This window comes from Carassius auratus, unplaced genomic scaffold (genome assembly GCF_003368295.1).
Source record: "Carassius auratus strain Wakin unplaced genomic scaffold, ASM336829v1 scaf_tig00026729, whole genome shotgun sequence".
Taxonomy (NCBI): Eukaryota; Metazoa; Chordata; class Actinopteri; order Cypriniformes; family Cyprinidae; genus Carassius; species Carassius auratus.
In genome coordinates, this window is record NW_020525545.1 from 146,159 (window position 1) to 211,797 (window position 65,639).

At 41.7% G+C, this 65,639-nt stretch overlaps 3 protein-coding genes across 6 annotated transcripts; all 3 read left to right on the plus strand.

The window, feature by feature from the left end:
- Positions 1–2,593: 2,593 nt before the first annotated feature.
- LOC113078835 (GTPase IMAP family member 4-like) lies at positions 2,594–10,762 on the plus strand (the record flags this gene model as incomplete). The annotated part of the gene is made up of 4 exons (XM_026251149.1): positions 2,594–2,832; positions 2,924–2,993; positions 5,360–5,393; positions 9,885–10,762. Coding segments are annotated over exons 1-4 (1,221 nt in total), but the record flags the coding sequence as incomplete, so codon positions are not given.
- A 1,807-nt stretch (positions 10,763–12,569) lies between these two features.
- Positions 12,570–24,720, plus strand: LOC113078836 (interferon-induced very large GTPase 1-like). The gene is made up of 3 exons (XM_026251150.1): positions 12,570–12,704; positions 18,683–22,730; positions 23,772–24,720. The coding sequence occupies exons 1-3, from the start codon at positions 12,570–12,572 to the stop codon at positions 24,443–24,445; spliced, it is 4,857 nt and encodes a 1,618-aa protein (XP_026106935.1). The 3' UTR covers positions 24,446–24,720.
- Positions 24,721–33,647: 8,927 nt separating this feature from the next.
- Positions 33,648–44,266, plus strand: LOC113078831 (sterol regulatory element-binding protein 2-like). Of its 4 annotated transcripts, none has more exons than XM_026251143.1 (20): positions 33,648–33,861; positions 36,316–36,530; positions 37,499–37,637; positions 37,709–37,854; positions 37,940–38,092; positions 38,917–39,177; positions 39,255–39,369; positions 39,925–40,076; positions 40,480–40,678; positions 40,767–40,942; positions 41,021–41,270; positions 41,360–41,526; positions 41,595–41,766; positions 41,847–41,952; positions 42,102–42,211; positions 42,286–42,418; positions 42,527–42,689; positions 42,794–42,970; positions 43,046–43,142; positions 43,302–44,266. In XM_026251143.1, the coding sequence occupies exons 1-20, from the start codon at positions 33,783–33,785 to the stop codon at positions 43,517–43,519; spliced, it is 3,228 nt and encodes a 1,075-aa protein (XP_026106928.1). In that variant the 5' UTR covers positions 33,648–33,782; the 3' UTR covers positions 43,520–44,266. The 4 variants fall into 4 exon arrangements, with proteins under 4 accessions (XP_026106928.1, XP_026106929.1, XP_026106930.1 ...); XM_026251144.1 differs by having other exon boundaries at positions 37,940–38,086; XM_026251145.1 differs by having other exon boundaries at positions 37,709–37,848.
- The last annotated feature ends 21,373 nt before the right edge of the window (positions 44,267–65,639 follow it).

Sequence of the window (65,639 nt, forward strand, 5' to 3'; positions counted from 1 at the left end):
ACACTTCAGGCTGCACTACCCCTGTCGTGTTGCCAGTTGCCAAGCCACCTCAGCACTAAAAGAGTGTTTCATAAAGAGCAAATTTCTCTAAAGGAGCTTCACGGTTGCGTCTTTGTAAAGATGACAGATCATCCTTATAAGGATGCAGTTTCACCCGTGCGTTTCTGGGTGTGGTCATTACCTGGCAACGGGTGATGTCTCGATCAATGCCTCACGTGTCTGGGCATCGAGCATGCGGAGGTGGCCTTCGTGGATGAGTCATGTTCCCACTGCGGGAAATGCGAACCAGACTCTGCTACTTTCAGGAGGCAGAGTCCCGTTGCCGCTGTCATGATCTGGGGCTGGTTCTGGTGGCCAAACAGACGAGAACCACTTCCGGCAGTAGCGTGGGTGGTTTGAGAATTACCCCCGACCAGATGTTGATCTCAGCATCGGAGGGAGAGCTCTCTGATGAAGATTTGTCCGCGCTGCCACCCTCTGGGATGGTGGCAAAGCCTGAGTCAGATCAAGAGATGACAGCTTTGCTTTCCTGGGTCGCCGAGATGGTGGGGCTCGAGTGGGGTCCTCCACCGTGTCTCGAGCCATCCAGGCTGTATGATCGTGTCTAACCTGCGGTGCATATGTGGCTTGTGTCAGATACCTGCTATAATAGCAGCAACATACACAAATGTTTATAGAACAAGCAGGAACCCAGTGTGCCTGTAGCTTTCTCTATTTCAGTTTTATCATGTGCTAGAAAGTCTAAGGCCTTCTTAAACTGAAGGGCAAACTCATCTAATCTGCGGCCTATTATGCATCAAACTAAGATTGATTTAAAGACACAAAGCACTGCCATCAAGTTAGCATCTTTAAACATTCACTCACTAAAAAATAAATCATTTTTAATCAATGACTTTATAACCACAAACAATCTGGATTTTAATTTTCTAAACTAAACATGGCTATAAGACAGCTGCAGTGCAAAAATGAAGCAGCCCCTCCAAACTTTAATTTCATGAGTGTCTGCAGGACTGTTAGGAGAGGTGGAGGTGTAGCTGCTCTATTTAAAGATGTCTATCAATGCAAGCAAGTGTCATTTGGTCAGTACTTCTCTTTTGAATATCTAGGGATTGTTCTGAAAGGTGCTCCACGCATTCTGTTTATTATTATTTACAGGCCTCCGAAACACTCTCCAGTCTTTGTTGAAGAGGTCACAGAAATGTTATCAAATATTTCCTCAGAGTTTGACTGTTTTGCTATTGCAGGGGATTTTCATATTTACATAGATAATGCAGAAAACAAAACTTCAAAAGAAATAATAACGATTCTAAACACGTTTGACCTGATTCAGCACGTGCATGGACCCAAACACAAAAGTGGACACACTCTGGATCTAATCATCAATAGGGGTCTAAACATTTCATCCATTGTTATTAAGGACATAGCACTATCTGATCACTTCTGTATTTTCTTTTATATATTGATCTCTGCTACCACTGAATCTAGATTTGTCACTGTCAGAAGCAGATGCATTAACAAGAACAAAAGTGAACTACTTATGGAGGCTATATCTTTAACACCAAGCATTTCTGCAGACTCTGATATTCTCCTTGATTCCTTCAACTCAAAAGTGAAGAATGTTATTGATGATATTGCTCCAATAATAGTCAGTAAGAAAACAAACAGACAGAAATCAGTATGGAGAATATCAACAGCAGTTCAGACTATGAAAAGACAATGTAGAAAAGGCGAGCGGATGTGACGGAAGACAAAACTTGAAATTCACTATAGCATCTATAAAGACAGCCTTCATGCTTTTAATGTCAAACTAGCCACAGTTAGACAAAATTTATCCTCAAACCTTATAAACAGTATCTTAAGTAACACTCTTTTTTCCACTGCTGAGAGACTGACAAACCCCCCCAAGTCAGATTCCCAGTGAAATGCTCTCAGACAGCAAATGCAATGAGTTTGCTTCTGTCAGGATGGCCTCGGAACACAGATGGTTGGTGAATTCAGAACAGTGTTTATTTTAAAAGGTACAAGTGCTCTGTGAATTTTCAGTTCTTTGATTACACGATGAAACTCTGTTCTTAAACTTCAGGGTCTATGGTAATCACATGGATCGGGATATCACAGATGAGTCCGCTCCGAGCATGGATGTCAAAGCCACAGTCACTGATCGCTCGGTAATGTTCTCTTCCTTCTTAGAAGCCAAAGACAGTACCAGCTTGGGATAATCACAGGAGACTACATCGACTGTCGAATCACTTGACGTTCCACGGAGATCCGCGGTTCTGGGAACAGCAGAACAAGGAAACAGTTTAGTAGGGGAGTATACGTTACGTCTGGCTTGCAGGAGCTTAGGAGACAACTTCTAGGACATTGTTCCTGTTGGAGGCTTTACGGGAAACTGTGGTACGGGTGAGTGCTTTTATAGTGTCATTGTTTGGCTCTGTGATGCGGGGCAGGTGTGGCTGGTTTATAATCAGGGGATTGTGAGCGTTTGTGATTGGTGGAGACTGGGCTTGCCAGATCTCTGACACCACCCCCTCTCCAGGGTCCAGGCCAGTGGACCTAACTCTCTGACGCTGAGGGGGTCTGCCTCTGGGTCATGGAGCAGGTTTTTCGGGATGCGGAGTATGAAAGTCTATGTGCAGGTTGGGGTCGAGGATATCTTGATGAGGTACCCAACATCTTTCCTCTGGTCCATAGTCCTCCCAGTCAACCAGATACTCCAGTCGCCCACCACGTATTTCTCGCACAGTGTAGATGGGTTCAGCGTCAATGGGTGGCAACGGGGAAGGAACAGAAACAGGAGTGTGATGGGGTTTTAGCAGGGAAACATGAAAGGTAGGGTGTATCCGATATTGAGCAGGTAGGCGTAGACGATACGTGACAGGGTTAATTTGTCGTTCAATGGAAAAAGGTTCAATGTACTTAGGGCTGAGCTGTCTGCAGGGTTGTCTCAAGTGGATGTCTCAGGTGAAGAGCCACACCAGCTGGCCAAGTTGGTATGTGGGTTTCTCTGGTGACGATTCACGGCCTGTTGGAGATGCTGGTGGGCCTGGTCCCAAACCCTCTCACGGTTTTCGAACCAAGTATTAACAGCAAGGACTTCTGAGGGCTCACCTGACCAGGTAAACAGTGGAGGCTGATAACCTAGGATACATTGAAACGGGTTAGGATAGTGGATGATTGAAAGAGTGCATGATGAGCGTACTCGGCCCAGATGAGGTAACGGTTCCAAAGATTTTGGTTCTGATGGCAAAATGTCCGTAAGAAGCAACTGATGTCTTGTATTTTGCATTCAGTTTGTCCATTTGCCTGAGGAATATAGCCTGAAGTGAGACTGACAGTAACATTGAGTAATGAGAAGAATGTCGCCATACCTGGGAAATTAATTGGTGTCCTCAATCAGACACGAGGTCTTCTGGGATTCCAAAGTTCCGAAACACATTCGAAAAGGTGTTCAGTAGTCTCAAAGGCTTTGGGAAGAGCTCATAATGGGATTAGTTTGCAAGCCTTGGAAAATCTGTCAATGGCTACTAAGATACATGTTCCTGTCATCAGAAACAGGGTGGTCAGTGACAAAATCTACCCCAATGTGAGACCAAGGACGCTGTGGAATAGGTAAGGGAACTTTCCTGTGGGTAGCTGTTGTGGATCTTTAGTCATGACACAGAGAACACATCCCCGGATGAACTCTTGGATGTCCTCGATCATTCTTGGCCACCAGTACTTGCGCTGCAAAGTAGAAAGAGTTTTATTAACACCGGGGTGACCTGTTCCCACTGAGGAATGTACCTGGGAGATTAGAGCCTTGCGATGATCCTCGGATACAAAAACCTTACCAGGTGGGCATGCGGGTGGAATGGGCTGCTGCTGAGCTTGCTCGCAAAGCATTTCATTGAAGTCCCATTGAATAGGATTAACAAACAGCTTGGTGGGTAAGATGGGCTCTGGCTCCTCAGGGGTTCCCTCCAGGGCGTGGAGACGAGACTAAGCGATCTGGTGAAGAATAAAGCCCACCTAGCGTGACGAGGGTTGAGTCTCTTGGCATCCTTTAGATATTGGAGGTTCTTATGATCCGTCAGCACAAGAAACGGTTGTCGGTCCCCCTACAGCCAGTGTCTCCACTCCACTAAGTTTTACTGCCAGGAGTGCTCAGTTGCCTATATCGTAGTTTCTCTCCACAGGAGACAGCTTCCTGGAGAAAAAGGCACAGGGTATAGGCTTAGCTATATTCTCTGAATATTGGGACAGGATGGCGCCGACGCCCGTTGTGGAGGCGTCCACCTCAACTATGAATTTTTTCTCAGGATCTGGATGTTGAAGCAGGGGTGCTGTGGTAAATGCTTCCTTCAGAGTTTGGAAGGCTTTTTCCGCTTTGCGGGTCCATTAGAGAATTTTGGTTTCCCTTTTAAGAGCGAGGTAATCATACTGTATTGGTTAATAAATCTGCAGTAGAAGTTAGCGAAACCCAAAAACCTTTGTAACTCCTTGATGGTATTGGGTGTTGGCCACAATGTAATGGCTCGAGTCTTCCCATCATCCATCTTCACCCCTTCCTTGTAGATTGTGTACCCTAGGAAGAATAATTCTTGGTGTTCAGGTTCAACACTGAGAGTAATTGGTGCAGTCTGAGATGTTACGAACTCCTTATTGATTCCTTCTCTTGTGACTGCGTAGATGGAATAGGGTGTGGAGGTTCTAGTCTTTTGAAGCCGATGAGTTTTAACAAATTTCCCTGAAATGAAATTTCCAGCTGATCCGGAGTCAACAATGGCAGGAGCCTCGACATTGAGACCTCTAAACTTCAAATTCACATAGATGTTAGTGGGATTGAAATAGAAGATTGAGGAAGGACCGAACTCACCACTAACCGTGGAGGACGAGATGGACAGGTGCGTATGAAATGGTGTCCTTTCCCGCAGAACAGTCACAATCTTTGTTCTCTACGATGATTTCGTTCCTCTGGAGATAATTGTTGGGAATCTACTTGCATCTTTACTGCGGGTGGCCTAGGAGTTTTCTCAGGTACGTTTTGGCGAGGAACATTATCCACTGCGTGTGCTTCTCGTTAGCAAGACTGTGACCTTAGGTGAACCCGAAGAGCTTGCTGCATGAGTTTTTCCAATCCCAGATTGTCATCATATATGGTGAGCTGGAGTCGGAGTCCGGTAATTAGTCCATGTCAATATACAGTGAGTAGGGCCTTTTCATTCCATCCACTTGCTGCGGCCAAAGTGTGAAACTCAATGGAATACTCTGAAACGGTCCTTTTTCCCCATTGCAGATTTAAAAGCTGATCGATGACTGAAGAATCCCCACCGGACGTCCAAAAATTTCCATGAAATGGCAAATGAAATTCTGTCAGGAGGAGGTGATTGTGGATTCTTGGCAGGTGGCAGGTGTGGCTGGTTAATAATCAGGGGATTGTGAGCGTTGGTGATTGGTGGAGACCGGGCTTGCCAGATCCCTGACAGCTTCCTTCTTTTCTGAGAAGATCATCAATGTCAGGAAGGCGATTTGGACATCCTCAAGTAATGCAGAGGTCAGACAGATTCAGCCACAATATCAAAAAGATACTATGTCTATTTTTGAAGCAATTGATAGCAAAATTCTGGAAGACTGTTAAAAAGCAGATGGTGAATGCCTCACTTCTTTCTGGGACATTTCCAAACTCCCTGAAAACTGCAGTTGTTAAGCCCTTCCTGAAAAAGAGCAATCTTGATAACACCATTTTGAGCAATTTTAGACCCATATCTAATCTTCCTTTTATAGGCAAAATTATAGAAAAGTTAGTTTTTAATCAGCTGAACAAATATGTAAACTTAAATGGATACCTGGACAATTTTCAGTCTGGTTTTCGACCGCATCACAGCACAGCACAGAGACAGCACTCATTAAGATAATAAATGATATTTGCTTAAATTGTGATTCTGGCAAAATATCGGTGCTGGTATTGCTAAGTGCTGCGTTTGACACTGTCGATCATAACATACTACAAGAGAGACTGGAAAACTGGGTTGGGCTTTCTCGGATGGTACTCAAATGGTTTAGGTCATTCTTAGAAGGGAGAGGCTATTATGTGAGTCTAGGAGAGCACAAGTCTAAGTGGATGTCCATGACATGCAGAGTCCCACAAGGGTCAATTCTTGCACCGCTCTTGTTTAGCCTGTAAATGCTTCCACTAAGTCCAAAAATAACCAAATTGGCTATCACAGCTATGCCGATGATACCCAGATTTACCTAGCCTTATCTTTAAATGACTACAGCCCCATTGATTCCCTTTGCCAATGCACTGATGAAATTAATAGATGGATGTGCCAGAACTTTCTTCAGTTAAACAAGGAAAAAACTGAAGTCTGGAAACAAAGATGATGTTTTCAAGGGGAATGCATACCTTGACTCTAGGGGTCAAACAATTAAAAATCAAGTCAGGAATCTTGGTGTGATTCTAGAGACAGACCTTAGTTTCATTAGTCATGTCAACGCAGTAACTAAATCAGCATACTATTATTTAAAAAACATTTCAAGAATTAGATGTTTTGTTTCCAGTCAAGTCTTGGAGAAACTTGTTCATGCCTTCATCAGCAGCAGGGTGGACTTCCCAAAAAGACCATTAGACAGCTGCAGCTCATCCAGAACGCTGCTGCCAGGATTCTGACTAGAACCAGAAAATCTGAGCATATGACACCAGTCCTCAGGTCCTTACACTGGCTTTCAGTTACATTTAGGATTGAGAAGTACTTTTAATCATGTATAAGTCAGTATATAAATCAGTATATATTGCAGATATGCTCACTGAATATAAACCTAACAGACCACAGATTCCTCATTTAGTTTCTATATCGCCCGCAGTTGGAATCAACTTCCAGAAGATATCAGATGTGCTAAATAACTGGTCGCATTTAAATCTAGACTTTAAACTCAACTTTTCTATTTTACGTTTTTTTACGTAAAATAATTTTCTGTTTCTAAGTGTTTTTAAATTCACTTTATATGAGTAAATTTTAAATCATTCTAAAAGTTTAAAAATCACTCATTTTATTTTTTATTATTATTTTTTTTCATATGACAAAATATTTTCAAATTAAAACCTAAATAGGGACATAGTAGTATACTTAAAGTATGATGTAAAGTTCACTTAAAGAAAACGTATGAGTATACTTACAGTATAAAATTAGATCATAAAATGATTAATGAGACTATACTTCAAAGTGTACAAAGTATTTAAGTAGTAAACTATCAGTATACCTATTGAGAGTGAGGAGTTGTCCTCACAGTAAAGAGCCCCTGTCCTCGATATCACCATGTTGGCAGGATACCGGCGGCAAAACATGATTGTTTACGTCTGTTGTTAACTCGGTAGTAGAAGAGCTTATCGCAATTCCACACTGTTTTACCATGCCTGGATGTCACTGCTGCATTAAAAACTGCAAGGGAAATGGGAAACATAGGAAAAATGGAATACAGTTTTTTAGGTTACTGAAATGGACACAGCATCAGTCTGCAGCCTCATCTGAATCTCATACACCTTGCATTCACGCTGTTAATGGCTTTAATCTAACCAGGACATTTACATCTTGCAGTCACACATTTAACTACCCTAGCTAACGCAGAACTGGCTTGTCCACTTTGCAGCCCCCAACACCCACCACAAAAAAAAAAAAACTGGTACAATATGTGTCATTGGGCTAAAATCAAATTACAACTAAATAACGTTACCTAAACTTACATAGCTTTAGCCTCCATCAAAACATGTTGGAAACGTTTGTGTACATTGAACATCTCGTTACAATCTAGTGTTTACGAAAGAGTCACAGTTAATTACTTTGTCATTTTGGTCAATAAGTGTCTGCTAAATGCAATGTAATTACAACACACTAAAGCGCATGTGAAGAAACTTACTTTGGCCAGTACAACGCTGTTTTCACCACTTGGAGGCTTGTAGATAGACCCAGCCACAGCAGAAAGCCTCGTAACTTTCCAAAGACTTGTGGCTTTTAAACTCCTGCATTGTGTAGTAACTTAAACCAAAAAAAGATAATTCACAATGTCCATATATGTGCTTGGAGGTATGGTCCAGGTCTCTGTGCCAGAGGCGCAACATTCCAGAGTGCTTTAATTTTTGCATATTTATTTATTACTTCGGCAAAACAGAGATGGGTCTACAAATAAAAGAAAGACAAGGAAAAAAGTAAAGCAATGCAAAAAGATTAGGCAAAAGAAAAGGGACTTTACAGAAATAAAACAGCTGTATTTGGAGAAGCTCTCAGGCATCCAAAATATTAGAGATGTTCCGATACCCTTTTTCTCTTCCCGATACCGATTCCGATACCTGGGCTCAGGGTATCGGCCGATACCGAGTACTGATCCGATACCTGGGTGTGTATCTGTATATACAGCTGTATATACTACTAGCCCTGTGTAAATTGCTAGAATTCTTTTTATGGTGTGCTTCAGACAGATCCCTCAATAAAACATGAACAAATACATGGTGAACTACTGTATTTATTACAGTATTTTTATTATCTAACATGAATTTGACAGTATTATTTATTTTCATATGCAAAAAAGAACTTCAAATGCAGCCAAAAATCTAACACCGCAAACTAAAAAAGGTATTTAAGTTTTACAATATAACTGTATAAAAAAACTGCAACAAATAAGTCTAGGAATATAAAAAAAGATCTATTAATCAGATAATCTCTTTACAACAAAACAAGTAAAAAACAAGCAACCATCTAGGCATAATTATTATTATTATAGAGACGTATTATTATTACTGTAGGCTACAACAGTAGCTTTATATATTGTCAATTTACTCATGTAAACCAAACATTTATTTTAATGGGCTGCCATGAAGATCTTTGAATGTCTGTGTTTATGATATGACAGTATTCTCAAATGAAACGGTAAATTCTCATGAAGTGACGGTTTATGCGTTCGTGTCCTCATGACACACAGCAGAGACTACAAAACAGCGAGCTCTCGCGCATCTGTGCCAGTCACCCACAGAGATGTAGATTTTGCGGGAGTAATATTTAAATAGTATTTTGCAGTTTAATATTCACAGACACTAGTATATATTCGGCTACTGTCTGGAGCCCTGCGCTTTGACTTACACGGAAGCGACTGAACGCAGCTGCCGGTACTGAATATACTTGAGAGTCTGTAACTACCGGTACTACAGAGACATACTGCTAACCACTGATCTATAATATAGAAGCGGCTTCACTGTCTTTTGGCAGTTTAGAATGTGATGAGTGATCCAGTCATATATAGATCAGGGCTGCTAACGCGTTTTCATTTCTTCTTCGCTGCTCTAAACAGGGGTTGCTTGTGGCAACACAGCACAACTTCCTGTGTTTTCAATGCATTTTGAGCAGCGAAGAAGAACCGTGCAGCAGTTAGGCAAAGCTTGCGGTCATAACTAGGTATTTTTTAAGAAAATGGTATCGGATCGGTATATGGGTTCATGTACTCGCCGATGCCGATGCCAGAATTTGTTGTGGTATCGGAGATATTTCCGATACTAGTATCGGAATCGGAACAACTCTACAAAATATCAACCCATATAAGCTTTTACTGCAACCGAATGGCACAGAGACCTGGACCATACCTCCAAGCACATATATGGACATTGTGAATTATCTTTTTTTGGTTTAAGTTACCACACAATGCAGGAGTTTAAAAGCCAAGTTACGAGGAAAAGTTACGAGGCTTTTATAGTGTTAATTTAAGATGTTGACATAACACTACATACCTATGCAAAATGAAAGAAACACAACAATTTAAAGTTGGAATTTTATTATATATATATATATATATATATATTAACTTTTTGCCATGTGTGTGTGTGTTTTTTTGTTTTGTTTTGTTTTTTACAATTTTAGTTTCAAAAGAAAACACAGATGATCTGAGGATTGTACTGCTGGGAAAAACTGGAGTTGGGAAAAGTGCAACTGGAAACACAATCTTAGGAAGAAAAGCATTTACAGCACAAACATCTCAAGAACTCAAATCTATTACTAAAGAGAGTCAGAGAGAATCATGTGAAATCAACGGTCGACGTGTCACTGTGATCGACACTCCAGGACTGTTTGATACTGAACTCAGTAATGAGGAGATCCAGAGAGAAATCACTCACTGTGTCTCCATGTTCCTGCCTGGACCACATGTGTTTCTCTTACTGGTTCCACTGGAACGATTCACTAAAGAAGAAGAAACATCAGTGAAGATCATCCAAGAGACCTTCGGTGAAAACTCATTAATGTTCACCATGGTGCTCTTCACCCGAGGAGACTTTCTGAAGAAGAAGACCATCGACCAGTGTTTGGGAAAACCTGGATCTCCTCTGATGAAGCTGATCGAAGCGTGTGGAAACAGATATCATGTGTTCAATAATAATCAGCCTGAAGACCGAACACAGGTGACTGATCTACTGCAGAAGATAGACGACATGCTGAAAGAGAACGGAGCGAGTTTCTACTCATGTAAGATGTTCAGAGAGATGGAGAGAGAGAAACAAGAACTACAGATCAAGATCCTAATGGACAGAGTCCGAGAAAGAGAGGAGGAGATTGAGAAACTGAACAGAGAAAGAGAGCAAGAGATGGAGAAACTGAACAGAGAAAGAGAGCAAGAGATGGAGAAACTGAACAGAGAAAGAGAGCAAGAGATGGAGAAACTGAACAGAGAAAGAGAGCAGGAGGTGGAGAAACTGAACAGAGAAAGAGAGGAGGAGATGGAGAAACTGAAGAGAGAAAGAGAGCAAGAGATGGAGAAACTGAACAGAGAAAGAGAGGAAGAGATGAAGAAACATGAAGAAGAGAAAGATAGAATGAACAGAGAACGAGAAGAAGAGACGAAGAAACATGAAGAGGAAAAAGAGAGAATGAACAGAAAAAGAGAAGAAGAGATGAAGAAACATGAAGAGGAGAAAGAGAGAATGAACAGAGAAAGAGAAGAAGAGATGAAGAAACATGAAGCTGAGAAAGGCAGAATGAACAGAGAAAGAGAGGAAGAGATGAAGAAACATGAAGAAGAGAAAGACAGAATGAAGATGATGATGGACAGAGTCAGAGAAAGAGAGGAGGACATAAAGAAACTAGAAGAGAAAGAGAGAATGAAGCTGCAGGTGAGTCTACAGAGAAACACGGAAGTCTATTAGGGCCTCTTTTATAAAGTGTGTGTACACACAGATTTGATCTGAGAGTGTGTTATGCTGAAATCCACGCCAGCGCTCATATTTATAGAAACTGTTCTTGACGTGGAAAAGTGCTTAGCTTCGCGTCACGGTTTGAGCAGATGTATACTCTTTTTCATGTTGGAGTACCTCAGGTGTATGGAAATGCAAGCTGTTCTAAATTAAAGAATTTGGACAATGACTTGTCATCTTTTATATCATAATGACATTAATTAGGAGTCGTTTACAAGACAGAGAGCTGAAACCATTCAGTTGTGTGTAAGTTCAAGATCATTTGTGATTCATAGATTACACCTATGAAAGAGACGTGGCTCAGTGGTGGTTCAGCAGCTGTGGCGACGGGTATGGGGGGGGGGGGTGTGTGACAGCCCTTGTGTGATTAATTATCTTTGTTCTGTTGAGGTGATCGCTGATTGGGTGCACCTGGAACCTGTGAACTAGTGAAGATAAAGCTCCACTTGGTCAAACTACTCTGGAAGTCTCTTCTCTGCAATCCAGATGTCATCCATGGCCTGATCACGCCGACTACTATATTTTGTTTGGGTTTATTTGCGTTACGGAGACTTACCGTCTGCATTTAAATAGTTATGTTTGGTGACTCTTTTGTTAAATAAATCACTTTTTGATTATTTATGCTGCCTTGTTCCCTCTTCTGTCATGACCCTTGAGCCAGGTTGTGACAAAATGGGGGCTCGTCTCGGTCTTAGAATTCAGGCAATTTAATAAGATATCAATGTTTAATAGGTAGGCCTATGTATGAGGTTCTAGTTGTTGGGAGCGTGGCAGCTTGTGCGAATGGTAAGAAGTTTGTTTTACTTTGGTAATTGTTTGTTTGCTCATTTGTTCATTTGGGGTAGTGTTGTAGTGATTGGTTTGTTGGTTGAGCAGGGTAAGTGAAGGTTGGTTTTGGCATTTGAAAACTTGTAGGTGATTTTGTTTCTTTTACAAATTATTTGTTGTTACAGTCAACAGATAATCCAGGTGAATGTTGTGGGTCCTTGTGTGCATATTGTTTTCAAAAGCGGTTGGAGTTTTCTCTTGTAGGCTGTAGCGACGGTCCACTTTTGGGCTTGTTGTGCGGGTCCTTGGTAGTGTTGTGGCGAACGTGGGTGAAGCTTTTAGCTTGGGAGCATGTCCATGGTTTTGGGAGGATCGCTAGCGTGCTAGTTGCTCTTCCAAGCCAGTGGTCATTAGTGCATAAATACCCACCACAAGTAGCTGCATGAAGACTAGGGATGAGTTAGTTAGCTGGGTTGATTAAGATAGCGGGAAAACTCCATACCATTTGAGGTTTAGTCCTTTTAGTACACACGAGGAAGCTACATTGTCTTGCTGGGTCTGTTGCTGTGGTTTTGATGTGCCAATTGTTATAATGGCAGATTGTGATGCATTTATTGCAGCGCCGTCTGAAGAGGCGTTGGAGCGTTGTACTAGAGAGCAGCTACTGAAGATTGCAGAGCACTTCTCTATAGTGGTAGGGGACAAACGCCTTAAAGAGAACATTAAGGTAGTTTAGAAGTCTGAGTTGAGGGAGAAGGGTGTGTTGGCTGTAGACAAGAAAGATGATTCTCCAGTTTCTGCTGGCGTACTTATCCAGACTCAAGGCTTAACATTTGACCAACAGAAAGAACTGTTGTTGATTCAGCTTGATCATGACAAATGTAGACATGAGTTGCAAATTAAACAGCAGATTGAGGTGGAGAGGATTCGGCAAGAAATCGAGCAGGCCAAATTAGATCTGGGAGGGCGCCGATTATCTTTGGCAAATAATAGTAAGGGGTCCACTGAAGATCAGAGTGTGCAGTTGTCTAGAGCTGTGTGTTCCTTTGATATTAATAATTTAAGACTACTGCCACAGTTTAATGAAAAGGACCCGGATACTTTTTTTATATTATTTGAGCGTGTTGCTAAAGCTAGAGGTTGGATTGAGCAGATTGTGCTTTGATGCTTCAGTGTGTGCTGACAGGACGAGCACAGGAAGCTTATTCATCCTTGAGCGCACAAGATAGCTCTAGCTTTGTAAAAATCAAGTCTGCTGTGTTAAAGGCATATGAGCTGGTACCAGAAGCGTATCGCCAACGTTTTAGGTCCTGGGAAAGACGCACTGGTCAAACTTATATGGAGTTTGCTCGAGACGTATATTTTAAACGTTGGTTGGATGCGCTGGAGGTCACTACTTTTGGGCATCTGTGTGACCTTGTTGTTTTGGAGCAGTTCAAAAGCATGCTTCCTGGCTATATTGCAACATATGTTAGTGAGAGAAAGTGCGTCACGGCGGCAGGTGCGGCTGAATTAGCAGATGAGTATTTGTTACTCCATAAAGGGCGTGCTATAACATGTGAGCATTCTTGGAGAGCTGGTGCACCGAAGTTAGAAGCAGTATCGCGAGGTAATGTTGACACTAACTGTAACTACTGTCATGAAGAGGGTCACTGGAAGGCTGATTGTCCGCTGCTGCATTTTAGAAATAAAAAAGTATTATCTAAGGTTAATCCTGTGGCAGCAGCGGCACCGGTTGTTACGGACTGTGTGTCTGAGTTACTTACAACAGAGCTTGAACTGGATGTCTTGGCAGCTTATGCCCCTTTTATAAGAGATGGGTTTGTGTCAATGGTAGGAATTGAGGTTAGGGTTCCAGTAAAAATTCTGAGGGACACAGGGGCCTATGACTCTTATATTGTGGGATCTGTGTTGTCATTGTCAGAAGAAACTGACACGGGTGAATGCATACTAAGTCGTGGCATGGGTTTAACTGTTTTACCCATACCGTTACATAAGTTGATCTTGGACTGTGAACTGGTAAAAGGAGAGGTAAATGTAGGAGTACATCCAGCGTTGCCCATTGAGGGGATTCATTTCATTCTGGGTAACGGGCTGGCCGGTAGCCATGTTTGGGCTGACACTACTCCCTTGCCAGTCGTTGCATCTTGCCCAGTTAAGTCTGTTGTTGACCATATTGCCGCTGATTTACCTCAAGTTTTCTCAGCCTGTGTAAGTACACGAGCTATGAGTAAAGCGGAGTCTGAGAGGGAGTCTGATGAGAGTGAAGTAGAGTTCGTGACTCCATCGATGTCGGACTTTCCACTATTGGTGTCAAAAATTGAGTTGATACAGGAACAGTAAAGTGACTCTTCCCTTAAAGAAATGTTTAATTGTGTTGTATCTGCTAAGGAGATCAACAGTGTAGCAAGTGGGTATTTCTTACAAAAAGGCTTGTTGCTTAGGAAATGGTTGATTCTGGGTACTGACTTTGTTGGGGATGCTATCGTTCAGTTGGTGGTACCGACTAAATTTCGTCCCCTTGTCTTAAAAGTTGCTCATGATGAGAGTGGGCACTTTGGTGTGAAAAAGACTTATCTTAGTGTCTTGAAGCATTTCTTTTGGCCACGGTTGAAAAAAGATGTTGCAACATACATTAAGACATGTCACGTGTGTCAGTTAATGGGTAAGCCCAATCAGTATGTTAAACCTGCTCCATTACAACCCATTTTGGTTAGGAATGAGCCATTTGAGCACCTGATTGTGGACTGTGTGGGTCCGTTACCATGCTCTAAGTCTGGCTGTAAATACCTGCTGTCTGTTATGTGTCAGAATACTCGGTATCCTGCTGCATATCCATTGAGGGCAATTACCACTAAGGCGGTAGTGAAAGCTCTAAGTCAGTTCATTTCAGTCTTTGGCATTCCGAAGGTCATCCAGAGCGATCAGGGGTCCAACTTTTCTTCGCACATGTTTGGTCAAATTTTGAAATTGTTGCGTGTCAGTCATAACCAATCATCAGCCTATCATGCACAGAGTCAGGGGGCCTTGGAAAGATTCCATCAGACTTTGAAGTCTCTCCTGCGTGCATATTGCACAGAGCTGGATAGAGACTGGGAGGAGGGTCTTCCCTGGCTTATGTTGGCTGCAAGAGAAGCTGTGCAGGAAAAGTATAGGTTTTAGTCCTAATGACTTGGTTTTTGGACACAAAGTGCGTGGACCCTTGGCTGTTTTAAAAGATGGTCTGGTGGAGGCAGAACCACCCAGAAATTTGATTGATTTTGTCAATGGCTTTAAACATCGTTTGTTTGTAGCAGGTGAAATGGCGAGGGAGAAATTGCAAGTGTCACAGAGTAAAATGAAAAATAACTATGATCGCCGTGCAGAGCATCAAGAGTTTAGTCCGGGAGATTAAGTGCTCGCACTGATGCCTGTTGTGAGCTCGCCATTTCAGGCTAAATATGCTGGTCCTTATACAGTTGTTGAGAGAAGGTCTGACCTGAATTATATAATAGCAACACCAGGACGGAAAAAGTCAACACAGTTATGTCATGTCAACCTTCTCAAACCATATTATAAGCGTGAGGCTGAGGTAAGCCAGACAGTAAGAGACCAGGTGCATACGGTTTTGCTTGTGAGTTCAGTGTCAGAATCACATGAGGTAGATGGAGTGCCAGAACCAGATGACAGTTTGTTATATGGTCGTCTAAAAAATTCTGAGACCCTTCGTAACCTTGATAGTCTGTTGTTGCATTTGACTGAATCTAAGCGTGGTGAGTTGTCAGATCTGATACAGAAATATCCATGTCTGTTTGATGATGTTCCTACATGCACAAATTGGATCGAACATGATGTTGATGTTGGAAACGCACAACCAATTAAACAGCGTGTTTTCCGCGTGTCTCCAGAGAAACTTAAATATCTAGACTCTGAAGTTGCTTACATGTTGGAAAATAATATTGCAATCCCGTCACCTTCTAGTTGGTCTTCACCGTGTATTTTGGTTCCAAAGGCTGATAAATCGCCTAGATTTTGCACAGACTTCAGAAAGGTAAACTCAGTCACTAAACCAGATTCCTTTCCGTTGCCACGTATGGACGACTGTATAGATCAGGTTGGTTCTGCCAAATTTGTTAGCAAGTTTGACTTGCTTAAAGGATATTGGCAGGTTCGCTGTCTGTGCGTGCTCAGGAGGTGTCGGCATTTGTTACACCATCTGGACTCTATTCTTATAGAGTCATGCCGTTTGGTTTGAGGAACGCTCCAGCGACATTCCAACGTTTGATGAATCGTGTTGTGTCAGGTTTAGAAGGTTGTTCTGTTTATCTAGATGATCTGGTTATTTATAGTGACACATGGCATGCTCATCTTAAACTCATTCGAGCTTTGTTTGACCGGTTGTCAAGTGTGAGTTTGCGAGTGCAACAGTGACTTATTTGGGACGTGTAGTGGGGCAGGGCCATGTAGCTCCGGTCCAGGCCAAAGTCAGGGCAGTAGAACATTTTCCTAGGCCTACAACTAAAAAAGAGTTACAACGATTTTTGGGGTCTCGTTGGATACTACAGGAGTTTCTGTAAGAACTTCTCTACAGTTGTTTTTCATATGACTGAGTTGTTAAAAGCTAAGGTAAAGTTTGTGTGGTCTAATGAGTGTCAGCAAGCCTTTGAGAATATTAAGTCCCTGTTGTGTTCGTCTCCTGTGTTGATAGCACCACAGTTTGATAAAACATTCATGCTCCAAGTAGATGCAAGTCAGGTGGGTGCAGGTGCTGTTTTGTTACAGGAGGATGATCAGGGAATGGTGAGACCAGTTAGCTTCTTTTCCAAAAAATTCAACCGTAATCAGCTCAATTATTCAGTGATAGAGAAAGAAGCGCTGGCACTTGTTTGGGCTTTGCAGCACTTTGAGGTGTACATTGGAGGAGGGCGGCCACTTGTTGTGTACACCGATCACAATCCGTTGACATTTTTACAGTCACTGAAGTGTCCCAATCAGAGACTCATGAGGTGGTCGTTGTTTTTGCAAGCCTACGCACTGGAGATTAGACACATTAAAGGTGTAGACAACGTAATAGCAGACGCGTTATCACGTGCTCCTATGCTTTAAGTGTTGATGCCGCTTCTTGTTGTCTTAAGACTTGTTTTTCCTATGCCTGTTTTCTTAATTTGATTCCCAGATCGGGGTTGCTGAAGATGGAATGGAGGGAAGCAGTAGCTTAAACACAAGTTGAAGTTTAATGTATATTTCGGCTGTGTAATATTCTGCCATTTATTGTGTTGTGGTAATTTTGTAATTCAACGTTTTCGATTATATTGGGTTTTGGTACCTGTGATTTGTTTTGCCGGTGGCCCCTCTGGGTCACCGACTTTATGGGGGGGGATGTGACGGCCCTTGTGTGATTAATTATCTTTGTTCTTTTGAGGTGCTCGCTGATTGGGTGCACCTGGAACCTGTGAACTAGTGAAGATAAAGCTCCACTTGGTCAAACTACTCGGGAAGTCTCTTCTCTGCAATCCAGATGTCATCCATGGCCTGATCACGCCGACTACTATATTTTGTTTGGGTTTATTTGTGTTACGGAGACTTACCGTCTGCATTTAAATAGTTATGTTTGGTGACTCTTTTGTTAAATAAATCACTTTTTGATTATTTATGCTGCCTCGTTCCCTCCTCTGTCATGACCCTTGAGCCAGGTTGTGACAGGGGTCATGGAGGATTAAGCATTCTCGCCCCCCTAAGGAACCTGACAACCTGGTCATGCTTTCCCACTGACTTTCCTTACACAGGGTCATGGTTGGAAGCAACCGCAGCCATGTAGACATGTAGACTAAGGGAGACAGCCTTTGCTCCAACCCTTGCTTCAGAAAGGCCATGACGATCTCTGATCTGGCATTTCGAGGGTCTTCTTGGTACAAAAAACACCAGTTGATGAACAGGTTCCACTTCAAGAGCATAACCATGTCTCATAGACCATGCTTTTTCCAAACTGATGTTGTCAACTTCCTCCTGGGGCAGGCCACCTAGAACCGCCATGTCCTGTCCAGGGACCAGTCATGTAGTTTCAGTCATGAGGTCTGGATGCAGGTGCCACAGGGTGCCCTGTTTCAGATTCAGTAGATCCTTCCTGCCAAGGAATCTACCAAGGAGGGGCTGTCAGGAGGAGCGTTAGTTCTGGGAACCAGGTCCAGGTGGGCCAATAAGGTGCCACGAACACTACAAGCTCAGCGTCCTCACTGATCTTGCAAAGTGTGCCAGTGCATCCATGTCAAGTGTTCCCTTGGTCAGGTAGAAAAACAACTGGCAGTGAGAGGTCACTGGATAAGCAAACAGATCTACCTGAGTGACTCTCAAATGTTCCATCTGGGGATGGAATCGTCATTATCCCAGAGCACAGTTTATGACAGCTTTTTGGCTGCCCAGACCAGGAATTCATTCTATGAATCACACATACGCATATTTGAGAGATGATCGTAAGATCCAATTTAGGATGGTTTCTGTGCAACATTTTATAAATGAGGCCCGAAGAAATCAGATTCATGTTCATCCATTTTAACACTTCAAATCTTGCAGAAATGCAGAAATATTTGATTGGTACAAAATCAAGTCTTTGATTATTTTTCTCGAATTGTCTGTGCCTTTTCCCATTGTTAATACACATGACTGAATGGAAGAACAATACATCTTTTAAATGATTTGTTTTAGTTTATTGTACTGTCTTTAAAACAGGGAGAAAACAAAGACATAGTAACTGCAGAAGTGAAAGCTGAAAGAACAGAGCAGCTGTTTCACAGACTACATCTTCATATAGATCACAGACTGAGAGCCACAGATGTTCTTCAGATAACTGAGCATTCATTACAGTCTCATGAGTCTTGTGCTGAAGAAGAGCTGATTCAGACTTACATTCAGAAACTACTGATGATGAACTACAGAGCAAGATACATTACAAATAAAGAGATCAGTGGACCACAGCACACACAACAAAGACACACTGACTCACCTGAAGATGAGAGTGATATTTTTGAAAGCATGAATTTGTCTAATAAAGGAACCAGTCAGTCTGATCTCATTCACCCGATGGATGTCCAGATGGCTGTGTTTCATTGTGCTGATGCTCTCCTGAAGCAGCTGATGGTCACTAAACTGTCCCAGTGTCAGTTCGCTCTTCCTCTGCTTGTTCCTGATCCAGACACACGACAGATTGAGTTTCCTCTCTGGACATTCAGACAAATCAACAAGAGCTGGAAGATGAGAAACACCAGCAATCAGATCATCAGTCAAACCCAGCCAACCTACAGAGCACAAACTCCAATGGTGTTCTTCTTCAGGTTCGGCACTGTGTCTTCATCCAAGTCTCAGCTGATGAACCGTCTGATCAATGAGAAACACAACACGTTCTTCCACAGGAACTGTCCCGGCAGCAGCAGATCCAGAGTCCTGATGGACGGAGTGGTGGAGATCTCCTGGTTCTGTCCTTCTGGATCAGATGATGATAACTTCACTGAGTGTGTAGCGTTCTGTAATCTACACGGAGATGCAGGAGAACATGAGAAACAGCTGCAGATCCTCACTCACATGAGCTCAGTCAATGTTGTTCTTCTGCCACAACTTCAGAGGAATGATAGAAATATGATAACACTTCAAAATCTCTACAAGGACTCTAAGCCACTCATTTGTGTTCTCACTGAGGATGAGTCAACCATCATTGAGACACGGAAAGGAAAATACAAGATCGGTCTGAAAAACAGAAATCAGCTAGAAGTATCTGAAGAGCTCAGAAGAGCTATAAATGATTGTCTCTCAGAATCCTCTCACACTTTCAGACTTGAAGATGTGTCCAAACACTCAGACATCAGAGTAGATGAGGATGATGATGATAACTGCAAGAGAGGAAGAGAAGCAGCACAGAAGATGATGAGTTTACTGAAGAAGAAAGATCTGACAGAAATCAAAGAATCATTTCTTCCTCATCAGGGGAAACTGTGGCATCAGTGGAGTCAGAAGAACAGAGAACTACATCAACCTCGAGGAGATGAAGGAGAAATGGAGATGAAGAAACTCCGTCAACAGCAGCATGAATCTGACATCAGTGAGTTTATGAAGATCTTTATTAAAGAAATGAACTCAAATATTGACCATAAGATGTTTTTGCTCAGATGGCTCAGAATCCTCCTGGATGAACATACATCAGCTGATCTTTCTGCTCTACATAACAAGTATGATGAAAAATGGTCAACAGTCTTAAAATCTAAAGATGACAATGATAAATCTGAACAACTCACATCTGAATTTGAGAGAATATCTGAGGAGATTGAAGCTTCAGTCTTTGGTGTGGTGCACATCATGAGGGAGATGGCTCAGATCTATGAATCATGTTCATCTGTGAAGAGAAACAAGAAAGACCTGCAGGTTCACTTCTCTTCTCTCCCGAGTCTCGCAGCACAGATGATGATCTCTGGATTTCCACTGGAGCTGATGGATGGAGATGCTGCTCATGTTCCTGTGATCTGGATCTCTGCTGTTCTAGATCAACTCATCCAGAAACTGGGAGACCAGAGAGTCTTTGTGCTGTCAGTTTTAGGGCTTCGAGGCTCTGGGAAATCCACCATGATGAACGCCATGTTTGGACTCCAGTCTGCCGTCAGTGCTGGAAGATCAACCAGAGGAGCTTTCATGCAGCTGATCAGAGTCTCAGACGAGATGAAAACACTGATGAACACTGACTATATTCTGGTTGTTGATACTGAGGGTCTTCGTGCTCCAGAACTGTCTGGAAGATCAACAAGACATCATGACAATGAACTGGCCACATTTGTTGTAGGTCTTGGAGATCTGACACTGATCAACATCTTTGGAGAAAACCCATCTGAGATGCAGGACGTTCTTCAGATTGTTGTTCAGGCCTTCATGAGGATGAAGAAGGTCAGACTGAATCCCAGCTGTGTGTTTGTGCATCAGAACGTTTGGGACGTCACAGCTGGAGAGAGAAACATGGAGAGAATGAGACGACTGCTGGAGAAACTGGATGTGATGACAAGACTCGCTGCTGAAGAGGAAGACAGTGATGCTGAGTGTTTCAGTGACGTCATTAGATTTGATGTTCAGAGAGATGTGAAGTATTTCTCTCAGCTCTGGGAAGGCAGTCCGCCCATGGCTCCACCAAACCCAAACTACAGTGAGAACATTCAAGACCTGAAGGAAACTATTATTACTTATGTCTCAAAATCAGATGGAACGAGGCTGAAAGACTTCAGAGTTCGTATTAATGATCTCTGGGAGGCATTACTGAATGAACGATTCGTCTTCAGCTTCAGAAACTCTCTGGAGATCTCAGCTTACAGGAAACTGGAGACAGAATACAGGAAGTGGTCCTGGAGTCTCCGCAGTGCCATGATGGAAACTGAGAACAAACTACACAACCAAATAGAAAATGAAGCAATTTATGAGATTGAAGAAACCGGTCTTAAAATAGAACTGAAGAAGACAAGAGAAGAAGTGGAGAAATCAATGTCTGAATTCTTTGAGAAACACAGATATAAATATATACTGATTCAGTGGAAAACATCATTTGAAATCAAAATCAAAGATCTTCAGGAAAACATTGTGAGAGAAACACAGAGAAGATTAAATGAGGTTCTTCAGCAGCGAGACCTGAAGAAAGAGATTGATGCTCAGAGAATACATCATGAAAACACTCTCTGTGAAAAGAGCAAAGAACTCGCCTTAAAACTCAGAGACAGAACAACTGATGAAGAAACACTGAAGAAAGAGTTTGATGTGTTCTGGGAACAGAGTGTGAAGATGATCATCAGAGATACTCCAACGATCAGAGACATTGATATAATGAGAGACGTGAGAGAAATACTCAGTGACAGCTATAAAAGTGTTTCTGTAGATCACTGGAGAGAGAAAATATCACTGCTCTCTGTGCAGAGTTATTCAGAATATGTGAGGGTTAAGAGATCCAGTGAATTTACAGGAGCTTTGAGAAATGTGCACAGATTAGTTAACGAGATGTATGGTTTGATTCTCTCTAAAGAGGATGAAGCCCAAATAAGATCATTCATCACAGATGTTGTTCAGCAGACAGACAGAATGATTCAGACATTTAACATCTCAAAGATGGGCTACAACATCAGCTGCCTTCAACAAATCACAGATTACATCAGAGCAAGAGTAACACAACATGAGGAAGGACGAGTGAGATATGTGTTCAAGAATGAGTTCTTCATGGATTTGGTTCTGTCCATCTGTGAGAGAGCAAACAAGAAGATCACTGACCAACACACACTGTTCAGAGAAAACCATGATCCTGTAATATATGTAGAGAAGAAGAGAGAGGAATACTATAGTGTTTTCCAGAAATACTGTCATGGAGCCGCATCAGCTGCTATGTTTGGTCAGATCATCTGTCAGAAACTGAAAGAGCTCATTGAACTGAGTGTTTACAAGAGAACTGCCAGAGATTTAGCAGGTGAAATAAGATCAAACTGTGAATCACTAAATAGAAACAGATCACATCTGGAGAAATACATCCTGAAGAGACTGGCAGAAGAGGAGGACTTCGACAAATACATGAACTACATTAAAACTCCCAGAGATCACTTCAAGAGTTTCATCAGAGATGAAGTCAGCCGGTACATCACTGATCAGTTCAGAGTCAGTGTTTTACCCAAGATGAAGGAGAACATTAAACTCCTGGAGCAGAAGATCATGAGAGCAGCTCATCAATCTACTGACCGTGTTCAAGAGAACAGAGATGAATCTACTGAACGTGTTCACGAGAACAGAGATGAAACTACTGAACGTGTTCACGAGAACAGAGATGAAACTACTGACCGTGTTCACGAGAACAGAGATGAATCTACTGAACGTGCTCAAGAGAACAGAGATGAATCTACTGAAGGTGTTCAAGAGAACAGAGATGAATCTACTGAATGTGTTCAAGAGAACAGAGATGAATCTACTGAACGTGTTCAAGAGAACAGAGATGAATCTACCGAACGTGTTCGAGAGAACAGAGATGAATCTACCGAACGTGTTCGAGAGAACAGAGATGAATCTACCGAACGTGTTCGAGAGAACAGAGATGAATCTACCGAACGTGTTCGAGAGAACAGAGATGAATCTACTGAACGTGTTCACGAGAACAGAGATGAATCTACTGAACGTGTTCAAGAGAACAGAGATGAATCTACCGAACGTGTTCGAGAGAACAGAGATGAATCTACTGAAGATGTTCAAGAGAACAGAGATGAATCTACTGAACGTGTTCACGAGAACAGAGATGAATCTACTGAACGTGTTCAAGAGAACAGAGATGAATCTACTGAACGTGTTCAAGAGAACAGAGATGAATCTACTGAACGTGTTCACGAGAACAGAGATGAATCTACTGAACGTGTTCAAGAGAACAGAGATGAATCTACTGAACGTGTTCACGAGAACAGAGATGAATCTACTGAACGTGTTCAAGAGAACAGAGATGAAACTACTGAACGTGTTCACGAGAACAGAGATGAATCTACTGAACGTGTTCAAGAGAACAGAGATGAAACTACTGAACGTGTTCACGAGAACAGAGATGAATCTACTGAACGTGTTCAAGAGAACAGAGATGAAACTACTGAACGTGTTCACGAGAACAGAGATGAATCTACTGAACGTGTTCAAGAGAACAGAGATGAAACTACTGAACGTGTTCACGAGAACAGAGATGAATCTACTGAACGTGTTCAAGAGAACAGAGATGAAACTACTGAACGTGTTCACGAGAACAGAGATGAATCTACTGAACGTGTTAAAGAGAACAGAGGAGATGTTGGTTTGTGGTTGAAGAGTTTCACACAGCAGATCTCAGATGATCTGATCTTCTCTGAGGAACACCTCAGTGGAGTCAAACATGATGATGTTGATGATATCAATCTCCTAGAAGATGTGATAAAGAGAGAACTTCCTACTATAATGTCTGAGATCAGCAGGAGATTAAACACAGAGTCATTTCCTCTGAAACTGGACTATAAGTTCAGACCAGATGGGGTTCTGATAGATCACTTCTGTCAGTGCTGTTGGGTTCAGTGTCCGTTCTGTGGAGCCACCTGCACAAACACCACAGAAGACCATCCTGGAGATCACAGTGTTACTTTCCACAGAGTCACTGGAGTTAATGGACATTTCTACAGAGGAACAACAAACTTGTGTATAAACATCTGCACATCAGATGTAGCAAGTGATCAATGTTTTTATCCCGATGGATCAGATGATAGAGTCCTCTATAGAGAGTACAGAAGAGCAGGAGGTGTTTATGAGAAGTGGAGCATCACTCCTGATCTCTCTGAACAGATCTACTGGAAGTGGTTTGTGTGCAGATTCCAGAGAGATCTGGAGAAATACTATGAGAAAACATTTGAGAGGATTGGAGAGATACCAGAGGAATGGAGGACATACACAAAACATGAAGCCCTTGAGAGTTTGGAGAAAAACTTTTAAAATATATAAACTTATAAAGCAAAACACTTTAAAAACAATGTTTCAGAGTCTTTTAGCCCTAATGAAACTTGTTTGAGAGAAATCAAACTAATCTAGAATAAATACATAAAATATATGATATGATATTACAATAATGCACATAGTGAACCAGGAAACTGGTGATTTATGTGACGCACTGATTAGGGAAGAAGTCTTCTACTTTTACTTCCAGGAGATAACATGATCATATCAAGCCCAGAAACAAAAGGAAACCATCAGCTTCTGTTCTGAGCAAACATGAGCTGCTGAGATCTTTCATTGTCCACACGCCTGAGGAACCGATAAAGAAAGAAACAGAGCATTTCATGCTACATTAAATACACTGTTGAGTGTTCAAATTCTGCAAAAAAGCATCTGACAAATGTATAAATGTTTCAGAGCGTCCCTGAGCTCAGGAAGTGAGTGTTTACTGACTCTCTCTGAAAGAAACAGTCTTTCTCTCACCTCTGAAGTTGGTCTCACGTCTGAACGGAAATGAAAGCATTAAAGCTGCATTTATAATCTTTGTGATTGTTTCATGTATAAAACAATTTATGTCACGTCAAGACAAATCAGAAGATCATGCTCATCATCATTTCTGTTTAAATACTGTATGAAAACAGATGACTGTAGTATTTACTCCATCATCAGAATCACAGAAGATCTCATGATTCAGATTCACACAGTTACATGATGATCACACAACAAACTATTCTATTATATTATAAAACAAGTGATTTATTAGAATGAACATCTAAACATTTATGGAAAAATGTTTAAAAACGATTAATGAAGCAAGCATGAATACAAATATTACATCTGTTCTGTTTAACAGACAAACCTGGTTTACTTCATGGATGTTATATTCTTTTATTGAATGAATTATTTGTTAAGCAGCTGCTGATGATAAAACATTCAATCAGAGACAGTGAACACACATCATGAAATTAATAAAGATGTATTAAATAAACAATGGAGTTTTGATCCTTTTTGTATCGACAAATTATTAGGCAATTGTTTTTATTTTTTAATTTTTAAGCAGTAGGTTTAATTTTGAAATAGGCTGACTATAATTAGTACAAATACAGCTTGTTTGGGACTTGACAGCTTTCACTTTAGTTATCAACACGTTTATGAAGATTTACAATGGTTTTATTATAGTAAGAGTGTATAAAGTGTTTATTTTGACGTATTTAATACAAATCTATGGTAAAACAATGGTTAGTGTAGCAAAACCAGGCTAATTTGTTGTTATCATCGTTTAACTATAGGCTTATTAACCATATTGTATTATTCATTTACAGAAACAGCCTAAATTAAACTTTAAGATTCAAATTCATTTAAGATTTCTTAGTTTCTTTCTTTTCATTATATTCCAGCGAAACATTAGGCCAAGAGTTTTACAATTTGTGCTTGAATTATGAATATTACTTCTGACAGCGAGATTTGGCATCGTCTGCTGGACTTCAAACACCAACAAGACTGAGAAACTCCGATCAGTAAAACACTCCGCATCAATAACATACTCTGTCACTATTTCAGCCTCAAAGCCTAGTGAGCTTCATCGCTCCCTACATATACAGCTAAATCTGACTGGTTTATTAATATGAGAAACATCATCTGTGATCCAGTCACACAAACAGCCTTCATTCACTGAATACATCCCAAAACAGACTGCTTTTATCAGTGTGAGTAAATCAAGTCTGCTTTATTTCTATAGCGCTTCTATAGCTACAATACAGAGAAGAGTCACTGTAGTTAACAAACTATAAAGTAACAATGATACCGTTTCCTTCAAAATGTGAATATGATAATGACCTTTATGTCACACAGAGCTGTGCTGTATAACTTATGCTAGAAATGTAGTTTTTAAGAGTAAAACAGCTGTGAAAACACCATTAGTAAAAAACCATTAGTTTTTTTTTTTTTTACTTAATCACGAAGAACGATATAGGGCTAAAGATTAGTTTAAACATGATGATTAAGAGAGCTTGCGTCTCGTCTGTATTCTCAAACATCATTCATCTGTTTCAGCTCTTAAATGTGCTTACGTCAAACTCAAATCACACTCAGCTGTTTTCTGGATCCTCTCTGTGCTCTCAGACACATCTGAACACAGAACGACACATCACATCAAAGTGTAGGGAGACCGGGGATGGTTGTAACACGGGGAGAGTTGTAACACCAACAATTCCATGGATCAGGGACAAGATAGGAGTCATGTGACAATTTCAGTTTCATCAGGCTTCCTTTACAATCCCACATGGAGGTTTTCCAGTCTGTGTTGCTCTCCTGAAGCTACAGCAGAAAATCTAATTCTGAGGTCAGAAAGTAAAAAAAATAACAAGATAATATTTTGTTTAGTACTTCTACCGTTGTAGATAATGTTGTATGAGTTATATCAGGTCAAACTGTAGTTTCTCTAGTAAAGAATGGTGTATCAACCTTCTGCCAATTTCAAAGCACCATGCTAATACAGCTAGCTAAACATTGGGTGACAGTGAAGGGGTAGGATATAACACGTGTTTTGAAAGTGTTACAACCATCCCCTTACATACAACCAAGAACATTTTTGTGATTTTAACAATACTACAGAATGCCTAGAACTTGGTTGGGAAAAACAGATATTGGAGTCAATGCTAGTCTTTTAAAAAGAGCAGCAGAGAAAGTTAGGAAAGGAAAGTCTGTTAGGGCAGTGGCAAAATCCCACGGAATCTGCAATGTAACCTTTTAACAGATATTGGCAGAAATATAAAGAACTGAAAGACCAGGGATTGAGGGACCTTCCTCGTGTAGGATACTACAGTCCTCACCAGGTCTTCACCATGGAGCAGGAGGAGTCTTTGTCATAAGCCAGAGAAGAAAATGAGAAGAAAATGGCAGGGCCTGATTGGTTTGGCTCGTTTATGAAGCGGAACCCCAGACTTACAGTGAATTTTTTTTTTTTTTGTTCTTGTCACCATTGTGACTGGTAAAGAATGCATTTCATTTGTTCATTCTCTGGAGTGGGGATAAACATACGTCTGTTAATTTGCTCACACACACACACACACACACACACACACACACACACACACACACACACACACACACACACACACACACACATTTTGTGTAAAGTGTGTTCATCCCATAGGTGTAATGGTTTTTATAATGTAGAAACTGTATATTCTATGGCCCTTCACCAACCCTACACCTAACCCTAACCCTCACAGGAAACTTTCTGCATTTTTACTTTCTCAAAAAATATAAGCGTTTTGAAAAATGGGGACATGGGTTATGTCCTCATAAGTCACCCTCTCCTTGTAATACCTGTGTCATACACATGTCATTATACAGAGTTGTGTCCTGATATGACACAAAAACAAGAACACACACACACACACACACACATGAATGTGCACGTACAGACATGCACACACACAAAGGCACACATGCACAAAAACACACAATATGCTCATACACTCCCCATATTCACACATATTTATTTTTGCAGCCATTCATTTAAAATAAAACTGTTTTTGTGTTAAATCACTTGGAGTACCCTTAGTTTTTGTATATTTTGTCTACCTGTTACAACTTACCCCAGTAACAAAGGACCACCTTGTATTTGTTATCATCTCACAAAGTCTGTGATATTGTTGAATAAATTTAAATTGTTGCTATTTTTGTAGTATAAACATGTGGGCACTTTGCCTAGAAGTTTTAGACTTGTAGCCAAAAGAAAAAGGTAATTTTAGGCGCTGAAGAAAAAAGTGTTACAACCATCCCCGGTCTCCCCCTATAGTTAGACTTCCGTTTATGGCAATGTGCTGACAAGAGGCACGAGTTGGTCCAGCGTTTTTTTTTTTTTTTTTTTTAAGTTTTCTTGAATTTTACCTGTTCCATTTAAATTTCTTCCACGATTTGTTTTAAAGTGAATGTTGTTTGTGATGTCACCCAAACCAACAAAGCAAAAGCCGAAAAAATCATCAGATATTCCGTCGGCTTCTGAGGGCCTTGAAGAAGGTTGGCGTGTTACATATGGCGAAGGAAATTCGTCACCGAGTTATGGAGATCAAGCTAACGACTTTCACACTGACACAAGTAATATTCTCCAAGGAATACATTCGGTGAGAGTTGACATGACTTCTTTAAAAAACTAAAACTAAAACAAAAAAACTAAAAAGTATCATCTGCTCTGTACGGGTTTAACGGTACAGGTATTTTTTTACCAAACATTTTCGAGCAAATGAACTTAATCAGTCACCATTATCATCTTAATCTCTAGCTTTCAAATTCTATCTTCAGTTTTATGACATTTAAAGAGTACGTGTTAAAACTGCTCTTTGATGTGTATTGAATAGATGGTCTCTTTCTCTTTACTACTTTATGTTGTTTATTCACTAGTTTCCTGTTACTCCGAAACACTCAAAAGAAGATATTTTGAACTGTTTATCTGAAAACCAAAAAAAAATTAAAATAAGAGTCTCACAGAGGCATGATTTAACACTTAACATGATCCAGCACTGTCTGTAATGTAATGTGAATCGAGTATTAAACGCGTCTTCTTCATTGCTGTTCGCCGGAAGCAGGCGCCAGATCTGCGCTCCAACTCTCTCTGATGACGCTTGATCTTCCGCGCATGCGCGAGTCTGAACTAATAAAAGAACAATAACAGAACCAGCGAAACTCAGCAGAAACTCCGTCAGTGTGGATCTGACACCAGCATTATGTCTGGAAACTCTTTTCCAGCTGTGTACACATCAGTAAATCACTCAGTAGTTACGCTGTACGTGTTTTGTCTGTCAGCTTGGTGTTTGTTTACGTCTAAAACAGATAAACTTTATTAGCAGTCTGTTTATAAACTTGACAACATGAGTCACACAAAAACTGTCTGGGAATAGTAGTTTATGTAGTATATTTTTTTTAATAATCGATCAAACGTTACCTAAAATAACCAAACATCAACTGTATTCTACACATACTGATCTTGATGCGGTCAGTTATTTCTGCTTTATGAGCTTTTAGACAGAAAACAACATTGAACACGCATTTTAGCAAAAGTGCTTAAATTATATATTATTCGTTTACACACACACAGTATACTATGTAAACAAAAACTTTCATTTTGGATCCGATTAATCCAGATTAATTAACAATTAATTAACAGCACTAATGTGTAAAACATGCGCAAATATAAAGCTCTAAAATTAAACAAAAATTATGTCAGAATAGCCTGGTAAGTATCCTACAGCAGACATAGCCGTCTCTTAAAGTGACAGCACTTTCTTTACATTAATCTAACCGCAGCAACAAAGAAGTCACTCACTGCTCCTGATTGAATAGCTTTTGTAACTTTAATAGAGTAATCTTTAATTCATGGAATCAAATATGCAATACTGTTTTACTTTTGATTACTTTATTCAATTTCTGTTAATAAAAACTAATGTTAGACTTCCCTACTCTATTGTATTTATTTTTGCTGTTGATTGTAGTCCGATTATTCTTATTTCTTTATTTCTATTTGACAGTATATTTATTGCCTAAATATAGCATATACCAAACCTTGAGTAAGTTGAAGCGTTCCACCCCTAATAAATATACACACATATATATTTGTATTTGTTTTTTAAAACTATTTATTTTACAAGACATTTAAATAAAATAAAAAACTTAATGTATGTTTGTCCTTTATATTATACATAAAAGCCAATTTATATGATTGTATATAGCAAACATTTCTGTAAAAAAAATAAAAAAAAGTCCAATATTATTTCTATATAATAATATATGAATAATCATTTTAAGCCCCATATTTTATTTTTGGCATGTTGTCTGATTCTGTTTATTATGAGTGTTATCAAATGACATTTATTATCAGTTTTGTGATAAGATTATGAACGTGCAGCTTGTTATCGGTCAAGGTAACAGCATATTCAAGGTGAGAATAATAATATAATAATAATAATAATAATAATAATATATTTTCCTAAAATAATAGTTTTATTTTATTGTAAATCTTAAAAGGCACAAACCAGATTGAATGTAGTGCATGGTATACATTTCTTTGTAAATAAATAATTTATAAAATATAAATATAATCAATAAAAAAATGTATTGATGAACTTTTTTATAATTATTTAGGCATTTTTACTTCTTTTAATAATTTTTTTTAATCCTTATTTTTTGTTAAGACAAGTATTTATGTGTGTGTGTGTGTGTGTGTGTGTGTGTGTTGTATTATGTATTTCATTAGTTCAGTTCCTTTAAAGTGCAACATAAAAAAATATAAATTTTTTAAAAGATATATTTTTTTTCATTGTTTGAAAGACCCAAGATAGGTTTATTACATTCTTCGACATGTTCAAATAAAGATAATGATGAAGCGAGCTCTGGTTCTGATTCTAGATCAGTGGAGTGGAGAAGGAGGAGGAGGAAGAGCACGACAGAACGGAGCTGAGACTTGTTCTGATTGGCTGCACTGGCTCAAGCAAGAGCGCGACAGGAAACACCATCCTAGGACGATGTCAGTTCCTGTCCGCACTGAGGACCGTTTTGGTGACAACACGTGTGCGAATGCGGCCGCATGTATGAAGAGTCCTGTGAGATGACAGAGAACATCCTCATCATAGACATGGCAGGATTAGGAGACACCCGACTTGACAAGACTAGCTTTCACGATGAAATCACGAAATGCATTGCGCTCATGACTCCCGGGCCTGATCCCGCTCGGACGATACATGGCAGACGTAGATCAGGCCATCGCACAAGTGCTGTGAATGTTCAGCGAAGAGGCGCTTCACCACACGTGGTGGCATTCACACGCGGAGATGAGCTGGACGACGATGGGATCGAGAGTTTAAAAAATCGCATGCAAGTAAACACGCTGCTAACGATGGTGGATAGCATGGGTGGAGCTTGTTACACCAACAGCGTGTTCCTTCACGCTGATCGGGCAATACGTGATGAGCAGCGGCGGCGCGGTCACAGCAGGCACCAAGCCCTGCGATCAGCACTCAGTCATGTACGAAGTGAAGTCGCGCTCTCAGGGAAAGTTCTGGAGCGTGTGAAAGTGCTAGTCGCGACGGGAGCCACAGGGATGGCAGTAGGAGCTGTTTTCAGAGCCGCAGCTCCTTTGTCAATTGCGTTGGGAGCCTCCACGATGGGCAGCGGATCGGTGGCAGGAAGCGCAATAGTAGCGGCGGCAACCAGTAACAGCGCGATGGCTCTGGGAGTGGCGACAGACAGGCAGCATTTTGGGAGGATCGGTGGGAGCGCTAGCAGGAACAGAGGCTGCGGGAACAAGAGAAGCTGCGCTGGAAGCTATGCAGCAGGTGGGCGTGGTCGGCGCTGCAGTGGTGGGCGTGGCTGCAGGAGTGGGTGGCACTATGGGGGGGGTCAGCGTTGGGGGCGGTGCTACAGGGAGGAGCAATAACTGCTGGTGAAACGGTTGCATCAAATGCGGTGGTGGCTGTGGGTAACGGCAGCGTGGGAACAACCTTACGCATCTTGAGCACCGTCAGCGAGATCGGAAGAGCGGCGACAGGAATCACGCTGGCCGGAGGACTGGTGATCCGAGTGATGAAAGAGAAAGTTCGGTCCACTACAGGAAACAGCTACACTGAATGCAGCTCCTACGAGATCCACTGGAACAAGTGAGCGATGCAGACACAGCGTTTGCTCACTGATGTTTACGTCTGCGCTGCATTGCGTTACGAGCACAGTGAGAAGTTTTTACTGCAGTGAGTGGATTACTAAACATTTATTAAAGAAAGTTTATTTAATGTGTTTTGAATTTTTTACCAGTTTTTACTTGTTAATAGAAACCTGCGCAGTCTTATTCAGTTACGAAGCTCATTTACAGTTGAACATGCTGTTTACTGAACAAACGTGCTCTTTAAACTGACCTGCTCAGTATTGCTGTGTGTTTAAATGGATCCTGACGTGTGTGTGATGAATGAGTTTGGACTGTTTTCTGAAGCTGTTGAACAAAAATAAACACATATGAATTATTCCAGACTTGTTTTGATTTATGACACAGCACCTCAGTCTCATATTTGCTATTATTTCATCAACCAAAGTCATAAGTATGTTTAATGTGACAATATTGTGAGATTTACATTAGTTATTTAACTACAGAGGAAACACAAAGTAATTATTTTTTTCATTATTACATAATATTACAGTTATATTTCACATGTAATAGAGAATACCGTTACAATAGCAGTTTAGCTTAAATGATTAAACATAAAAAAAACATTTATATTCACATTCATATATTATTATATGTTAAGTAATAAAAATAGTTTATTTTACTGTCAGAAACTCAGGAATCATCTGCTTTTCCCCCTTAGCTGTATTTTATTAAGCCAATCATGTTTTTTTACATATTTCATTTCAGTTGTGGTATTTTGATGTATTTTCAAGATAAACACATTTTATATTTCCTGACACAAAGCAGTTTTGAAAGGACTATGTTTAGTAGGGTTATTATGCATTATAACACAGAAAACAACAGAAGCTAAGCTATTGTATACATTCTTTTAAAATAGGTAATCCATTACTAATATAATAATAAAAAAAGATCTTCTAAATGTCATTCACGTCCTGTTGAAGGACTTTTATTTTTTGCATGGTAGGTTATCAAATTGACATTATGTTTAATGATTAGTTGTCAAAAGGTTAAGGTTAAGGTTAAGGAAATAAAAGCATGCAGGGAATAGCATATTTAAAATAGGAACTAGTTGTGTGTCATAGTTTATCCTAATCTGACAACTTACTACAAAAGAAAGTCAGTTTGACAGTATAACAATACAAACTTGGCAGGAGTATACTTTAAACAGCAGTCAACATTTGAAGTGGATCAAAACCTAAAACAATACCCGTTCTTGTCTTAGAACAGCTTCAAATGTTGACTAATGATGATGATGATGATGATGTTACTTCAACAACAACGACGCTCTTCTTCAGTCATATTTACATATTCATCTGACCGCTCACCGCCTGCTCATTAAATATTCATTAGCAGTGTCCATTCACTCGGAGCGGCCTGGGCGGGGTTTACTCGGAGGGGCGGGTCAAATGCAAAAGAGCAAAGCGCCTCTGCTCATCGACGTACAATCAGGCCACGCTCAAGCGAGCTCTCTGATTGGTCAACAGCGCCTGATATTCCGAATGCCGTCGCCGAGCCAGAGCCAATCAGAGGAGCGAACGCTGCTTGCGAATGACGTCAAAGCCGGAGTACAAGATGGCTCCGTTCAGTCGGTAAGCGAGCGATCGAGAGTCACCTGAACCGAGCGATCCGAGTCCGTGATCCCGAGAGGCGAGCAGCGCGAGGATGGACCCCGCCGAGTTCATGGAGACCATGGACCCGAGCCTGTCCGAGCTGGGCGAGTTCACGCTGGGGGACATCGACGGTGAGCGAGGAAGATGAGGAGGAGGAGGAGGAGGAGGATGCTCATGAACAAATAAACAACACCGATGCGCTGATCCTGCAGATCAATAAGCGTGTTCGATCAGATCAGAGATCGGTCATATTATGTGCTCAGCTGTCTGTAGAAACAAGCCTTATAAACTCATAATACATTGTTATTTATTATGGATATTTACTCATAATACATTCAGCATCCAGCTTCAGCTTATATAGTTTAGTTATAGTTAGAGAAACTAGAGTAGGTTTAGTGTGGACTGATGTCATGATGACACACTTGTGTCCCCTAGTAAGTGATTCATCACCGGTATTAATGATCATATATGTGTCAGTTTGAACATCACTGTTATTAATTAAGCAATGTAGCGTAATAACATCGGTGTTGTTATTGCTTTTTGTTGTTATTAATGTGTCTGTATTGTTGTTATTAGTGCTATTTAGTGGAATTGTTGTTAGCGTGTTATTGGTGGTTGTTTTATTGTTTTTTTTTTTTTAAGTAGTGTTATTGGTGTTTGCTATTGGTGTTTGTTATTGTTAGTCTGAGTGTTGTTGTTCTTAGTGTTTTAGTAGTGTTGCTGGTGTCTGTTATTGTTGTTATTGGTGTTTTTAGTAGTGTTGCTGGTGTCTGTTATTGTTGTTATTGGTGTTTTTAGTAGTGTTACTGGTGTTTGTTATTGTTGTTATTGGTGTTTTAGTAGTGTTATTGGTGTTTGTTATTGTTGTTATTGGTGTTTTAGTAGTGTTATTGGTGTTTGTTATTGTTGTTATTGGTGTTTTAGTAGTGTTGCTGGTGTTTGTTATTGTTGTTATTGGTGTTTTTAGTAGTGTTACTGGTGTTTGTTATTGTTGTTATTGGTGTTTTTAGTAGTGTTACTGGTGTTTGTTACTGTTAGTCTGAGTGTTGTTGTTATTGGTGTTTTTAGTAGTGTTATTGGTGTTTGTTATTGTTGTTATTGGTGTTTTTAGTAGTGTTACTGGTGTTTGTTACTGTTAGTCTGAGTGTTGTTGTTATTGGTGTTTTTAGTAGTGTTACTGGTGTTTGTTATTGTTGTTATTGGTGTTTTAGTAGTGTTATTGGTGTTTGTTATTGTTGTTATTGGTGTTTTTAGTAGTGTTACTGGTGTTTGTTACTGTTAGTCTGAGTGTTGTTGTTATTGGTGTTTTTAGTAGTGTTATTGGTGTTTGTTATTGTTGTTATTGGTGTTTTTAGTAGTGTTATTGGTGTTTGCTATTGTTAGTCTGAGTGTTGTTGTTCTTAGTGTTTTTAGTAGTGTTACTGGTGTTTGTTATTGTTGTTATTGGTGTTTTTGGTAGTGTTTTTGGTGTAAGTCTGAGAGTAGTGTTATTTGTGCTGTTGTTGATGTTCTTGTTAGTGTGGCTGTTGTTGTTATTGGGGTTTTTAGTATTATTGTTGTTGTTGTCAGTCGTTGTGTGTCTCATAGTGATCTTCTCTGTCAACACATGAGAGCAACAGACAGACAGTTAGTCTAATGATGTCTAACACCGCATGGGTTTATAGATTAGAGTCATGTGGGACTCTCCTGCTCCATCAGCTCAGATCCTGCAGGACTGAGAGTCTGGTGTTGATCTGCAGCAGTGTGATTCTGGATCTCCAACAGTGAAGAGCACGTTACATAAAGAGCATTAGCTGCTCATCAGTGTCTCAAACTGATCTGCATTATTCAGTCGTATCTCATTCATGTTTAGATGTAGTTTCCTGCTTTTGAAATCGGTCACTGTCGTGGCATTACTGGTTGGTTTTGTCCGGTGCGAGCAGAGACCGGTTTCTTCTGCCACAGGTGTGACTGTATCAGTTATTATTACTGTAATAACACCATAAACCAGTGAAACTGACACACCGCTGTCTGATACAAGTGTGTGTTATCAGTCTTTATCTCTCAGCTCTGACCTTCTTCTCATTATCAAAGGTCAGGGTCAGTATTTGCTGCCGGACTTTGGTTGACCTTTTTCTAAGCCCAACCCCTTTCAAATGTATACAGCGTCCTGAAATGATAAACTGGATGTCCGTGAGTGTGATTATCAGTGGTTTGTGATGTGACGTGATGAACACTGATTGCTGCTGCTTTGAAGGTCAGTTTGTTTGATTGACCCTGACAGGATCTGCTCATCAACAAACGCACCGCTGTACGCTTACTGTTCTTTTTAGGAGTGCTTGTTCAGTCAAAAATTTAGGAGCACCTACTCATTTTATTAAAAAAAAATCACTTTATAAAAACTTAGCCTTTCCATTATGAGGCGATGGAAATTTGTTTTTACTTTTGTAATGGCATTTTTTCAAATTTATTTGAAGTGTCATATTTCTGTGAAATTGAAAAAAATTATAATATAAAATTCTAATTAAAATGACCAGGAGTTATTAATCTCGTTCATATTCAGACATCAATCTTCACATCTGTGTGTGTTTGTGTGTGTCATTCAGAGATGCTGCAGTTCGTCAGTAATCAGGTGGATTTCCCGGATCTCTTTGAGGATCAGATGGGGGGCGGTGCCGTGGCTCCTGTGAAGCCCCTCCCACAGACTGCTCCCAGCACCATACTGACGCCCCCACACACGCCCATACAGACCAGCAGCCAGACGCAAACACAGACACGCACACCGCCGCTGCTACAGCCACGACCACAGCCCATCACACAGGTCAGCTTAACCACACCCCTCACACTCTGACTGCACCTTCTTACACTCTGACCACACCCCTCACTCTCTGACTGCACCCTCTTACACTCTGACCGCACCCTCTCACTCTCTGAACGCACCCTCTTACACTCTGACCGCACCCTCTCACTCTCTGACCGCACCCTCTCACTCTCTGAACGCACCCTCTTACACTCTGACCGCACCCTCTTACACTCTGACAGCACCCTCTCACTCTCTGACCGCACCCTCTCACTCTCTGAACGCACCCTCTTACACTCTGACCGCACCCCCTCACTCTCTGACCACACCCTCTCACACTCTGACCACACCCTCTCACACTCTGACCACACCCTCTCACACTCTGACCACACCCCCTCACACTCTGACCACACCCCTCACTCTCTGACCGCACCCTCTTACACTCTGACCGCACCCTCTCACTCTCTGACCAAACCCTCTTACACTCTAAACACAGGTTGTTACACACGACTGCAGCCCATCACCTGGGTGAACCTGACCACACCCCCTCACACTCTGACCACACCCTCTCACTCTCTGACCAAACCCTCTCACTCTCTGACCAAACCCTCTCACACTCTGACCACACCCTCTCACTCTCTGACCGCACCCTCTCACTCTCTGACCACACCCTCTCACTCTCTGACCACACCCTCTCACTCTCTGACCGCACCCTCTCACTCTCTGACTGCACCCTCTCACTCTCTGACCGCACCCTCTCACTCTCTGACCGCACCCTCTCACTCTCTGACCAAACCCTCTCACTCTCTGACCACACCCCCTCACTCTCTGACCACACCCTCTTACACTCTGACCAAACCCTCTCACTCTCTGACCACACCCCCTCACTCTCTGACCACACCTCATTTTTCACCTGGATTCTGTGATGTCGCCTGTGTTTGGTTTGACTCGGTCACTCCTCACGCTGTGCTCTGATTGGCTGGCAGCAGCAGGTGCAGACGCAGACGTTCCCCATGCAGACGCTGGCACAGCCGCAGACGGTGATGATCACGCCGAACCCCACGCAGACACACAGATTCTTCCAGAACCAGGTGATCTGCCAGCAGAACCCCAGCGCCGGCTTCCAGGGTGAGACTCGCACACGCTCACACACACTACACACACACACACACTCGCTCACACAGCTGTGTCTCTCTCAGTCCTCCAGCCGCAGATGCAGAGCATCATGACATCACCACAGGTCCAACAGATGACCATCCAGCACCAGCGGCTGCTGACTCCGTCCGGTCAGACCTTCCAGACACTGTCCACCGCGCCGGTCCACACTGTATCACAGCAGGTGCCTGTACGTCTCACACACACACACTGCAGACTGTTGTTACTGTGCTGTGTGATGTCATGTGTGACGCTGCGCTCTGATTGGCTGACAGGTGCTGCTGCATCAGCCACAGATCCTGAAGACAGACTCTCTGGTTCTGACCACGCTCAAACCGGACGGGACGCAGGTGCTGTCGACCGTGCAGAACACACCGGGTATCACCACGCTCACGGCACCCATCCAGACCACCTCGCTGCAGGTCCCTGTACGTCACACACACACACACACACACACACACACACACTGACAGAACTATCACAGAGCAGTTTCATTTACTAATGCAGGAGAGGTGGGAAAAATGTGTCATTTTCTGACAAATGTTAAACTTAGAATTAGTAAAAGATTAGTAAAGATTTAAAATATTATTAAATAATGGTATGTCATTTTACTCAAGGAGGTTTGTTTTTATGATTATTTTTAAAACAGCTTTTGTAACTTATGTTTAAAAAAAATATATATATTTTAAATTAACATTTTACTATTAAATTTCATTAAATGTTTCAATGATTATCTATCAATGATTTAAAAAATTCTGTAAAAGGTTTAGATTTTCTAATAAATAATAATTTCATATTTTTAGAGATGCATATATTTTAATTTAATTATAATTATAATCATTATGATCATTTTAATTTCTGCTCTATTTGCTATGAAATTACCCTTTTCTGTTAATATGGTGTTAAATAAGAAATTATTATATTATTATTATTATTGTATTTAAAGAATATTAATTGTAAACATATTAAAATCAAAGTATATCTATATATATTTATATATATAATATCTCATTTAATATCTCATTAGTATATTAATACAAATCTTAAACCTTTGTAAGAAAATAACTTTTTATTTTATTTTTCTGATCATTTGGTGTAAAATCAGACATACTCATGCATTTTAATAAAAAAAATAAAACACACACACACACACATATATATTTTTTACTATTTTTATCCATCCATCTAAATCCCTTTCATGTCAGAATATGGTTTTGTTTATGGTTCTGAATATCTTCACTCTCTTTCACAGACATTGATGAGCAGCAACATTCTGACCACCGTTCCCATGGTGATGGGAGGCAGAGACAAGCTGCCAATCAAACAGCTCTCCTCAGGCACCGCCCACACAGGGGGCGTGGAGCAGGGCGTGGCCATTACCGCTGGAACGGGAGGAGTCGTGAAGGAGGGCGAGAAACGAACGACACACAACATCATCGAGAAACGCTACCGATCGTCCATCAACGACAAGATCCTGGAGCTGCGCGACCTCGTGATGGGCAGCGACGCCAAGGTGAGTGCGCCGCACTGCATGCTGGGACATGTGGAGCTCAGGTGACGCTCTGACGGTCTGTTTGATGTGATTGACAGATGCACAAGTCTGGGATTCTGCGTAAAGCCATCGACTACATCAAATACCTGCAGCAGGTGAACCACAAGCTCCGGCAGGAGAACCTGACGCTCAAGATGGCCAATCACAAGAACCGTGAGAGTCACATCACATCAAATTCAGCTTTGTTTGTTTCTTAAATTCACTGTTTCATTGTATTTAATTGTAATTTATTACAGTTTTAACAATAGTAAGTCCCTAGGAAATCATATTTTTTCCCCTCCAAATTCCTTTTTCTAAAATTCAAATTTACTTTTATAAAGAATCCAATTTCATTATAAATGTAAATTCATCAAATTATATAAATTTAATTTTAATACTCATAAGATTCACATTGGATTCGTGTTAATGATTTAATACAAATGTATTATTAAAAATGATGGATAACAAATGTATAAGACTGAACAATTTAATTAATATTCATCAAATCAAATGCTGAGTAATGAGAGCTGTAGTAATGAAGATTTAAAATTATTATTTTTATTATTATTTAATATTATTATACATGTAATATTAATACATTTTTACTAATATGCGTATTGCAATTTGACTGATTAATTTAACATTCCTACTTTTGCGATATTAATTTCTAAATGTAATAAGTAATGTATAAAATGAATTCTCATTTGTGCATCTCATCTCTTCTCATAGAGTCAGTGTGTCTCTCTGATGATGTGGCTCTGAAGCCAGAGATGGCCTTCATCTCTCCTCCTCCGTCAGATTCGGGCTCCAGCTCCCCCCCTCAGCTCTCACCCTTCTGCATCGACTCGGAGCCGTGCAGCCCCCTACAGGAGCACGAGATGGTGAGAGACACAGACTCCGCCCCCTCACTCCATATTAAACTCAGAGCACAGACTCCGCCCCCTCATATCATATTAAACTCAGAGCACAGACTCCACCCCCTCACATCATATTAAACTCAGAGCACAGACTCCGCCCCCTCACATCATATTAAACTCAGAGCACAGACTCCGCCCCCTCATATCATATTAAACTCAGAGCACAGACTCCACCCCCTCACATCATATTAAACTCAGAGCACAGACTCCGCCCCCTCATATCATATTAAACTCAGAGCACAGACTCCACCCCCTCACTTCATATTTACATTAGGGTAAAGTCTCCAACCCCTCACTTTATATTCAAACCAGAGCGCGGGTGTCCATCTGATCCGCATGCCTGTGTGTGTGTGTGTGTGTGTTTCAGGTGAAGAGCGAGCCGGACCTGTCGTCGTCAGTGGGAGTGCTGGACCGCTCGCGTCTGCTGCTCTGCACGCTCACCTTCCTCTGTGTGTCGCTCAACCCTCTTCCGTCTCTGCTGGGGTCCGAGGACAGCGCCGGGATGACGGCCACGCATGGGTCCTCGCGCTCGCTCTTCTCTCTGCCCGCGCAGACGCAGAGCTTCGGTGAGTCACGTGACCCGCTCACACAGTCGTCACACGACTGCTCGACCTGCTCTGATGCTAATGTCACGTGTGTCCCTCCATCTGTCAGGGGCGTGGCTGTGGTGCGTGTTGCCGTGGCTCCTGGTGTGGGTCCTGAGTGGAGTGGGCGTGGTCTGGGGGTGTGTCCGTGTGCTGTACCTGTGGGAGCCGGTCACGCCCCTTCACTCACCCACCTCAGTGCGCTTCTGGAGGCACAAGAAACAGGCCGACCTGCAGCTGTACCGGGTAAACTCACACACACACACACACTCAAGCACACTCTGTAGAGCTGAAGATGATGTGTTGTGTGTGTGTGTGTCTCAGGGAGATTATGCCGCAGCCACGGTCAGTCTCCACACCTGTCTGTCCGTCTTGTCCAGAGTGCTGCCCTCCTCCACCCTCGACATCATCTGCTCGCTCTCCTGGAACCTGATTCGCTACAGCCTGCGGAAACCCGCCCCCCTGGGCTGGCTGGTGCGTCTGGTTGGAGGGAGACACGAGGGGGAGGAGTCACAGACCAGCTCACGCGATGCAGCACTGGTGTATCACCAACTCAGCCAGCTGCAGCTCACAGGTGTGTGTGTGTGTGTGTGTGTGTGTGAGAGAGAGTGTGTGGGTCTGTGTGTGTGTGTTATGATATGAGTGTGTGTGTGTGTGTGTTAGGTAAGCTGGATCAGCGGCCGCTCTGGGGTGTGTGTGTGTCTCTGAGCGCTGTGAATCTGAGCAAGAGCGCGGAGGGGAAGATGCCGGTCGCTCAGCAGATCCAGATCTTAGTGACAGCAGCCATCAGTCTGAGAGCAGCGCTGGGGAAACACCTCACCTGTCTGCCCGTGAGCACGACACACACACACACACACACTGATCTAAACACCTCACACACCTGCTGTCTGTGCCTCAGGGTTACCTGCTGAGCTGCGCCGAGGCTCTGGCCTGTCAGTCAGACTCTAAGCTCCTCCCAGACTGCCTGCGCTGGATCTTCACGCCGCTGGGCCGCCAGTTCTTCCTGAGCTGTGATTGGTCAGTGAGGGCGGAGAGCAGCGAGCAGATCTTCACATCTAAGAGAGATGAAGGTAAGCCTGAGCGACCGATGGATGGGCGTCTGAGCGTCCGGACGCAGGACTGACGTGTGTGTGTGTGTGTGTGTCTCTAGCGGATCCCATCGCGCAGCTGCACCGCTGCTTCTGTGAGAAGCTCCTGGAGAGAGCCGTGCACACACTGATCGAGCCGCAGAGCAGCAAACGAGCAGAGGACGCTGGGTAAAACACACACACCTGTTCACATAAACACACGTAAAAACACTCAGGTTCCACAACTAACTACAACAGCAGGTGGAATGAAATAAATCTGATCGCAGTTCTTCTGATTCTTAAATTGTAAAAGTGTGTTCCTGTCATGTCTGCTGCAGGGAGTTCACTGGTGTTCTGGAGTTCCTGCAGCTGCTGAACAGCTGTACTGAAGACTCCGCCCCCTCCACCGCCCCCTTCCCTGCGCTGGCCAATCAGAGCTCCACACCAGGTGTGTGTCACTGCCTCTGTGTGTGTGTGTTGATGTGTCCTCACATGCTGACGGGTTGTCTCTCGTCTCTGCAGTCAGGGACCCTGTGTGCCGCTGGTGGGCGTCGGTGCTGAAGGCTGCGGTTCATTGGCTGCAGGGTGATGATGCGTCGGTGAGGTCACTGCTGGCGGAGGCGGAGCGAATGCCCAGAGCGCTGCACACACTGGAGTGAGTGTTCACCCGTCAGAGTGTGTGTTCATGCCCGTGATGCTCCAGTCTAACCGTGTGTGTGTGTGTGTGTGTGTGTGTGTGTGTGTGTGTGTGTGTGTGTGTCAGTCACCCGCTGCCGAGGGCCGTGCTAGCTCTGTGTAAGGCTGTGCAGATGAGTGTGTGTCCACAGAAGGGCGAGGGGGTCGTCAGCTGCCTCAGTCACTGCCAGCGCTCCAGTGCTCACCTGCACATCAGTGTGTGTCAGTCGCACAACACCTGGCTGCACAAGGTACACACCTGTACTGCACCTGCACACTCACACACACACACACACACACACTGGACACACACTGGTGTTTCTCTTTGTCCAATCATCTTCTCTGACTCTCTCAGGGGGTGGAGCTTCTGGTGTGTGACCTCCTACTGACTCTGAGGACCAGCCTATGGCAGCGTGGAGGCGGGTCTAATGGTGAGCCAGGCCCCGCCCCCGGATCCCAATTGGCTGGATTTCAGAGGGACCTGAGCTCTCTGCGGAAGCTGGGACAGGCCCACAGACAGGCCCAGCACAAGGTGACCTTTGACCCCGGCCTGCAGCTGACCTCTGCACTTGACCTCCACATGTTAACAGTCTGTGTATGATTTTAGCTGTTCCTGCACGAGACGACAGTCCGACTGATGGCAGGAGCCAGTCCCACACGCACACACCAGCTGCTGCGACACCGAACACACAACTACAGCACAGGTAAACACACACACACACACACACACACACACACATTCTCTCTCTCTAGCACACACACACACACACACACACACACACACACACACACACACACACACACACTCTACAGCTGCTGCTGTGTGTTCAGTATGTTGTGCTGACGCTGTGTTTGCGCTGCAGACGGTGTCTGTGCTCCGGGCGAGCGTGAGAGGGCTCATGCTATCCTGCTAGCGTGTCGTCACCTGCCTCTGCCCCTGCTGACCCCACCGGGTCACCGCGCTCGCCTGCTGGCCGAGGCCAAGCGCACGCTGGAGCGAGTGGGAGACCGCAGATCCCTGCAGGACTGTCAGCAGATACTGCTGCGGCTCGGAGGAGGAACCACCATCACGGCCTCATAACACACATACAGATAACACACACACACACACACACTGCTGCGGCTCGGAGGAGGAACCACCATCACGGCCACATAACACACACACACACACACACACTTACTGAGTCTTCTTCAGCGGTATGTTAGTCATGATTATGTTCATTCTGAACACACACACACACACAAACACACAGACAGTTCAATCAGATCTACTGCAACAGCTAGTAAATAAACTGTTTGCGTATCTGTAGCTACCTCACACACACACACACACACACACACACTCACACAAGTATGTTGTACAGAACTGTCTTAAAGACCAAAGTCTTCTAGCGCTGGACACATGAGGGTATTATCTAATTATTATTTCACATGACGACCTTAACACTTCATCGTGTGTAATAACTTCAGGTTCCGTTTCTGATGTGTTTGTTTTATTTTGCGTTGGTAGGTTTTTTCTATCTTTATTCTTTTATTTTTGAATATATGACAGCAGGACTTTTATTATGACAGCACATGATAATAGGTAATCATAGATGGTGATGTAAAGTCACACATATCAGAAATGAGCTGTTAATGCAGAAAAAGCATTGAAAATAAGTTTTTATTATTTGCTGTTTTTAATTATTTATTTCAAAGTTTCTGGTTGTGTTTTAATATCTAACTAATAACTCTCTCTGAAGCTCCATCTCTTTCTGCTCTCACTTTATCTGAATTTCTGCATTTTATGAATTGTTTTAATAAAACTGCAGATGCCTTTGAAGAACCACCTTGTGTTTGTGTGCAGTTCATTAAATTATGATGTTTCATTAACAAGGTTCAGGTGGAGCACAATCCGATTATCAGTTGGAGCTCATTAAAAGATTACTTTACCCCAACTAAATTTGATTTGCGCACCCTCAAGTCATCCTAGATGCATATGACTTTCTTCTTTTTTTAGACAAATAAAATCAGAGTTATATTAAAAAACATCCTGGCCCATCCATGTTTTATAATTGGAGTGGATGGTAGCCCAAAATTTTGAGTCAAATCCATAATAAAAATGAAAACAATCCATTATAAAAGAAGTCCACACAGCTCCAATGCGCGTAATAAATGCTTCGCAAAGTGATGTGCTTTTGTAAAGAAAGTAATCCATATTTACAACTTTATAAACCTTAAAGGGGGGGTGAAATGCTCGTTTTCACTCAATATCCTGTTAATCTTGAGTACCTATAGAGTAGTACTGCATCCTTCATAACTCCAAAAAGTCTTTAGTTTTATTATATTCATAAGAGAAAGATAGTCTGTACCGATTTTTCCCGGAAAAACACGGCCGGCTGGAGGCGTGACGTGTGGGCGGAGCTAAAGAATCACGAGCACCAGTAGGCTTTTGCGTTGAGAGCATGTGGAAGCTATGACATTATCGTTAGGGAAAAACCATCATCCAAAACAAACCATGGCTTACAGTCAGATTCAGCCGTTTATTTATGATCCAGAATCAGATCCCGAGGCTGAAACTGAACGAGAGCAGCATCAGCAACGACTCGCTCCGAGCGGGGCTCGAACCCGGGTCTCCGGCATGGGAGGGGACGCACTAACAAGGAGGCAGAGATATTTGAAGCAGTTTTACTCACCGCCTGCGGTTCCAACACACGATCGTGACCCTTTTTCATTGGGACTGCATCATCCTTAAGAAATAAACGATACGCAAACCCGTCGTCAAACTGGGCCTTGTTTGTAAAACAAGCATCTTCGAAATGCAGGGAACAAACACAAACACTTGCACAACTCTGTTGATGCTCTGTAAAAATAAACTCCATCCACTGGTCCCTTAATGCTGTTTCTCTTTTGGTAATCTGTGCAGGGTTGTCTTGCCCTGGCAACCAAAAACACACTTCTTTTGTGACTTTTCGCGATGCTCTCGCTCTGATCAGTGAATTGCTCTGATCAGTGAATGGGAGCGCGCGCTCTTCCGGCAGAAGAATTTTGGGAACAGAAATACTCCTTCAAACGTACAACTTAATTTTTGAAACTTTGTCCATGTTTAGCATGGGAATCCAACTCTTTAACAGTGTAAAAAACTCAGTATGCATGAAACTTATCCCTGTCCCATGACAGTTTTCTAGCATTCCTCATCTACTACGACTGTCCAAAGTAGAACCGTTTCCTTCCACCCACAAGCTCTCTGCTCCAACTCAAGCCACCGTCTTTAAGGCACTAGCTTCACAAACCACTGGAGCAAAAGTGCCACCTCCTCGGCCAACTGACGTCTGCCTTCAAGATCATCCGCCCACACACCGAGTCATCCAAGACTCTGTTCACATCCACCATCAAGACAACCAGTGCCATCCTCCGTATCATCTTACGCCTCCGTTTCACCATCCATTCCTTCACCATCCAAAATGGAAGGTGGCAGGTTTGAGACAAGCTCTGGCTAATTCAGACATCCGGTTCTCCCTTTGCGGATGAGTAAAGCTGAGATCTACAGTCTTTACATTTTGCTGGGACACACTAACAATCCCTTCAAAAAATATCAGTAAAGCCTGTAAGAATAAAAGGTCTCGTGTCTCTAGAACTTAATCCAGGTCCAGCTCCGAAAGAAGAGAAACAGCAGGCCAGATCCCTTCGCTTCACTCCTCAGCTCAACCAGATGCCTCTGCATTCAGTCACAGCCCCATTTCCCTCCCTTCCAGCTCTGTCCTCCATTCTAAAACTCAGTTCACTTGACTACCAGCAACATCACTTCCTGCCCCACTGAATGCCGTTACTTCAGAATCACCCCTGGTCACCCTCTACATCAGGTGTCAAATCCTTATCGATCTCTCATCTCTGCTTTGTCTTCTCCCCGTCACCATATCCAATCGCAAATAGATTGTGGGGATTTCTCCATCCCTCTAAAAACCCTTACTCATCTCGCATCCTCTCATTCTCCAAAATTCACTATCGCCACATGGACATAATTTGCTGAATTTTTCCCAATAGACAGTGCAAACTTACCAGTTATCTGGCCATATTCTGAGAACTTGTGCTGTCCTATGGAGGAAGGCATCACATCATTTCCACACATAACACACAAATTATTCTCTGACCCATTTGAATCAGTGCCCCAGAGTGTTGTGAGATACTATGCGCAGACTGCATGTCGCTAGTCCACTCCTCTACTTCTTGTCCTCAAATTAATCCCACTATCCCTGTCTGCCCAGACACAGCCCAACCCAAATCCACCATCTACGGCCAAAGCTCTGCAACCATTAAAAGGGATCTTCCTTCCAAGGCCTCCCTTCTCGGTCGCTGGACAGGTCAGTCACAATTTCAACTTAAGTACATTGTAAACGTAGACAACATTGTAAGTTTCTTCATACCTGTAGTTATTGCGGCAGAGCTCATGCCCGTTCTGGTATGCCCAGTCTACAAAGTTGTCAGTAAAAAATAAAAAAAACTATCTATCAACAAAGAAATCATATTTCTTGGCTATCCACAGAATTAGCTCAGAGTTCAGAGAATCTTTATTTTATATCAGCAATGATATAATTTTTTATTTGGTTAAAAGGCTCTCATACATTTCAACAAAACAATACGTACATAAAATCCACAATACACAGTTCATTTTAAAACATTTTAGGATTAAAAAACAACCCAAACACAATCATTTAACCTTGTTTAAAATAGTTACTGCATTGGGCACAAGATAATTCCTGTAAGCCTTCTTTCGAGGCAAAGGAGTTATGAACCGACAACCTGATGGAAGTAGCTGGAAAGCATCATAAAGAGGATGTTTACAATCTGTAAGAATAGAAGCTGCTTTACTCTTAACTGCCACATAATAAAGATTTGAAAGCTGAAGCTGCGAGACCCCAGTAACCTTTGATGCCTGCTTGATAATTCTTGATAATTTTTCCTTATATGATATTTCCAGATAAAACTAGACTATACCAAGAAACAATATTAAATGTCATGACTGATTCCACAAGTGACCGATAGACTGTAGCCATTGAATCTTTTCAGCGGTCTCAGAAGAAATAAACGCTGATTAGCTTTCTTACAGACACCATTCACATGTTGTGCAAAGGACAGTTGGCTGTCAATCACAGTGCCCAAATACGTAAAGGATTCAAACTGTTCCACTTCCTGCCCCCCTAACCTAAGTGATGCATAAAGTGAAGATTATATTTTAAGTGGACGAACCCCCCCACAACAAAACTCTTTGGTCTTGTTTATGTTCAGTTTTAGGGAACTGTCATGGAACCAACCAACCATCGATTCGACAAATTGCCTGTATATGACCAGGGATACCTTTAATTCCACACATGATTTCATTTGTGTATACAGAAAATAAAATGGGTGATAAGACACAACCTTGTGGAACTCCCGTATTTATAATGATACTACTAGATTTGTGGTCATACATTCTAACATATTATGGTCTATTCATTTAAAAAAAATCCTTAATCCATTGCACAAGAGTCAGATTAATTTGCAATTGTTAATAATAAATTCAATAATCCAATAATAAATTATCCCACCACACAGACACTAACTTCAAAAATTATCTACTTTCTGGTTTCAAACAAGGTTTTATTCCTGGAGTAATATGCCCTCTTTGCCAGAACATAATTTGCAACAATCTCAAATCTGCACTTGCATAACCAGATGTAGTGACTAATTTGATTCTGTTTTCATGATTGGCCCTTTTGAGGGCTTGATTAAAAAATGCTTCATTATCAATCTGTCAACTCCAAGAACTGCCCTATTTTCCAGCATAAATACCCTCATTCCCCTTAAGGAATATTTCTTGCACTTCATGCCTCCATGCTGCTGACCAACCTTATGGAGATGCAGATTTCATTTTCCAGCAGGACTTGGCACCTGCACACAGTGCCAAAGCTTCCAGTACCTCAACTCATTCTTGTATTCTGTCTGGAATATATTTCTAGCCTCTCCATCACATCTTGCTCTTTAAAGGGATAGTTCTCCCAAAAATGAACATTCTATCACCCTTTACTGATCCTCTGTCATCCCAGATGTTTATGACTTTCTTTCTTCACATGAACACAAGCAAATATTTTTAGTCCATATAATGCAAGGGGACAGGAGCACTTCAGAAACCACACAAAGTGAACATGACGGTCAAGATTCAAATATTGGTATTTTTCTTACAAATGCATATCATTTCACTCAAGAAGACACTGATTCATTAACAGGGCTTGCATGAGTTACGGTCATATTCTCTTTGTGTATAGTTTTTGAAGTGTCATTTTTGGCTGTCCCATACACTTGCATTATATAAAGATAATTTTTTTTAGGTTGTGTTCATCTGATAAATCAAAGTCATATAGGATTGCATGAGGGTGGAAATGATGGAGTTTCTTTTTAATCCCTTTACCTGTGTTTTATTTTATTTATATATTTTTTTGGGTTTTCCATTGGGTATCATTTTAATTGTTGTTGAACTAAATTTACATGTTTGACCTGTGCCATTGTATTTTTTTTTTTGTTCTCTCTAACCATTCTTCTGTATCGTCTGTCAGAAAAACTACTTAAAAAAAAAAAAAACACATTTGTTGAACAACTGTAACCTGTAGTATTGCTGAAGGTGTAAATATGCTAGACAGTATAGTACATTTGTGATTTTGCTGTAAAACAAGTTTTATTACGTATAGCAAACAGTGGAGCTCCAGTAAGCACACTTACATCTCTACCATGTACCATATATCAATCAATCAATCACCTTTATTTATATAGTGCTTTAAACAAAATACATTGCGCCAAAGCACTAAACAACATTCATTTGGAAAACAGTGTCTCAATAATGCAAAATGATAGTTAAAGGCAGTTCATCATTGAATCCAGTTATGTCATCTCTGTTCAGTTGAAATAGTGTCTGTTTTAATTTGCAATCAAGTCAATGATATCGCTGTAGATGAAGTGACCCCAACTAAGCAAGCCAGAGGCGACAGCGGCAAGGAACCGAAACTCCATCGGTGACAGAATGGAGAAAAAAACCTTGGGAGAAACCAGGCTCAGTTGGGGGGCCAGTTCTCCTCTGACCAGACGGAACCAGTAGTTCAATTCCAGGCTGCAGCAAAGTCAGATTGTGCAGAAGAATCATCTGTTTCCTGTGGTCTTGTCCTGGTGCTCCTCTGAGACAAGGTCTTTACAGGGGATCTGTATCTGGGGCTCTAGTTGTCCTGGTCTCCGCTGTCTTTCAGGGCAGTAGAGGTCCTTTCTAGGTGCTGATCCATCATCTGGTCTGGATACGTACTGGATCCGGGTGACTGCAGTGACCCTCTGATCTGGACACAGACTGGATCTGGTGGCCACGGTGACCTCGGAACAAGAGAGAAACAGACAAATATTAGCGTAGATGCCATTCTTCTAATGATGTAGAAAGTACGGTGTTATGTGAAGTGTTCCGGTTCCAGTTTACCTAATTAATGCAGCCTAAAAATCCTTTAACGGATTTGGATATTAAAAGCATATTAGTATGTTATGTGTATGCCAGGTTAAAGAGATGGGTCTTTAATCTAGATTTAAACTGCAAGAGTGTGTCTGCCTCCCGAACAATGTTAGGTAGGTTATTCCAGAGTTTAGGCGCCAAATAGGAAAAGGATCTGCCGCCCGCAGTTGATTTTGATATTCTAGGTATTATCAAATTGCCTGAGTTTTGAGAACGTAGCGGACGTAGAGGAGAATAATGTAAAAGGAGCTCATTCAAATACTGAGGTGCTAAACCATTCAGGGCTTTATAAGTAATAAGCAATATTTTAAAATCTATACGATGTTTGATAGGGAGCCAGTGCAGTGTGGACAGGACCGGGCTAATATGGTCATACTTCCTGGTTCTAGTAAGAACTCTTGCTGCTGCATTTTGGACTAGCTGTAGTTTGTTTACCAAGCGTGCAGAACAACCACCCAATAAAGCATTACAATAGTCTAACCTTGAGGTCATAAATGCATGGATTAACATTTCTGCATTTGACATTGAGAGCATAGGCCGTAATTTAGATATATTTTTGAGATGGAAAAATGCAGTTTTACAAATGCTAGAAACGTGGCTTTCTAAGGAAAGATTGCGATCAAGTAGCACACCTAGGTTCCTAACTGATGACGAAGAATTGACAGAGCAACCATCAAGTCTTAGACAGTGTTCTAGGTTATTACAAGTAGAGTTTTTAGGCCCTATGATTAACACCTCTGTTTTTTCTGAATTTAGCAGTAAGAAATTACTCGTCATCCAATTTTTTATATCGACTATACAATCCATTAGTTTTTCAAATTGGTGTGTTTCACCGGGCTGCGAGGAAATATAGAGCTGCGTATCATCAGCATAACAGTGAAAGCTAACACCATGTTTCCTGATGATATCTCCCAAGGGTAACATATAAAGCGTGAAGAGTAGCGGCCCTAGAACTGAGCCTTGAGGTACTCCATACTGCACTTGTGATCGATATGATACATCTTCATTCACTGCTACGAACTGATGGTGGTCATATAAGTACGATTTAAACCATGCTAATGCACTTCCACTGATGCCAACAAAGTGTTCAAGTCTATGCAAAAGAATGTTGTGGTCAATTGTGTCAAACGCAGCACTAAGATCCAATAAAACTAATAGAGAGATACAACCACGATCAGATGATAAGAGCAGATCATTTGTAACTCTAAGGAGAGCAGTTTCAGTACTATGATACGGTCTAAATCCTGACTGGAAATCCTCACATATACCATTTTTCTCTAAGAAGGAATATAATTGTGAGGATACCACCTTTTCTAGTATCTTGGACAGAAAAGGGAGATTCGAGATTGGTCTATAATTAACTAGTTCTCTGGGGTCAAGTTGTGGCTTTTTTATGAGAGGCTTAATAACAGCCAGTTTGAAGGTTTTGGGGACATATCCTAATGACAATGAGGAATTAATAATAGTCAGAAGAGGACTTATGACTTCTGGAAGCACCTCTTTTAAGAGCTTAGATGGTATAGGGTCTAACATACATGTTGTAAGTTTAGATGATTTAACAAGTTTATACAATTCTTCCTCTCCTATAGTAGAGAATGAGTGGAACTGTTCCTCAGGGGGTCTATAGTGCACTGTCTGATGCGAAACTGTAGCTGACGGCTGAATGGTTGCAATTTTATCTCTAATAGTATCGATTTTAGAAGTAAAGTAGTTCATAAAGTCATTACTGCTGTGGTGTTGGGAAATGTCAACACTTGTTGAGGCTTTATTTTTCGTTAATTTAGCCACTGTATTGAATAAATACCTGGGGTTATGTTTGTTTTCTTCTAAAAGAGAAGAAAAGTAATCAGATCTAGCAGTTTTTAATGCTTTTCTGTAGGATATGCTACTTTCCTGCCAAGCAATACGAAATACCTCTAGTTTTGTTTTCCTCCAGCTGCGCTCCATTTTTCGGGCTGCTCTCTTTAGGGTGCGAGTATGCTCATTATACCATGGTGTCAAACTGTTTTCCTTAACCTTTCTTAAGCGTAAAGGAGCAACTGTATTTAAAGTGCTAGAAAAGAGAGAGTCCATAGTTTCTGTTACATCATCAAGTTGTTCTGAGGTTTTGGATATGCTAAGGAATTCGGATACATCTGGAAGATAACTTAAAAAGCAGTCTTTTGTGGTAGAAGTGATGGTTCTTCGATACTTGTAACAACAAGTAGAATTTACAATTTTGGCTATATGAAGTTTACACAGAACTAAATAATGATCTGAGATATCATCACTTGGCTGAATAATTTCAACACTATCAACATCAATTCCATGTGACAGTATTACATCTAGAGTATGATTTCGACAATGAGTAGGTCCTGAAACGTGTTGTCTAATACCAATAGAGTTCAGAATGTCTATAAATGCTGATCCCAATACATCTTTTTCATTATCGACATGGATATTAAAATCACCAACTATTAAGACTTTATCTGCAGCCAGAACTAACTCGGATGTAAAATCACCAAACTCTTTAATAAATCTGTATGGTGCCCTGGTGGCCTGTATACAGTAGCCAGTACAAACATAACAGGGGATTTATCATTATCATTGGTTTCTCTGGATAATGTTATATGAAGCACCATTACTTCAAACGAGTTATACTTGAAGCCTGCCCTCTGAGAAATCCTGAAAACGTTATTATAAATTGAAGCAACTCCTCCCCCTTTGCCTTTTAGACGCGGCTCGTGTTTATAACAATAATCTTGGGGGGTGGACTCATTTAAAATAATGTAATCATCAGGTTTTAGCCAGGTTTCTGTCAAGCAGAGCACATCTATATTATGATCAGTTATCATATTATTTACAAAAAGTGTTTTCGTAGAAATGGATCTGATATTCAATAAGCCAATCTTTATCATTTGTTTATCCATATTGCATTTGTTTTTTATTTGTTGAACCTCAATTAAATTGTTAACCTTAACTTGGTTTGGACGTTTTTTGTATTTTCTAGTTCGTGGAACAGACACAGTCTCTATAGTGTGATATCTAGGTGAAAGAGTCTCTATGTGCTGAGAATTAACTGACCTCTGTGACGGGAGGCAGCTAGCAGACGGTCGGTTTAGCCAGTCTGTCTGCTTCCTGACCTGGGCCCCAGTTAGTCAAGTATAAACACTAAGACTATTTGCCATATTTCTAGACAGAAGAGTGGCGCCACCCCAGGAGGGATGAAGACCATCTCTTTTAAACAGGTCAGGTCTGCCCCAAAAGCTCGTCCAATTGTCTATATAACCTATGTTATTCTGTGGGCACCACTTAGACATCCAGCCATTGAGTGATGACAATCTGCTATGCATCTCATCACCACGGTAAACAGGAAGGGGACCAGAGCATATTACAGTGTCTGACATCGTGCTTGCAAGTTCACACACCTCTTTAAAGTTATTTTTAGTGATCTCCGACTGGCGAAGTCGAACATCATTAGCGCCGGCATGAATAACAATCTTACTGTATTTACGTTTAGCATTAGCCAGCACTTTTAAATTTGCCAAGATGTCAGGCGCTCTGGCTCCCGGTAAACATTTGACTATGGTGGCTGGTGTCTCTATATTCACGTTCCGTACAATAGAGTCGCCAATAACTAGAGCACTTTCATCAGGTTTCTCAGTGGGTGCAGCACTGAGTGGGGAGAACCTGTTTAATGTTTTGATCGGAACAGAAGAGCGGTGTTTTGACCCACGACTACGCTGCCTCACCGTCACCCAGTTGCCCTGCTGCAGGGGCTCTGCTGGAACCGGACAATGTACAGAAATCCCTGAGCTAGACGCATCCAAAGCCATATCTAGAGCCCTAACATTCTTACTGTCCTCAATTAAAGTTTGGATGCGTGTCTCTAATTCTGTAATCTTCTCTGTCAGCCTAACTGTTTCCCTGCATTTATCACATGTGAATCCCTCATCAGCGACAGAGATAGATAAACTGTACATGTGGCAAGAGGTGCAAATAACAATTGTAGGAGAAGCCATTACTCACCGTGCTTGATGAAATATTCTTACTGCGGTTGTTTGATGAACTTGTGGAAAACTGCAGCGTGGGAGAGGAGAAAAGAAAACGCTAATGACAAGCTAACGAGTGCTAACGCTTTGCAGGTGTGCTGCAGTCACGGAAGAGTGAACGATCAAAGTTAATCTACAACTTAAAGATGTAGATTAATATACAACTTAAAGATGATTTCTAAATTTCTATATAACGACTGACAGGAAAATATTCTAAAAGAATTGCAGATGAGCACATCACAACATGAACAGACATCTGAGTGAGTGATGTGTGTGTGCTATTACGTATAATTCACTGTCAACACTGCTTTAGATGAATGTAAGTCATGTAAAGAAATAAATCTACATTGAGTAACTAAACAAAATTTATTTCATTTGTCTATTAGTACCACAGATAAAATGAGGAACATTTGTGTTGGATAAAAAGTGAGTTAACACATCAGAGTTTCAAGAAATGCATTTGGGTTCAGAAAAGCAATGTATTCTCTTCCTATTGGCTGTATCAGCTGTCAGTATAGCTAGTGCAAATTAGTCAGAGGTTTGGTTGTGAGTTCAGGAGTTAGCACTCATGTTGCATGGCTGAGAATTGTTTAATAAAGAAAAGCTACAGGATAAAGCTGATTATGCATGCATCGAGATTCTTCATATATACATCATCAAATGCCCACGATGAACTAGAAAACAACTAACTTGCCCGAGTCATGGCACGAATTTCAACAGCATGCAGAGTTAATGTTCAGCGGACCCCTAAAGAAAAATTGTGAGGATGAAAAATAGTTATCTTCTCCTATGGGTCGGAGAAAACTGCCGATTTTAATACATGATTACTGTCTGCAGACGAAGCAAGCATCAAGCTTCACAGCATATGTTGAGCCCAAAGCAAATGTGATATTTGCACATTACAAATTCCATGAAAAGGTACAGGGAGAGCACGAGCCCTTCAAGCAGTTTGTGACAGGTCTGCGTCTTGTTGTCAAAGACTGTAACTATGCTAATATTGACGAGATGATCCAACATCGCATTCGGGATACATTCGCCAAAAGTGAGAGGGAAACTTTTGAATGTGGGCTCTGAAGCGATAGATGTTGCTAGATCTCATGAGTTGGCTCAAGCCCAATAAAAACCATTGCAAGCAGCATGAGTACATCACGTGAACATGCAGTGCATGAAATATCTGGTCACACATCAAAAGGCTAAGTTTCAAAGCAATGTAGCGCCAAGTACACAAAGAGATACAGCGCCAGTTTGCAGCCTAGAACTTCTCAGAGAGTACACCCCAAAATATTTGGCTACTGTGGATAGTATGTTGCTCTAACTGTGGGAAAACTGTTCATGCAATAGGCCAAGGAGGTTCAGACTAGCTTGAGGAGTGTGATTAACTGTTTGACTCAGTGACACAGGGCAGAAAAGGCTTTTGTGACCATTAAAATAGGTCCAAGAAATCATGAAATCAAGTTAAAGCTGGACACAGCATCCTCAGCCAACTTTATACCCCTATTCGAGTACACCAAATTGGACACACAGTGCACTTTGTAGCCAACATCTCATCCCCTGTATGTTTATGGTGGTGAATGCCTTGTGGTAAAAGGCAAATGAAACCTGAAATTCAAGCACAAAGACATTGAGATGGTTATGACATTTTATGTAGTCGACACAAATGCACCCCTTGTCCTAGGGCTAAAAGGATGCATAGATTTTGCCTCATTAAGATGGTTCTGTCAATTACAGAAACACAGAAGGACGTGCCAGTCTCTGAGAAGTTTGAAGATGTTTTCAAAGGGATTATACTGTTTCCGGGTGAGTGTGCCATACATTTAGACCCACATGCAACCCCAGTAGTTCATCCAGCCAGACGCATTCCTCTTGCATTGCGCAGCCATCTTAAAGACGAGCTTGAGAACATGGAAAGACAGAATGTTATCTTTAAAGTCACAGAGCCAACCGAATGGGTTAACTCCATGGTTGGAGCAGATAACCACGCACAGGTCAGCTGAGGGTATGCCTGGATCCAGGGGACCTGAACAAGGCCATTAAGCGACCTCACTATCCCCTCTACCCACTCTTGAAGATTTAACATCCAAGCACGCTGGTGCCTGATATTTTAGTGTTCTAGATGCCAGATTGGGTTATTGGGCCATTAAGCTCCCTGAGAAGTCATCAAGACTAACTACTTTCAACACCGTTTCTTATGCCTCCCCTTCGGACTGATTTCAGCCCAAGATGAGTTCCAATGGAAAAAATTATGAAACGTATGAAGTTTTGAATGGGGTCATGGCCACAGTCTATGACGTTCTCATTTATGGAAAGACCAAAGCAGAACATGATGAAAACCTCCCTGCCATGCTATCATGCTAGCATACTATCAATATTTGGATCGATCCGCCCACCACTAGAAGAAGGGTTGCTAATGTAGACAAACTCAGTCAAGTGTGGAGTAAAATGTAGTTTATTAGGCAAATAAAAGCTATTTAATGAGAAATTTAAAAGCCCAAAAAGCAATTCTAATACTTTGTGGCTTTTAAATATTAAAACTTGAAGGGGGGGGGGGGTGAAATGCTCGTTTTCACTCAATATCCTGTTAATCTTGAGTACCTATAGAGTAGTACTGCATCCTTCTTTAAATTATGAATTTAAAGACGAGCCCCCATTATGTTACGTGCCACATGCACGCACATCGAGAGCGACACCAAAGAAAAGGGGTGCCGCCCGGAGTTCAATCTCCTGCTTCCACAAACACACCACGCTGGGTTGTGTACCCAGAAGTCAAGAAAAGTGGTATTTATTTGTTTACATTGGGATGAGACTTGAGGAATAACTTAAGCTGAGAGGGCTTCAAAATGGCCAAAACAATAAACAAAAGGGAGTTTTCTAACTAAGTTTTAAGTCCTCTTCCCTGGAATTAAATAAATAAAATACAAATCCTTACCTCCCTTTCTGACCATTAAACAGGAGAAAACTATAAAGGAAATAAAAAGGCCTAAAAACCTCTCTCACAGGTTATTTTAAACAAATAATGGTTAGTTTGCCATACAATTACCGGCCTAATACCACTACCAGTTCTAACTCCTCACCAGGAGTTTTACATGAACTGGGACACAGCACAGCTCTCTCGGGGCTAACACAACACCGTTCTTTTAAACAGCAGTCGTCCACACACGATCTACACCAAGGAAGCAGGAGGGTGAGCTCGACAAACAGACAATCCTCACTGCTTATATCCACACATTGACATGCTTCAGCTGCGTCCACTTAGCAGCTGCACCTGTTGCTCTAATGAGCAGGGAGCGAAAGAGAGAGAGAGAGACACAAGAAAATACACACCACTCACAGGTTAACACTTTTGACACCACAATTACGTTCTAACACGTAACACTCCTCCCCTCCCCAAAAGATTAATGGCCACATCACATTGATCTTTTATCTTACTCTTCATTTTCAGCAGTGTGTGCTCTGGACAGCGCATCAGCAATCAGATTTTCAGTACCGCGCTTATGGACAATCTCCAAATTAAACTCCTGAAGAGCAAGGGACCAACGCATTAAGCGTTGGTTTGAATTGTACATGCGATTGAGAAAAACCAACATATTATGGTCCGTAAAAACTTTGACAGGGAACGTGGACCCACCCAGATAAACCTCGAAATGTTTCAATGCCATTAATAATGCGAGAGCCTCTTTTTCAATAGTGCTATACTTGTATTGACAGCGATTAAACTTTTTCGAGAAATAACACACAGGTTTCTTGATGTTAATTTCTGACGTCTGCAGAAGGACAGCTCCTGCGCCTACCATACTCGCGTCAACCTCAAGTTGGAAAGGCCGTTCAAAGTCAGGGGCGGCCAGGACTGGGGCATTACACAAAAGGTCTTTCGTTCCAGAGAAAGCACGTTCACAATTAGGAGTCCAGTTAAAACCTGATGACGGTCGGAGAAGCTCAGTTAGGGGTGCAATAAGAGTGGCAAAATTTCGACAAAACCCTAGGTAATAACCAGCCATTCCGATGAAGCGGCGTAACTCACGTTTATTTGTGGGTGTAGGAAATTCAGTTATGGCCATTACCTTGGCATCTATTGGGCAAACCTGACCTTGACCCACACGTTTACCAAGATAGGTGACGTAGGCTTTGGCGAATTCGCATTTTGTCAGGTTCACAGTTAGCGATGCACCAGCTAGTCGGGAGAATACCTCACGTAATGATTCAACATGTTCTTCCAATGTGGAAGAATACACAACAATATCATCAAGGTAAGCAATACAATTCTGTACATCACGCAGTACCAACTGCATTAGGCGTTAGAAAGTGGACGGGGCGTTCCGCATACCGAAGGCCATCACGGAATATTGACAGAAGTAATCTGGTGTGACAAATGCTGAGATTTCAGAAGCGCGCGGAGTAAGGGGCACCTGCCAGTAGCCCTTCAGCAGGTCAAGCTTCGAAACAAACTTTGCTGGTCCGACTCTATCAATGCAATCATCTATTCTTGGAAGGGGAAAACAGTCAGGTTTAGTTACTGAATTAACCTTTCGGAAGTCCGTACAGAATCGAAATGATGAATCACTTTTAGGAACCAACAGGCAGGGCGAACTCCACGCGTTTTGACTTTGTTTTGCTAAACTGTTTCGTAACATGTATTCAACCTCAGTTTTCATGATACTACACTTATAAGGATTAACTCTATACGGATGTTGTTTAATAGGAACCGCAACTCCAACGTCAATGTCATGGAACAACACATCAGTACAAGACGGGAGATCAGAGAAAATACTTGGAAAACTGTCAATCAATTCTGTAATATTTTTTCTTTGGTAATCTGTTAAGTGACCAAGAAAGGTATGCAAATTGTTGAGCTCGTTCGAGTTTTGCAAGCTTTCGCCCAGCCCTGGAATATTTACTCCAACTTCATCCTCGACGGAGCTCTGGAGAACAGGAGCCACCAACGTCACGTCCTTAACTGATGCTACAACTTGATCTCTAGCATGATACGGCTTCAGCATATTAATGTGACACATTCGCATTTTCTTCCTACGATCTGGCGTTTTCAGTACATAGTTAGTTTCACTCAGTTTTTCTCAACAACCTAAGGACCAGTAAATCGGGATTGCAAAGGAGACCCAGGAACTGGTAATAATGCCAGCATCGACTCACCCGGAGCAAACAAACGGACAACACTTTTGCGGTCATAGTAATCTTTCATAACATCCTGAGAACCTGCTAGATTAGATTTGGCGAGAACACAAGCGCGGTTCAACCTCTTACGGAGAGTATCAACATACTGAGCCACTGGCACAAGTGCAACCTCTTCCTCAAGCATTTGCTCACTAAGAAGCCTAAGGGGGCCACGAATGGAGTGTCTGAACACTAACTGCGCTGAGCTGAAGCCTAGAGAGTCTTGCACGGTTTCTCGCACAGCGAAAAGTAGCAAGGGCAAACTGTCAGCCCAGTCTTTTCCCTCTTCAACGCAGTAGATACGCAACATGGTTTTGAGCGTTTGATGGAACCGCTCCAACGCTCCCTGAGACTGCGGATGATAGGCACTGGACATCTGATGTGACACCGAAATTCTATTTAGCACCTGCTTGAAAAGCTTCGATGTAAAGTTAGTTCCACGGTCTGTTTGAATTACTCGAGGCAAGCCAAAAAGAGAGCAGAATTTGATTAGTTCTTTCGCAATAGTCTTCGCTTTTATATTACGAAGAGGGACCGCCTCGGGAAACCGAGTGGTTACACACATCAGCGTGAGAACATACTGATGTCCGCTTTTCGATTTCGGGAGCGGGCCAACACAGTCTAGTATTAATCTTTCGAACGGCTCCCCCACCACAGGAATTGGGTGTAGGGGCGCAGGGCGCACAACCTGATTAGGTTTTCCTGCAATCTGACACGCATGACAGGACCGGCAATATTTCAAGACACAGGCTTTTATTCCGGGCCAGTAAAAATATTTTGTAACACGCTTAAAGGTTTTATTGACTCCAAAGTGGCCTGCCATTTTGGTGATCGTGAGCCAATTCGAGCTCTACAGGACGATACAGGTTGGCACAACAATTTGGTCGGCATGGTCTAAGTCAGTCTTGTCCCCAGATATTGGAAGCCACTTGCGCCTTAATACCTCCCCGTCCCAATAATATCCCATCCTCACATGAGCGAGTTCATCATTGGATTTTACGGCGGTTTCAATACAGCGCGACAAAGTAGAGTCTGACTTTTGTGCGGCACTAAGCTGCTTTCGTCCTATAGTAGCAGTTTGCCTTTGATTACACTCATCAGAGCTTGTCTCAAACACATTGTCATTCACCGACAATGACAACTCTGTTGGTTTCGAACTTAGTAGAAAAGAGTCAGACAGATCAACGGTGTCTGCAAATTTTTGTGACTGTGCACGCGTTACCACACACTCTGGAAATAAAGGAGGAGAAACAGCCAGCACATCTGAATCTCTCGTAGGACATTCGGACAAACGGAAAAGGGAAAACATTGCCTCCGGCCAGATCGTTCTCTAAGATGAAATTGACACCTTCAACTGGTAGCTTAACACATACTCCCACGTTTACTGAGCCAGTGACTAGCTCGGATTTCAGGAACACAGAATGAACAGGAACTTTAATGCACCCTAGCTCAATTCCCACGGACCCAATATATCAGTCCCTGTGTAAGTGTCTGCAGATAGTGGAAGTACGTTTTTCAAGAATAAACGAGTGGGCGGCACCAGTGTCGCGCAGAATGGAAACAGGTTTTGCCGTATCTCCAGGAGTAATAGAAACTGAACCATTCATCAGGAAAGGTTTAAACAACTCCGTTCCAGGTGAAAAAGTCTCAGCCATTCCTACCTGTGGTTCAAGTAACTAAATGTGCAACTCCTTTAGCTTTAGCAGCCACATTCTTTTGCTTCCATGCCTTGCAGTCTGCAATTAAATGACTGGGATCAAGACAGAAGCACGGCGCATTTTGAATCCAGTGGGTCTAAACATACTTCCCCCAGGCACTCTCGCACGAGAATCAGACTTTGGGGAACGCACACCTGCAGAATTCAGCTCAGTATACTCTCTAATGTTTTGACTAAGACAGGGCGAGGGCAAAAACAGTACGGTGAGTCAACACGTACTCATCAGCAAATACTGCAGCTTCAGACAAAGTAGAAACCTTCTGTTCATTTAGATGTAACACCAAATTTTCAGGGAGGCAACCCTTGAAGTCCTCCAATAATATTAATTCCTGTAGGCATTCAAACGTTGTAGCATCCGACGCAATACACCACTTCTCTAACATTGCCTTTTTATCATGCGCGAATTCCACAAAGGTCTGTCTAGACATCTTCGTATGACTTCTGAATTTCTGCCTGTACGCCTCTGGCACGAGTTCATATGCTCTAAGAACCGCTGTTTTGACTTCATCGTAATCAAGAGAGTCTTCAATGGGCAAAGTAGAGCAAACCTCTTGTGCTTTGCCCACGAAGCTACTCTGTAACATCACCGCCCACATATCTTTAGACCAGCAGTTTTCCAGCTACCCTCTCAAAAGCTGTAAAGTAGGCATCTACTTCGTTTCCCTAAACTGGGGAACAAGCTTCATGTAACGAGTAGGATCAAACTGACTTAACCCATGGCCCCCCTGTGGCTCAACAACAGGCTGTGCACATTTCTCCTGCTTCGTTAAACGAACAAGTTCTAGTTCACGTAACCCTAGCAAACGTGTCTCGTGTTCTTGACGCTTAATTTGCAAGTCTAATTCTTTTTAATTTTAGTGCCACCTCAGGATCAAACTCACGTGCAGGTGGTACCAGATTCTTTGGTCAACCTACCAAGAGAAATCATCTCAGACAGGATTTCTTTTTTGACATCAGCTTTTAATGCCGAAGATGAAACGGATATTTTAAGACTCTCCGCAATTTGCAGTAACTCTTTTTTTTTAAAACGAATCTAACTGCTCTACAGATGGAGAGCTAATAAAGGCTTCAACCTCACTCTCCATATTTCCTCCCCCACCAAAATGTTTTGATATATGGTAAGATAAGAGAAGTTAGATTTTTACTCACCGAATTTGAGGTTTTTTCACTTTGTTGCCGCAATCGAGAATTATGAATTTAAAGACGAGCCCCCATTATGTTACGTGCCACATGGAATAACTTAAGCTGAGAGGGCTTCAAAATGGCCAAAACAATAAACAAAGGGAGTTTTCTAACTAAGTTTTAAGTCCTCTTCCCTGGAATTAAACAATAAATAAAATACAAATCCTTACCTCCCTTTCTGACCATTAAACAGGAGAAAACTATAAAGGAAATAAAAAGGCCTAAAAACCTCTCTCACAGGTTATTTTAAACAAATAATGGTTAGTTTGCCAATACAATTACCGGCCTAACACCACTACCAGTTCTAACTCCTCACCAGGAGTTTTACATGAACTGGGACACAACACAGCTCTCTCGGGGTTAACACAACACCGTTCTTTAAAGCAGCAGTCATCCACACATGATCTACACCAAGGAAGCAGGAGGGTGAGCTCGACAAACAGACAATCCTCACTGCTTATATCCACACGTTGACATGCTTCAGCTGCGCCCACTTAGCAGCTGCATCTGTTGCTCTAATGAGCAGGGAGCGAGAGAGAGAGAGAGACACAAGAAAATACACACCACTCACAGGTTAACACTTTTGACACCACAATTACTTTCTAACACGTAACAATAACTCCAAAAGTCTTTAGTTTTATTATAATTCATAAGAGAAAGATGGTCTGTACCGTTTTTTCCCAGAAAAACTCGAGCGCCTGGAGGCGTCAGCTAAAGAATCACGAGCACGAGTAGGCTTTTGTGTTTAGAGCGTTTGGAAGCTGTGACATTACCGTGAGGAAAAAAAACATCATCCAAAACAAACCATGGCTTACAGTCAGATTCGGGCCGTATATTTATTATCCAGAATCAGATCCAGAGGCTGAAATGTAAGTGATCAGTCAGTTATAAGTGATCAGTCTTTAAGAGAAGGACTACGTGTGAACCACTATGGATGATAAATTCGCTCTGCTGCCTTATTATTATTTTGTCTTTAATTAATTTGTAACGCCAAGAAAGAGTTAATCTCTCATGTTTGAGAAGAGCGTGATGCCGTGTAGCATCCATTAAATGTGTGGGACACCAACTCCATTTCTCTTTCATTTCATGGATTTAATGAGTTATCCGAGTCAAAGCGGACCACTTCAACGACTACAGGCTCTAATCCTCCTGCGCTCGCGCTTGCGGTGTGTGTAAGGTGTACATGTGGAAAGTGCAGTTTGATGACAACATCGCATGTTGTTTACTTGATGTGCTTACGCGCCGATAGCGAAGTTAACAACACAGAGATATTTGAAGCAGTTTTACTCACCGCCTGCGGTTCCAACACATGATCGTGACCCTTTTTCGTTGGGATTGCATCATCCTTAAGAAATAAACGATACGCAAATCCGTCATCAAACTGGGCCTTGTTTGTAAAACAAGCATCTTCGAAAAGCAGGGAACAAACACAAACACTTGCACAACTCCGTTGATGCTCTGTAAAAATAAACTCCATCCACTGGTCCCTTAATGCTGTTTCTCTTTTGGTAATACGTGCAGGGTTGTCTTGCCCTGGCAACCAAAAACACACTTCTTTTGTGAAATTTGGGCGACGCTCTCTGCTCTGATCAGTGAAGTCTGTTGTGCTCTCAGTGCTCTGCTATACGGGAGCGCGCTCTTTCTCCGGCAGAAGTGCCTCAGGACCCATATAAGGAAATTCCGCTCCATCTAACGTCACACAGAGCCATACTCGAAAAAAACCTTCCCAAACTTGTGACAAGTTTTTTGTGAACAGAAATACTCCTTCAAATGTACAACTTAATTTTTGAAAACTTTGTCCATGTTTAGCATGGGAATTCCAACTCTTTAACAGTGTAAAAAAACTTCAGTATGCATGAAAATGAGCATTTCACCCCCCCTTTAAATTTATAAATTACTTTTTCCTGATTCACATAAATCTGGCAGACAATAAAAGTAGTTGATAAAATATAAAACAGTAAAGATAACAATACATTAATAATTAATTTTTATCAATAATTATATTTATTCAGCATTTAAACAGTGTTAAATTACTAAATGCACAACAGACACAAAATCGGAGTATACCTTTTCTTCAAATCTTTATTGTCTTACACTGGATTAATATAAGGATACATAAGGGTGGTACAGCCCTTTCAGCAAATAATATATAGATTACATAGACCTCCCCTAAAGGATTATAGGAACACCATACTAATATTTGTTTGACTCCCTTTCACCTTCAGAACTGCCTTAATTCTACGTGGCATTGATTCAACAAGGTGCTGAAGCATTCTTTAGAAAGGTTGGCCCATATTGATAGGATAGCAACTTGCAGTTGATGGAGATTTGTGGGAGGCACATCCAGGGCACCAAGCTCCCACTTCCACCACATCCCAAAGATGCTCTATTTGGGTTGAGATCTGGTGACTGTGGGGGGCTATTTTAGTACAGGTGAACTCATTGTCATGTTCAAGAAACCAATTTGAAATGATTTGAGCTTTGTGACATGGTGCATTATCTTGCTGGAAGTATCCATCAGAGGATGGTACATGGTGGTCATAAAGGGATGGACATGGTCAGAAACAATGCTCAGGTAGGGCGTGGCATTTGAAACGATGCCCAAGTGGCACTAAGGGGCCTAAAGTGTTCCAAGAAAACATCCCCCACACCATTACACCACCAGCACCAGCCTGCACAGTGGTAACAAGGCATGATGGATCCATGTTCTCATTCTGTTTACACCAAATTCTGACTCTACCATCTGAATGTCTCAACAGAAATCATCAGAGACTCATCAGACCAGGCAACATTTTTCCAGTCTTCAACTGTCCAATTTTGGTGAGCTTGTTCAAACTGTAGCCTCTTTTTCCTATTTGTAGTGGAGATGAGTGTTACCCGGTGGGGTCTTCTGCTGTTGTACCCCATCCACCTCAAGGTTGTGCAAGTTGTGGCTTCACAAATGCTTTGCTGCATACCTCGGTTGTTTCAGTCAAAGTTGCTCTTCAATCATCTTGAATCAGTCGACCCATTCTCCTCTGACCTCTAGCATCAACAAAGCATTTTCGCCCACAGGACTGCCGCATACTGGATGTTTTCCCTTTTCACACCATTCTTTGTAAACCCTAGAAATGGTTGTGCGTGAAAATCCCAGTAACTGAGCAGATTGTGAGATACTAAGACCGGCCCGTCTGGCACCAACAACCATGCCACGCTCAAAAATAATAAAACTAAAATTATAAAATTACTTTTTTCCTGATTCAAATACAATCTGCAGACAATAAAAGTTGATATAAAAATATAAAAGTTACATATAATTACATTTGAATAGCATTTAAACAGCAAATACAAAAATTAGATAAGTAAAAGTGAAAACTAATGAGCTTGATCTCTCTACTTTGCGTAAAATTATAGATGGTTATCAGTTGCATTGGTGTTATTATTCTTACAATCCTGCTTATTAAACATATTGAGCATAATATGAAAAAATTTAACATCATATGAAACTCAGAAGAAAGCACAATGATATCACTTATATTATGAAGCTAAATGAAACACAAGATAAACTTTGTGACAGGGATCTTTGGGGAGGAACTCTGATTGATCAGAATCTCAGTTGAATCTGCTG

Bases quoted from the DNA above. Each gene is read 5' to 3' on its own strand.
- LOC113078836 (XM_026251150.1), top strand. From the start codon at position 12,570: ATGGCAGATTGTGATGCATTTATTGCAGCGCCGTCTGAAGAGGCGTTG. The intron at 12,705-18,682 runs GTAGTTTAGAAG...TCTTTAAAACAG, and splicing joins GCCTTAAAGAGAACATTAAG to GGAGAAAACAAAGACATAGT. The intron at 22,731-23,771 runs GTGTTCACGAGA...AAGAGAACAGAG, and splicing joins CAGAGATGAATCTACTGAAC to GAGATGTTGGTTTGTGGTTG.
- LOC113078831 (XM_026251143.1), top strand. From the start codon at position 33,783: ATGGACCCCGCCGAGTTCATGGAGACCATGGACCCGAGCCTGTCCGAG. The intron at 39,178-39,254 runs GTGAGTGCGCCG...TGTGATTGACAG, and splicing joins TGATGGGCAGCGACGCCAAG to ATGCACAAGTCTGGGATTCT. The intron at 42,971-43,045 runs GTGACCTTTGAC...GTATGATTTTAG, and splicing joins ACAGACAGGCCCAGCACAAG to CTGTTCCTGCACGAGACGAC.